Genomic DNA, 72,089 nt, shown 5'->3' with positions numbered 1-72,089 from the left:
CCTACTAGTTCAGAGTAAGCAGTATGGGTAAGTTCTTTCCTTTTGGTGGCAATCAATTCATCTAACACTTCAATAACACCGGGAAGATGTCGAGCAACTGGGCGAATTGCTTCTTTTTTAGCACTCCAACTGGTGTCACTTTAACTATGTAGAGAACATCCTGTTTTTTCAGTGATCAACCTCCACCTGTCAGGGCTGCAACTAAATAGAGGCGATTAACACATCCAAAAAAAGTAATTGATTCATGGCAGCACGATGCAGCATGTACACCAACAAGATTTAGAGAATGCGCAGCGCATGGGCCAGAGGTGGTGAGGTGACTTGGGGAAACAAGCTGACAGAGGCTGAAGTGATGGGGGGGGGGGGGGGGGGTGGGAGGGCTGGAGGTGATTAGGGGTGAGGTGAGGAGGCCCGTTGAGGTGATGGGGGCAATGTGACAGGGGCCGAGAGAGGGTGAGATGACTGGAGAGAGAGAGACGGCAAGATGGAAGGGTGGGAGCAAATCGGGGCAAGCAGAGAAGGGGTGAATAAAGTTGATGGGGGGCGAGGTAACAGGTGGAAGGAGAGGGTGGAGAGAGGAGGCAGATCTCATTGTTATCTTACCATGATCTGCAGGCCTCTCGCTCCCTGGCACCGGCCTCATGGTTTTCCTGCTCTCCTGGTTCACAGTTGCTGCTGCTTGACTAGGTCCCTGGCTGTCGCCACCGCTGCTGACCGCTGCTGTTCTCCTCACTCAGTTCCCGGCCACCGCTGCTGCTGTCAGTGTCAGTCAGTGGCGCTTTAAGTTTCTATGGCTGCCGACACTTCAGCTCCTGAAGTGCTGCGCTGCCTGCTGGGGACCAGAGAGGAGAAATGAGCCGTGAGCCGCCACTCACAAGCTCCGCAAAGGACCATGGGAAGAGCTGCGTCCAGCCCTCCCATGGCTATTTTGGAATTGGGCATAATGCATAATGGGCACAATGCTGCGGCCGCGGCAGCTGACCGCTGAGATTGCGGTTGCATGGTCCATGGCCCAGCCAGGGGGGGAAGGCAGCCGTCCCGATTCTATTATTGGCACGTATTCTTGCAAGGGCCAATCACATTAACCAATAAACCAAATACACCAAAAAAAAATGCAAATACTCTGAGACAAATTATATGTAGTATGTATAAATGTGTTAAGGCATACAGTGATTTCTCTAGGGTTTACATTTTAATCTACAATTAACATAAAAATTACAAAATAATTACACTATTTTTGTTTTATTATTGTTTACCCTGATGAGTATTTCAAATATTTCAATGGAGGAGGGGTATATAGGAAAACCTCTTTGAAGCATTTAATTGTCTAATAGGAAGTACCTGTGCTGGTTAGGGTTTGGTGGAATCACAAGGCTACAAATTTTTGCAGGCTTGCGAATCAACAAGAATAACCCCCTATGTATAGTAATAGCGGTCGAAACCTCTACTATATGACAATGGCAATTGTTAGATTCCTTTGCAAACAGGCATCTCTTAGACCAGGGGTAGGCAAGTAATTTTTAATGGAGTCCGGATATCTCAAATTATTTTGATCGAGGTCCACAAAATTAAATATCTATAATGTAATTAATAACAAGTTTTTATTTTGGTTCTAAAACTTATACTACATTCCTTAAAATTTAAATATAAGTTTCAGCACTAAAATAAAAACTTAAGGCTTAAAACTTTAAAACGAGCCTGCACTGCTGAGTAGCTTGATTTCAGTCTATCTCCTGTGCCTTTATATTTGTTTCCTTGGGGCTCCTCCACATTGCGGTGCACGGAGGACTGGGATGCACTCAGAGCCTCAGCCTCCACATCAGTCACTTCCTGGGACGCCGCGACAGCCTGCTCATGTGACTCATGCATCCAATCGCTATAGTATTGGCACCATGGTGGGGGAAGGTAAGATGGATGCTGTGGTCTCTGTGCATCATTACAGCACGACTGCTATGCTACTGTAGCACTGTGGCACTAATCTATAGTCTAGAGAGGGTCCGGTTTCCTGTAGTTTGCGTTCCGGAGTCCACTAGTTGCCTGCCGTTATCCTAGACTGTGTGATTTCCTACATAATAATGAATACAAAATAAATTCACCATGTGCCCAGAGTGGATCAATTCCTTCTGAGGTTCCCCATTACAGAGAAACTACAAAAAGGTAAAGCAGACTGTCAAGTGACTGGCCTGTACCTCATACCTGTAAATGGGATATGGTGGGGCCTCCAAAAAAATGGGTGTACCAGGCCCCATGATTTCTGTTGCCAGCCCTGCTGACATGATGAACTCAAACAAAGAGGAAAATACATACTGTAATATGTCACTATATAACAATAACTCTATAAAGGCTCAAAGAGAGAGAATTACTGGAGGCAAAAATATTTAAACATATTTAAAACTTTAAATATCTTTGTCATCACCACCCCAGGTCTTTACCTTTGTGCATTACAAGCAATAAACTGAAAAATAGACTTTTCTCCAATAGGTTAAATTCTTAAAGAGGTGTTTGGCTATACCTGTCTACACATGAACAAGTTGTAGATAAAAATATCTTCAATATAAAACAAAGTTTAAATCTGGGATGGGGATCATTTGGCCCTCCAGCTGTTGTTGAACTACAAATCCCAGCATTCCCTGCTACAGTTTCTCTATTTGCCAAAGCTAAAATGGTTGCATGTCATGCTGGGATCCGTAGTTCAACAACAGCTGGAGGGCCAAAGGTTCCCCATCCCTGGCATAAATGGTGCATCCTAAGGTGCCATGAGCCTTTTGCAGGGGTGGTTAGGGGTCCAGGACTAAATCAAATTATTTATGGTCAAAGTGATAGACAACACCAGTGTTGGTGGACAATCCGAAGCCCAACTGTACATCACCATATAACCAAAATGTAAGGATGACCTATAGACACAATTTACTTTAAATAAAATTATTTTCCAAATGTATCAGTAAAACTTTTATTCTAGGGATGCCATGAAAAAAATGCTGAACGTTTGGGAACCACTGTTATAACATATAAAAACTGGGTAAATGAATACAGCTACTCTGCTACCAGGGGGTTGTGCTAATGCCTACCAGGCTTTTTATGGGAATGTGCATATCCGGTATGTCTCTTCTATTGGAACACGTGAGTGACTTCCGTATAGCCATGTTTAAGAAAGCCTCAAACATATACCAGGATACCAAACCAACACATTTTGAGTTCCAACCACTGTTTTCACAAGGAATATATTACATGGCAGGTGCATTTTTTGTATATGACTTCTGCTGACACTGAACGTTCACCTTCAGTCAGCTCAAAAAAATCCGAACAATAGAATGGGTAATCTGGGCCATAGATGTATGGTCCACATAGGACTCATCATTTCCCAACTCCTGCTGGAGATCATTTGTCAAATGACACCTATGACCATAAAAAGGCGCATGCTCTACAAGCATCGCCAGGTTTTCTCCTAGGTAAGGTAGAACTGAGGTATTTTGCATGAGCTCTGATTGTTTTTTAATAAAGGAGGATTCCTTTAAAAAGAAGAATCCTGGTAATTATCAGGAAAGTGTAACCAGCGGCAACGGGAACATGATTACCTTGGCTTGCAGGTGCCGAAACCAATTCACACCCAATCTGACCCGTTTCCGGTAAGCAGTCTTCTCACTTTCACGTAATGGACACCAAGAAACGATGGACAACATATATTAATTTGACCTTTTATTAATGTAGACCCTTAAACAGTAACCTGGTCATTAAGGTATTTTCCGGGAACCTCAAAGGCAGGTATCTATATGGATGAGGCCTTGGCAATTCTTGGTGCAACCTCCAGGTCATGCTAGTGTGGGCGCTTTCGCATAGCTACTGCTGCACTCTGGGACTTGCCACCTGTGCTCTGTGGTGCTGGGGCTCCTCTCTCTCCCCTGCGCTCCACATGAGTCCTTCCCTGCAGGCTTCTCTCTACTTCCTCTTCCTGCTCTTCTGTCAATCAGGAGATCACTCCCGCCCCCTGCTGCAATTAACCCCAGCTGGGCTGGCAGCATACATTGTGCTGGGGCATTAACCCCTTACTAACTGTGGCACCTGGTGACTGATGTCACCTAATGTCAGGGTGTTACAAAAGGTCTGTTTGTTCTCTCTGGCTTGTTCTTGTAGTTGCTGATCTATCTGAATGACGAGTTTCATGAAGGCATCCAAGGTGCTTGGAGAAGAATACTGGAGGGAAGGCCCATACATGCTGTATAGAAAAACAGGACAGCTGAGTGACTAGCTGGGCATGCATGCTGCTGAGCAGGAGGCTAAACCCTGGCCTCAGCACCTGGAGGAGGATCCTAGGTGATTAGAGAGAGAGAGAAAGGAACAAGCCGTCTCTCTCCTGTCAGACCCATCAACAATACTACTCACTAAATGTATTGCTTTCTATTCTAATAGATGTAAGGGCTTTAATATGGGTGGATCAATAAGTACCTGTGTTTAAAGACAGATGGTGTTGCTGAGGAAAGTTGGTATTACTATCGTGTGCTACCATCTCAACGCCATACCAAATTTTAGATTGATTCATAGGTTAGGTTTTTTTTCCACCACGACAATGCACCAGCTCCCTCATCCAGAAATTTTGCGGCCAAATTGCATGAATTGCGCTATTAATTGTTGCCGCATCCACCGTACTCGTCCGACTTGGCACCCTGCAAGTTCTTTCTGTTCCCTAACCTGAGAACGTGGCTAGTGGGGAAAAACAAAACAAAAGCAATCTTTTAACAGGTGCCCACATGCATACTACTGGACAAGGGGACCAATGCTTCATGTCAACAAAGGTAAGTATTGGATGAATGGGCTCCGTGTGTAATAAAGTTTTACTGTAAGCATTTGTGTGCATGTATTTAACTATTTGTACTACTGTGGGACAACAAGTCCCAGTGGGCCCTTTATTGTCCCGCATGCTGGGACTTGTGGTTTTCCAAGTCCCTGCATGTGGTGCAGGCTTATTGGGACTCATAATTCCACAGCAATACACAATAGGTTTTTCTCTTTTTACTCCATTTATCGGCCCGATGCCCACCACCCAGGGGCATTGGGGACAGCCTCAGGCTTCAGCAGGGTCCCCACTTCCCCAGAAACCCTTCCCATGCTGAACGAACAGGGGGATGATGCTTTGTCCGGGGGAACTTGTATAAAAAGTCTCCCCCAGCTATGGCATTACCCTGCTGGCTGGTTGGGCCCAGTGCTGCTTCTTGAAATACGGGGGACCCCTTCTCATTTTGTCCCCGTATTTTGGGAACCATGACCGGCCCTTGAGCCTGGTGCTGGTTTTATAAAAACCTGGTCTATTATTTTTTTTTGGGGGGGGGGGGACGGGACATCTGGATTGGAATTGAAGTGTGACTAAAAATATTGCCGCTTCAGAAATGAATTTGTGGCAAAAGTGCAATTTTTTTGGCTGCAAATCGCATCCTAAAAAAATGTATAATTTTCGTAAGACGTGCAAAAACAGACGTTTTTGTGAAAAAAAACACCAAAAAACCCCCCTGCATCCTATTAAATGTAGTAGTAGTAGCACGTTTATTTATAAGGCGCCGCAAAGTGTCCGCAGCGCCGTACATAGCAAATAAAACACAAATTACAAGGTAACGTACAGGGTGTGTTGAAAAATACAGTATGAATAGGGGTATAGCTGGTAGAACTAAAATCAGCATCAGTTCAGAAGTAGGTGTCAAAATTGTCGAGGAGACTGAAGATGAAGTAGAGGAAGAGAAGAACAGGACAGGAGCACAGGTGAGGTAAAGAGGTAGGGTGAGTACGTGAGGAAGGAGGAAAAACGAACGAAAAACAATAGGATAAGTAGGAACGGAGGGGAACGGAGGCAGGATAGGAGGATCAAAAGAGGTTAGGAGGAGGGATAGGCTAGTCGAAAAAAGTGGGTTTTGAGGGAGCGCTTGAAGGAGGTGAGGGAATCAGAAAGCCTGATGGGTGGCGGGGGGCAGCGCGAGAGAAGTCTTGGATACGGGAGTGGGAAGAGGTGATTAGGTGAGAGGGCAGTCGGCGCTCAGCGATGGAGCGAAGAGGACAGGAGGGAGTGTGGATAGAGATCAGTGAAGAGGTGAGAGGTAGCCCAGAGAGAAGGATGTTGCAGTAGTCAAGGCGGGAGATGACAAGAGAGTGAATGAGAATTTTGGTCGCGTCAGTGGAGAGGAATGGTCTGATGCGTGAGATGTTGCATAGGTGAAAGCGGCAAGACTGTGAGAGAGCACGAATGTGGGGGGTGAAAGAGAGGGAGGAGTCAATGATGACACCGAGGCAGCGCGTTTGGTCGGTGGAGGTGATCTCGGTTTCACCAATGCTGATGGAGATAGTGGGAGAAGAGAGGATGTTCGGGGGATGGAAGATTAGAAGTTCAGTTTTAGCCATGTTTAGTTTCAGGAAGCGTTGGGTCATCCAGGCTGTCACCCATAATCTTTTTTACACAACATTTTTTAGTTGAATTTATATAACAAATGTGAGCGGCGGTGGCCTTTTTAGCAGATATTTTAAACATCCCTCACAGAGATGGGGATACATATGATATCCTAGTGGTAGTGATGCCAGCAATCAAAAGGCCTCTCCCCTACCACCCTCCCTCGCAGTAGCCTAACCATAATTCCCCCCCCGCCTGAAGGTGCCCACACACTAGAAAGATCTGCGATCGTAAGATGTGCGCATAAATTAGCCTTGAAATCTTTTTTCCGTCCTGGACAAAAGATTTCAGGAAAGCGCACATCTTTACTAAACATTTTTCTTATGATCCCGTGTGCGTTCCTATGGATCTTCTGTTAAATCTTCTGATCTTTTGTGCAGCACGTAAAGGCCCCCATACACTATGCGATTTGGGCACGATTTCACCCGATTCGGATGAATCGGGCCATGAAATCGGCCCAAATCGCATGGTTAAACATCCCCTCCAATCCGATGTGCGGTCCCGTGCGCATTGGATCGGAGTCGGGCAGTCGGACCGGCTGCACATAAGATTTCCCAAATCTTATGTGCAGCCTCCGGGCAGCAGGGTCAGCGGGTGGGGGACACTGCGAGGGCAGTGAGAGAGGCGGGCAGTCGCAGCGAGCGGGGGACGCCGGAGAGCCGGACAGAGTCAGCGGCAGCAGATGCTGGGGACCTGCAGGGGGGGGGGGGGGGGGGCAGGCATGGTACGCTGTCAAATAGGCAGCAGGCGGGGGGGGGGGGGGCGCTGGAGAGCCGGGCAGGGGACACAGAGGCAGCGCGCGGGAGGGACGCCGGTGAACCAACGAGGGAGCTGGGCATGCCCGCATCTCCCACTGCAGCTCCCCGAGAGTTGCATGTGATAAATCGTATGTTCCCCTCCCGGGGAGCTGCCGGGGAAAATCAGATCCGACTTGTCCCTAGGACAAGTCGGGCTAATGTATGGGGGCCTTAAGATCAGAAGATTCAGCTAAAGATCCATGGCAGCGCGCATCGGACCGATATCGGCCGATTTTTGACCGATTATCGGTAAACATCGGACCATATGTCGGCCGATTTATCGGAAATCGGCCAATCGGCCCAAAATTCGTTCTAGTGTGTGGGCACCTTGACACTATACCTGACAGCTAGCGCCTAAACCCCACAATGTATCTAATAAACCTAACTTCCTCTCCCCGCAGGATATCCCTAACCCTAACACCCCATGCAGTCTAAACCCTTATCACTAGTACAGTCTAAATCCTCCCACTAGTGCCTAAGCCTCCCACTAAGCCTACTCCCACTTCCCAAGCCGCAAGCTAGCCTGCCCCTAATATTTATCAATCAGGATGACGGCTGCCTATATTTCGGCATTGGCATCCTAAATATTGTCGAAGTCCCGGCACAGGTGTTTTGACAGCAGTTAGGAACTCAGCAACAATAAATTGAGCGCCGGTATCCTGACCGCCATCCGTTGTATCCATTTGTGGGTATAAGAGGGGGGAAAATATTACACATATTGGGCCTGATTCTGGTTCATTTGCAAAAGCAAATTCTCTCTCTAATGTACAAAACCATGTGCACTGCAGATGGGGCAGATGTTACAGGTGCAGAGAGTTAGATTTGGGTGGGGATTGTACTTCAAACTGATATCTACAGTATATTGCAGTGTAAAAATAAAGCAGACAGTATTTACCATGCAAAAGAAAATCCAAATAACACCCAACTCTAACGATCTGCATGATACATCTGACCCCCTGCAGTACGCATGGTTTTGTCCATTAGAGTGAAGGAGTGGAAACCTTCCCATCACTAGGTCGTTAAAGCTGTTTCAAAATATTCCAATAACACAGGCATGAGCTGGAGATTTAAGCTGACATGTTTCAATTCTGTTTGAGAAGATAGTACTCAGCGCTGTCACATCCTCTTCCCTTTCCTCTTCACTACAATAGAGCTTGGCAGACAACAGCTGGAACCTCTGTGTGGTAACTCTATTACAATATGCAAATCCTTGCAAAACTACTAATTGAGCAGGGCAGAGAGTGGGGGATGGGGGGAGGGGGAATTGCATGGGTTTATCTTACAAAATAATTCTGCTAAGAGCGTCCAGCAATTGAATCTTATGCACCAGCCCTGGTACAAGAGGCAGAACTCTGGGAGGCAATGGAGTCATCTGCCGCAGGGCTCCTGCTCCCAAGGGGGCACCTTTCCTGCCCCTGGAAGTTTTAATTAGTCATTTAAAAGCCAAAAATATTATCCCTAACTAAAGCCTCACTTGCTTAAGAACTTACCTTTACACCTGGATGCGGGTAACTCTTATCACACAATTGGGCGGTATCTTGTGCCTAATATAGGCTAATAAGTATAGTGCTGCTAATTTGCTTGTCCATTGTCTCCCACCCCCCCCTTTTATTTTCACATATATCCCAATCATATTTCTTTTTAATATTGATTTTATTTTTATCTGATTCATTTTTTATTTTATTTCATTTCAATAGTTTTTTGTATTTTTTCTTTTCATGTGTAGGTTGTGTTACTATATGCAAAATATCTAGGTCTAAATGTGCATTTGCACAGAACTAATTGTTTTTGTGTACCAATAAATTTTACTAAAGTACATTGAGTTTCTGTTTCACTTCAGCGCCCCTTGCTACTTGCTCTGCGTTCCATGTCGATTGTGTCGACATTCGGGTAAAAAAGTGAAAAAACCCATGTCGACCTAATCACGTGTCGACTTAACGACCTGTCGACATAATGCATGTGTCGACCTAAACCCATGTCGACGTTGTCCCATGTCAACCTAGACACCTGTCGACATTGCCACCTGTCGACCCAACGGTGTCGACCTAATGACCGTCGACCTAAGTGTGGTCGATAAAACGATCCACACTCCTTCCAATAGGAAGTCACTGCCAGTCACAATGAAGCCAGAGCAGTCTCACAGACTGCATCTGGCTTCACTTTAGGCAGAGACAGTGGCAGATTTTTCCCTGGGGGGGGGGGGGGAGGTAAAAACCGCCACTGGACAGGACGCAGGTAACTCCAGGCACCACTGCCCCACACGCACAGCGCATCATCCCTGGGTGCTGCACATAGAGAGCGGCTCCCAGGAGACTACAGCCTTGAGCGGCTGGCCTGTGCATCACAGTCTCCGGCCTGCGCTGAGTAAAGGGGAGCTGAGAAGAAGCCGTTGACTGGGTGCAAGGGGAGCAGTGGAGGAGTACAGTGAGCCCACCCATCAAGCAGTCAGTGGAACAAAGGCACTATGGGGGGAATTTACTAAGCTGAAACGGCTATGAAAACGCCTGTAAATTAGCATTTTGGGGAATTTACAAAGGTCAATATATGGGCATTCATATTCGTAATCAGTGAGATCTGTGCAGACTTCAGTGTGTAAAAATAGAAAAGACATGGGGTCGCCCCATGGCTATAACCAAACCTGGGCTAATAGAGCCAATCCTGGTTTTAGAAATTCAGGGGCCTAAAAACATAGGGGTTCCCCGTAAATTCTAAAACCAGCACCAGGCTCAAGGGCTGGTCCTGGTTCCCAAAATATGGGGGACAAAATGGTCTCTCACCATGGAATGACTTCTCTAGTCTTCGCTATGAAAGTGTTCGCTAACACATCACTGTGCATGCAGTCGCTAGCAGGAGAAATAACTTTGATGGCCGCTCAACATTGAATGATTTCTACTGTATTCGGTAATAAAAGTCAGTCTAAAGGGACTTTTATTACAGCCACGTCTGTGTTTCCGATTAGACTTCAATCAGGCGCTTTATTTTAGACCCGTTAAATGAAGGGTCACCAACTATTGTAGGGTTTTTTATTTGCCCCCTCCACCATTCCTTTGTACCCCTCCATCCCTCATACATCTCCACATATTGGGGGTTATTCTAGTCCATTCTTTCTGACAAAATCCTTCTTAGATGGACAAAACCATGTGCACTGCAGGTGGGGCAGATGTAACTTGTGCAGAGAGAATTAGATTTGGGTGGGGTTTTTCTTCAAAGTGAGATCTATATTGAAGTGTAAAATCATGCAGTCAGTATTTTCCCTGCACAGAAACAAAATAACTCACCCAAATCTAATTCTCTCTGCACATTTTAAATCTGCCCCCCTGCAGTGCACATGGTTTTGTCCATCTAATGGTGCCCACACACGCCCCGATTTCAGTGCTATGCGTTTTTGGCTGTACAATGTGCACTGTACAATTTTTCTGCCAGAATTAAGCATGACCCGATGTGATGGTTATTTTGCTGTCTGCGATGCGATGCTGTGCGATTTAAGCACATTTTTTCACTGGCTTTTTCTGACCTTTATTTTGTTCGAGTTCACATGTTTTAAACCTGCAATAAAGTTGTTGATAACAATTTGTATGTAATTATTTCCCTCAAAAAAAAAAAAAACCCGTCGTATAGCATCGGCTCGTATGCCTGTATAATGCTGAGCCCGATGCTATGCGATAATGTCCAAAAAAGTACCTGCTGCACATACTTTTTTGGACATCTAAAATCGCCCCCCGGGAACGCGCATAGCACAGTATCGCGTCGCACACGCCGCACGAATACACCCCGATAATTGTACGCACGATGCGTTTTGTACTTTAAAAGTACAAAACGCGTTCTAAAATCGATGCGTGTGTGGGCTGCATTAGAAGGATTTTGTCAGAAAGAATGAACTAGAATAAACCCCATTGTTCTTTCTCCCCCACCTCTCTCACTCTCCTCCTCATGTCTTGTCTCCTCCATATCTGCCTCTCTTCTCCCCTTCTCTTCCCATTGCCTTCCACTGCAGAACCACTTACTATGGCAATCTAGTGAAAGTGATAGCATACGGGTCCTCCAGAGTCTAGTCACAGGCAGGCTCGCTCTCTGATTAGACAATGTATCTCAGACCTACCCCACTCTGTGGGCAGTATTCAATGAAAATATTCATGGCGTGCAGCGAATCCTCTTTAGGATTCGCTGCACAGTCGCCGTGTTCCGGAGCCTCGCTGTCCCACTGCTATCCTCTCATGTAGATGAGCCCCAGAGCAGTTAGTAAGAGCTACTATACGTGCTAAAGTGCTGGGAAATTGTGCAGATGATTCAATGTAAATGTATCTGTATCTCATTATTTCCCCCCCCCCCCCCAAAAATGCATCAGTGCAATATGGGCTAGGTGAAATGAGGTAGATTGCTAGACTAATGAGGAAGAGAGGGATATTGCTGCTATTTAAGGGAGTCTCCTTCAGAATGCAAGAGGGTAGGCAACTATGGGGCAGTCACTCTCTCACTGCTCACCACGACTATTCCCATTTGCAACCACACTCTACAATGCCCCTCCCCCTTCCAATAGGTAGATGGAGGTGAGAGTAGGGAGGCACGGAGACCACCAGAGATCCTTAGAGCATACCTCAAAACATGACCCTCTCCAGGAGGGACACAATGCTCTGTTCCTGGACTTTCCTCTTAATGTATGATTACCATTACCTGTTTTAAACAGATTAATTGATAAGAAAGGTGCTTCAAAGGTGCTTCAACACGCATAGCACAGCATCGCGTCGCACACGCCGCACGAATACACCCCGATAATTGTACGCACGATGCGTTTTGTACTTTAAAAGTACAAAACGCGTTCTAAAATCGATGCGTGTGTGGGCTGCATTAGAAGGATTTTGTCAGAAAGAATGAACTAGAATAAACCCCATTGTTCTTTCTCCCCCACCTCTCTCACTCTCCTCCTCATGTCTTGTCTCCTCCATATCTGCCTCTCTTCTCCCCTTCTCTTCCCATTGCCTTCCACTGCAGAACCACTTACTATGGCAATCTAGTGAAAGTGATAGCATACGGGTCCTCCAGAGTCTAGTCACAGGCAGGCTCGCTCTCTGATTAGACAATGTATCTCAGACCTACCCCACTCTGTGGGCAGTATTCAATGAAAATATTCATGGCGTGCAGCGAATCCTCTTTAGGATTCGCTGCACAGTCGCCGTGTTCCGGAGCCTCGCTGTCCCACTGCTATCCCCGTATTCAACTAGGCAGGGGCTCGCTGCCCCTGACGGCGAGTGTGAACCGCCGCAGGGAGCCTGAGGACGGCAGCAGGCAGGGAGATGGAAGTCTCCCTGCCTGCCCCAGATTGTATGTGGGGGGGAGGTGGGCTCCCCGGGAGCCAGGCAGCACAAGCTGCCCCCGGGAGAGCCAGCAGGGGACCAAATATGCACTGCTCCCGATCGTGCATATGTAATGATCGGGAGCAGCGAATATATGAATATGTAATGAGCGGCTCTCGGCTCCCGGCCCCCTGCTGGCTGTTATGTGTAAAAAAAAAAAATGTTTTTTAAAATTAAATATATATTCATGTACTATAAGCACATGAATAAAAATAGCATACCCCTTCACAGAATAAAAGTCCTGATTTTTTTTTACACCAAATGTAAAACAACAACTTTATTTTAAAAGTTCACTTTCCACTTCACCATGAAAAGATGGCAATTTGCTACACGGCGACACACGGCGAAAATCACTTAGAAAGACGGCGGAAAGTGCACGTTGAATAGGGTGATTCGCTTTCTGACCCAAAAAATCACCTTCCAATGCGAAAATAGCACAAATTTGCCATGAAACAGGGCAAAATATCCTCATTGAATACTGCCCTGTGTCACAAAATCTGAGTCTGTACCTGGGGTTGGGTTCTGTGCAAACACATACCTCCCCATGCACCACGCTTTCAATCAATCTTGCATATAATGGTTGGTGAAATGCAGAAAGTGGATGCAGGCAGTCCATACTTGCCTACTTTTGAAAACTAGTTTCAGGGAGATTATAGTTGGTAGTAGAATTTTGCACAGTGCCCCACTGAGGGGGCGTGTCATGCTCCACTTAAAGGGTGTGTCTAATTCCATATATGGAGACATTGTGATAAGAGATTGTGAACATGGCACCTAGAAGCGTGGGTGTGTACTACTACATCAGTGAGTCAATCTTTTAAAATGACATATCCAAATGTAGATGAGCCCCAGAGCAGTTAGTAAGAGCTACTATACGTGCTAAAGTGCTGGGAAATTGTGCAGATGATTCAATGTATCTGTATCTGTATCTCATTATTTCCCCCCCCCCCCCCCCCCCCCCAAAATGCATCAGTGCAATATGGGCTAGGTGAAATGAGGTAGATTGCTAGACTAATGAGGAAGAGAGGGATATTGCTGCTATTTAAGGGAGTCTCCTTCAGAATGCAAGAGGGTAGGCAACTATGGGGCAGTCACTCTCTCACTGCTCACCACGACTATTCCCATTTGCAACCACACTCTACAATGCCCCTCCCCCTTCCAATAGGTAGATGGAGGTGAGAGTAGGGAGGCACGGAGACCACCAGAGATCCTTAGAGCATACCTCAAAACATGACCCTCTCCAGGAGGGACACAATGCTCTGTTCCTGGACTTTCCTCTCAATGTATGATTACCATTACCTGTTTTAAACAGATTAATTGATAAGAAAGGTGCTTCAACACAGGTGATGGCAATCATAAATTCAGAGGGAAGTCCAGAGGGAATGTTGAATACTTATGCCATTGATGGGGGAGAATCAGATGGTTTCCAGCCATCGATGGCACAGAAAAACAAAGTTTTGCTTTTTTTCTCCTCTCTGAGTGCTGGGACGCCCACCCATGAAGCCCCCCCCCCCCCCGTGTTTTGATTGGCCCACAGACCAATCAGTCAAACACAATGGATGACCATCGATATATAAACATATTGCATAGTTTAGCACTATTGATGGCCAGTTGCATTATTGGCTATGGCAATGGCAACAATGGTCATCCCTACTCTAAGGATCTCTGGTGGTCTCAGTGCCTCTCTGTACTCTCCCCTCCATCTTCCCATTGGAAGGGGTGAGGTGCATGGTAGATTCCTCCCCCATTTTTAAAAGAGTGTGATTGCAGATGGGATTGGAATAGTCATGGCTTGTGGTGAGCAGTGAGAGTGACTGCCCGCATCCACTTTCTGCATTTCATGCAAGATTGATTGAACGCTTGGTGCATAATATGTACAGGGCATTACGGTTTGTGGTATAATGTGTAAGGGGCATTACTATAAGGATGAAAGATTACAACTACAAATAATATAAGGTGCATGGAGGCAGATGTATCAATAACCTTTTAACGTTTGTTAAATAATGGGTCCCGCTTCTCCTGCATAACGAGAAGCGGGCACTAGTTATGGGGAGATGTATTAACATCCCCCAAGCCGATAAGGAGAGCCGTTATGCCCAGTGTTAACGGCTCTCCTTTTCGTCTCCCCCGGCGCCCCGCGCATGCTTAGTGCGCTTCTCCCCCCTGTCCGGCGCTAATGGTCATGCGCAAGATCTCGCAAAAAACGCGAGATCTCCAGCGCAGCCCGAGCCAGACGCAGGGCTAGCGTTGTCCCTACAGTGGGGGATAGGACAACGCTAGCCCTGAGCTGGCGAAGCGGCCGGGGCGAATTAACGCCTTGAAGGCTGTTAATACATCGCCCCGGCCGGTAATCCCGGGGGGGGATGGATTGCAGGGGACAGCCCCGCCGAGCGTAACTCGGCGGGCTGTCACTAGCGCACGTCAGGTGCGCTAGTAATACATTAGCAAAATCGTAATTCACCCCCAGTTAACCAGCGTTAAGTGCATTTTTGCACTTAACGCTGGTTCATACATCTGCCCCATGAATCCATACCCTCCAACTGTACCTAATTTGCTGGTACAGTACCGTTTTTTAACGGTCTGTACCGGCAAATAAAGATTGTACTAAATGTACCGATTATTTATCACATTGGATCATCCTTGTCGGAGCCTCAGAAGCACATGAAGCCAGCACTGACTCAATACACTGCAGCAAGGTGGCTGCACTTATGCAATAATATTTTAAATCTCATCCTCTTCATTCCATCGTGTATATCCTCATACCACCAACATAGCTTGGCTCCCCACTCTTCTCCTGCATTTTAAATAGATATATTTGAAAAAATGCCCAGTACACATTCGTAAAGTTTCTCCATGACCACGCCCCCTTTTCGTATGTGTACCGATTCCTGCGCTTAAAATGTTGGAGGGTATGATGAATCTGGAATGAAAATATATATACAGTAGTGCTATGGATTGTTTCAGGTATGGGTCCCCAAAGTGGAAGCTTGCCTAGGGCCCCATGAGGCTCTGGCTGTCCTGTGTAGTGCAATCAGTAATAACTAGGTCCCCGGAGCCGATAAAGCTGGGGCTACGTTTGCGTTCAGTTCCATATCTGCTTTTAGCATAACAGTCCCAGCAGAAACAGAACGCCCATTAGCACCCGCTGCCGCTATGCCCTGCTTCTGCCGCGGATAAGGAGCCGCAGGAGGTCATACAGACCCCCAGCACCCGGGCACCAGTTGCCATGGTGACCGCCGGGATGTGTAGTGTACACTGTACACAGGAAACTTCTTCAGGATCCTCCTGAAATATCGCGAGTCTAGCAGAGGGCCGTGACGCCCGAGTCAGCTGATTCCGATGATCGCAGCCAGGCAGGAAGATGGCGGGTGGGGTGACAATAGGAGGGGCGTGGGGCAGAAGGCGGTGAGGCGGAGAACATGGTAGACAGCATGGAGCACATCTCCATCCCTAAGGTGAGGACCACATGTAACTTGTGTCTGTATTCTTGCTTCCCCGTACACGTGTGACTCTCAGCGCCCGGCGCCATGTATAGCACATCTGCTTAGTGTGTGCACCACAGACGGCGTTTATGCGCTACTTCTGCTTCTTTACACTTGCTCTCCGGCGGCTGTCCCGTGCACTGACATAAGTAGCCGTATACTCAGCCTGCTGCCATTGTGAAGTGAGTGTGCGTGGAAGCATGGTGTTATGGCAGCCTGGCAGGTGGGGGGTGCAGTGGATGTTATTGCTGCCTGCTGCTTCTTGTGGTACAGATGTGAGCGCAGCTGGGCGGAGGTCAGCTGAGCCCGTGCCAAGAGCAAGTCCGGCCGGGGACATTGGGACTTGGCTGATCCAATGCAACCTTCTCTTAAGATATGTTGTGTGACTTTATAACAGTTCCTGTGCGTCTTAGGTATAACTGCTAAGTATTTACTAAGCTGTGGACAGAGATAAAGTGCAAGCCAGCTCCTAACTGCTGTTACAGGTGTGCTGAAGCTGTTTGGTTAATGCTTTATCTCTGTCTACTTTATCTCTATTCAAGGCTTAGGACATAGACCCCTATGGGGTATATTCAATCCCTGTCAATTGAAAGTCTGAACTGCCGCCTTGTCTAAAAGACGTCAGTTTCCGAATAGAATAGGTCGGAAGGGGTTCAGACTTATTCAATTCTAGATACTTTTTTTCTGACAGGTCGGAATGTTCCGACATGTCAAATCAGGTGGATTGGCGGAATAGCTGTCAATCCGCCTTTTGTCAGAAACTGGGCCAAATCCAACAGGTTTTGCTCCCGTTTCCAACCATCTCAATCCGACTTTAAAAAAAAGTCGTATTTAGGCAGGTCCCAGGTCTCCTTACCATCGACACGCTAACCTGGTTCTGGCCAGATGAGCATCAATCAGCGGCCAAATCCGACATTTAGATTTGGCCACTGCATTGGATAGGTAGTGTCTGATCCATGCCAGCAAAAGAATGTCGGAATGGATCCGACACTGATTGAATATACCAGTATACGTTACTTTGTATTCAATAAAGACAAAATGTGGTAAAATAGCGCAGAAATTGCTTCCAGTGGTTATTCTTCTGTTACGCCAGTTGTTTCACACCACATGGGATAAAAAGGATATGTGTGTGAGGACACATCTGTATAACAGGAAACAGCACTTTTCCTTGAGTTTCCTCAATTACATTTCTCTTGTCTTTCTGTGGTATATGCAGATGTGAGGAGAAGATGCAGTCACTGAGAATACCATTGTGTAATCACTCACTGTTGTGTGTGAATGTCTATAACCATTCATGCCAGGACATCTTTGTTTGCCTGCTGAACAGCTTTAAATTACTTGCAGGATGCTTTCAATGCAAGTTTTCATGGGTTGGGATCATTTGGTCTACAGCATGATGGTCAACAGTCATTAGGTCGACTCGGGAAAAGGTCGACATGGTTATAGGTCGAAAGGTTGTTAGTTCGACAATGTCTAGGTCGACAGTCAAAAGGTCGAAATGGATGTTTTCACAGGTTTTTTTTACCTGAATGTCAACACAGTCGACATGGACACAATTTAAAGTGCACCGCATCCCCTCGCTGCGCTCGCAATGCGTCGGGCACGGTGTCTCGCTATGCTCGGCACACTATTTTATTCTCCCACCATGCCCTAGTGGATGGTAGGGCATGAAATACCGCCTATCATCACATGTCGGCTCAAACAACAGTGAAAAACCCCATGTCGACCTTTTGACTGTCGAACTAATGACCTTTCGACTTAGAACCATGTTGACCTTTTCCCATGCCAACCTAGACACATGCTGACCTTTTCCCATGTCGACCTAATTACTGTCGACCATCATGCTGTAGACCAAATGACCGCATCCCGTTTTCATCTGATTAGGTTATCTGGTAGTTTACTGCATGATGCCAACCAGTGGTGGCTGCAGCACCAACTAAAGACTGCAGTGAGAGCTGGCCAGCACGTATCAACATGCATACAGTATAAAGTTGTATTGGGACATACACACAGGGAGATTTGAGCAAAAGATGTGTTCTGAACAATTTAGTGGGGGAGATTTCCAGGTACGGTATAGATCAGTGGTAGCCAACTCCAGTCCTTGAGAGCTAGCAGCAGTTCATGTTTTCTAGGTCACCTAGCTGGGGCACAGGTGCACTCATTACTGACTGACACATTATAAATGATCCACAGGTGGAGCTAATTACTTCAATTGTGATTCTGTGAGGAGACCTGGAAAACGTTAACTGTTGGTAGCTGTCGAGGACTGGAGTTGGCTACCCCTGGTATAGATGATAGACAATATGTAGGGTGACCACTAATGTTCGACATTGACAGAAGGTTGACACAGGTTTGACTTTAGGTTGATATGAGTTTTTGAATTTTTAGGTACTTGTTTCCTAGCACGGCGCCCCCGATCTTGATCGAAGTGCATCCTATCGCATCGCATGCAATGCGATTCGATTTTTAATTGTGCAAGCACCCTGATGGGTGCTTACAATGTTAAATGCACCCCCCCCCCCCACTATCAACGCCAACCAGAAGCGTGGCGAGCGCAGCGGTACGCGTCCTCCGACCTTTTCATACCCCCACTATCCACGTCGGCGTGGAGTTCATTGTAGATAGTGTGGCGAGCGGACATGGATGACTTTACATGTATTCCGCGTCCCCTCGCAGGGCTCGCCACGCTTCGGGCTCGGTGGCTCGCTGTGCTTGCCACGCTATCTAAAGTCAACTCCACGCCGACGTGGATAGTGGGGGTATGAAAAGGTCAGAGGAAGCGTACCGCCGCCCCTCGTGGGCACGCTTCGGGTTGGCGTTGATGGTGGGGGTGGCGTTGACAATGGGGGTGCATTTAACATTGTAAGCACCCATCAGGGTGCTTGTACAATTAAAAATCGCATCGCATGCCATTTGCTGGCATGTGATATTTCATTGTACAAGCACTCCTGTTAATTTAACGGGAATATCGCATCGCACGCCACTAAATACGGTATGCGATGGTATGCAATTGGCGCCGTGCTAGGAAACAAGTACCAATTTTTTTTCTTGTTCTTGTGTCTGTCAACATGGACACCGTATAAGTGTTCTGTGTTCCCTCGCCATGCTTTGGGCATGGTGCCTTGCATTGTATTCTCACTCTATGTCCACTTGGATAGTAAAGTAAGAAAAACTACCTCTTTAGTGGAAGAAAAACTAGAAAAACTCATGTTAACCTTATTCATGTTGACCTTAAGCATGTGTCGATCTAGGGTATGTCGACCATTCGCACCTATCTCACACTGAGTTAAGCTGGCCATACATCAGAAAGATCGATCTTAAGATCGATTGCACTCATGATTGTGTACAATTTCCCTTGAAATTCCCGGAAGTCCTTGGTGGTTTTTGAACACACAATCTACTCACAATCCATCATACAATCAGTCATACAATCCATCTGCTGCTTGATTTTGTACACAAGATGTGCACACAATCTGCATACAATCCATCTTACAATCAATTGAGATTGTATAATTGGGTACAATATCTTTCTGATGTATGGCTTTACTGTTGCTCATCATGACAACTCCCCTAAATTATAATGTTCAACCAACTTGTAATTAATAAGCCATTTTCACAAGTATAAGATACATCTTGTACACCATGAAAACCTCAATAGATATGTTATACACCGTGAAAGCTAAAATTTAAGTTTTAATAAAACAAAATAAAAAATGACTATGGTTCTAATGCTAGCTTTGCAGTAGAACCTTGCGCTTGTACTTCTGTTGGAGTTCTAAACTTTGGGCCTAATTCAGACTTGTTTGCAGGGCAAATTTGTTTGGACCAAACCATGTGCACTGTTGGAGGGGCGGAAGTAACCATACGCAGTCTTTATATCTACAGTGTCTAGGTTGACAACTATTAGTAAACATAGTCAAAAAGTTAATGGTCAGAATGTGGATGTGGTCAAAAGGTCGACATGGGATCAAATGTATTTAGCCGACATGTGTCAAGAGATGGTATTTCATACCTTACCATCCACATGGTGGGCGAATATAATAGTGTGCCGAGCGTAGCAAGCCATCGCACCTAAAATATGGCGAGTGTAGCGGTACACTTAGACATGTCCATACCGACCTATGTTGACCTAGACACCAAAAAAACATGAAAAACTCATGTCAACCTTTTGACTGTAGACCTAGACATTGTAGATGTAATATACTGTAATCGGAAGTAACATGTGCAGAGCGAGTTCGATTTGGTTGTGCTGTTTTCAAACCAAAATCTAAATTGCAGTCTAAAAATAAAGCAGCCAGTATTTATACTGCACAGAAGTAAAACAACTCGCCCAAATCAAACTCTCTCTGCATGTGTTATATTTGCCCCATCTGCAGTGCACACTTATTTTGTTTCTGTGCAGGGTAAATACTAAAGCCGTGTACACTGGGCAGCGATTTGGGCTGATATCGCTGGCGACCATATTGTGAGTGATGGGAGTGTGCCCCGGCAATAAATCGCTGGCGACCATATTGCGAGTGATGGGAGTGTGCCCCGGCGATAAATTGCTGGGTGCGCGCTCCGGTTTAAGAGCCCCGTTATAATTGCTGGTCGCAGCAGCTTGCTCCTGTGGCTCTTTCGGCAGAGGTTTCTTTTCATCAGCGACAATCTCTGGTCGCCGATGAAAAGTAGACATTGAGCGATATATCACTCGGAGATATATCGCCACGTGTGTACGCACATTTACTGCTACACTACAAATTAGACACACCCAATCCAAATCTAGATCTCTCTGCACATGTTAGGTTTGTCTCACCTGCAGTGCACATGATTTTGCCCATGTTGAGAACAAATCTGTCCTGCTATCAGGTCTGAATTAGGCTCTGGAAGCGAATAGCCTCCAATTGTTCATCCCAGGGAGAGAGAGGGTGTCATCTGGTCTGTGGTGCTGGACCTAGACCAGTGGTAGCAAACTCCGGTCCTCGAGAGCTACCAACAGTTCACATTTTTCCAGACAACCTAGCTGCTGCACAGGTGCACTCATTACTCACTAACACATTTTAAAAGATCTGCAGATGGAGCTAATTACTTCAGTTGTGATTCTGTGAGGAGATCTGGAAAACATTGATTTTTGGTAGCTCTTGAGGACTGGAGTTGGCTATCCCAGACCTAGACTAGGCTGCTGTGATGAAATAAAATGCTGGTAGGTTGTACATAAATCTTTTGTATGTATACAGTTGTTTCTTATAATTCGTAAAGCATGCCAGTAATACAGTCAAATTATTAGAATACAGATGTATGGGAGTTTTTTTTGTGTTCTGTTTTAACCCCTTGAGTGGTAAGTTTTGCTGGGGCAGGACGAACCTACCAGGGCAGGTTTGTCCTGCCCCAGCAAAACCCACCACAGAACATACTGGGTCGAAATTCCTGGTTGGTCGACCTGAGTTATTCGGTGTGGTGCGTTTACACAGCACCTCGAACCGGGTGTGGACATCACTAACCTGGATCCGACTCGGGTTCTTTGTGCGACGTGAAAGGGAAATTTTAATTAACAAAGCAATATAAACAAAGATCTGCAAAGCTACAAATTGGTGCTGATACCTGTGTTTTTAAATCCACATGCAACATACAGAGTTGCATTTTTAGGATTTCAGTTGTGATTATTGTTCTATTCTTTTAAGAAAGCTTATTTGTTTTTTTGACACTACTTTATTTATTTTTCTTTTTTATTTATTTTACACTTTTTCAATATTGTGTTTTTTCTCCCAACCATGGAAAGGGTGGACAAAACAAATGTGCACACACGGATGTGGAAAACTATGCTGGTTAAGGGCACTGACGAAACACCTGACTTTTTTTTTTTTTTTTTTTTTTCTTCCCCTTTCAGAACATTACAAACCATCTCTCAAACGTCCCCTGCAGTATAATGTGCTATGTACTTAATGAGCGTCCCCTTAGAACTCAATTTAATTTCACCAATCATTGACATTGATTTAATAAATACTACTCCAGGACTTTTTAGGAATGGGGCTGTTTCTTAAATATATGCAGAACTGTCCTGGCTGTCAGTGTAGTCAGCAACAAACCCAGAGATGGATGATGGAGATAATTGTTTTAGATATTAAGAATCAACGCTCATTGAATAGCAAACAATAAAACATGTAATTTTGTGGCATTTCCCTTAATGTACAGATGAATCAGTAGGGATATTGAGGGTTAATCTCCATGACGGTCTGCACCTCCACCTAGCTGGATAGCCCCAACATTTATTTATTAACCATTTCGGTACTTGTTTCCTAGCAGGGCGCCCAGATTTCCTACGTACGCTCAGTAGTTAATTTATTCACTGCACCCTGAGTTAAATCGCGTTGCATGTCCCTCTTTTGTGGCGTGATATGTGAGATGAGATCTCAGTAGTTTATATGGTAAAACACCTAAAACAGCACCACTCTCCATGTCACCCCGAAGTATGGCGAGCCCCGCGAGGGGCGGCGGAACGCATCCTCCGACCTTTTCATACCCCCACTATCCACGTCGGCGTGGAGTTGATTTTATATAGTGGGGCGAGCGCAGCGAGCGGACGCGGAATACATGTAAAGTAATCCGCGTACTCTCGCTGCGCTCGCCACACTATATAAAATCAACTCCACGCCGACGTGGATAGTGGGGGCATGAAAAGGTCGGAGGATGCGTTCCGCTGAGCTCGCCACACTTCGGAGTGACGTGAAGAGTGGTGCTGTTTTAGGTGTTTTACCATATAAACTACTGAGATCTCATCTCATCTGCGATGCGATTTCACTCAGGGTGCAGTGAATAAATTAACTACTGAGATCGCATCGCGCACACATCACAAGGCACAAAAAGCCATGCGATGGGATGTGCCATGCAATTTCACTATGCAGAATAGCCCAGGCGCCCTGCTAGGAAACAAGTACCACAGTTTCTTATATAGCGCACACATATTCCGCAGCGTACAGAGAATATTTGAACATTCGCATCAGTCCCTGCCCCAGTGGAGCTTACAATCTATATTCCCTACCACATGTACACGCACACATTCATTCTATAGTTAACTTTGTTAGAAGCCAATTAGCCTACCAGTATATTTTGGGATTGTGGGAGGAAACCGGAGTACCCGGAGGAAACCCACGCAAGCACGGGGAGAATATACAAACTCTGCACAGTTAGGGCCATGGTGGGAATCGAACCCATGACCTCAGTGCTGTGAGGCAGTAATGCTAACCATCACACTGGAGAGAGTGTAAACATAAACCACTGTGATCACCTGCATGTGTACCCGTCTGTATCTACAACCTGTTTCATAGAGTTGGTACATATTAATACTACCTCTTAACATGATCTGTTGTGAGCTTGCTGCATATTTGTGTAGGACTTTAGCTCGAATGAATGCCATTACTATGCAACTGGTCCTTTACATATTTTCTCTGATTACACAAAGTTACGCAGATATGTGGACTGTCAAACCTCAACACAGCCCAAATGTTGACAGTAGAAATCTGACATTAAGGGGTTCAAGCCCCCATACATTAGTTTGACTTGTCCTAAGGACAACCTTCTATACCATAATTAGCAGCACATTATCCCGTGACCTTTTATCTGTACTGCTTCATCTTTGTTAGTTGCTATTTTTGTTTCTGATAAATGTTATTTAAAAAAAAAAATTGTTTTGTTTAAACACTTCCATTCAAGGAGACTTGTACCTAAGTTACAAATGGTTACAGTGCACAAATGGTTATTTTAATGTTTTCATCAAAAAGGCCATGTTAAAAAAACAGCAGAACAAAGACAAGTAGCTGGTCACCATATAATAACCTTACAAATATGGCTATTCGTTTTCACATTTTTTACTAAACATAATAAAAAAAGGATATTCTATCTTTATCAGAGACATATGTAATATTCGTAAAAAGAAGAGTTTAGAAAATAATGCAAAAAGGGAGGGTGAAAGAAATATGAGAAAAAAAAGAAGGGGGGAGGGGGTAAGGGAAGGAGGAAGGGGCAGACACTGGGGGGGTATTCAATGCTGCAGCGAGCGGCCGGCGAGGGGGTTAAACAGCAAGGATTGCAGAAAAGCAGCGATCCTCGCTGTTTAACCCCCGCACCGGCCGCTCGCTCTATTCAACGCTCTGGGGAAATCCTCGCCGTCACAGGACGGCGAGAATTCCCCAAAACAGCGAGACCCGCGGCTACTGCAGAAAACTCACAGTTTTTAGCCGCGAATCTGGCTGATTCTGGAGCCGCATCCGCCAATTCTCCCTCGCTCAAAAAACGGAGCGAGGGGGAATTGGCGTATGCGGAGGGTGTGTTGAATGCTGTCAGGGTGAGTGGTGATAGCGAGCAGGAAGCCCTGCTCGCTGTCACCACTCGCAAACAGCATTGAATACCTGCCACTGTGCGTGGTTAAATGGGCCTGGGGTGAGACCAGCTAACTCCAGGCCAGGTATTTGCCTTTGGTGCAGATTGTACCAAGAGTCCCAAATTAAATGAAACTTGTTGACACTGTCATTAAGGAGGGCCGTAAGGTTTCAACTATTTTTTTTTTGTTTAAAAAAAAAATGTAATCCTGTTTGTTATAATACTATAAAACCTTGCTATGTATTAGAAACATTAATCCACCATGTTTTAATGCTTTTTAACATAAAAAACATGCAAAAGTAGTATTCAGAGAAACACAAAAAATGAGTTCAGCATTAGCACTGGATATGTCACAAGGTTTTGACTTGAAGTAAACATGAACCATTAGGTATTGCCTGTTTAATGTGTTTTATGTTGTTCAATTTTGTGAGTGTTAACTGTTTTTTCCCCCCTCTCCTTTGGGAATGTTGGGGGAGAAACTTGATGCTGGGCAGCTTTAACACCTCTTATCTGATTCACCTCCCTATGGGGTATTCAATATCATCCAAATTTTTTGCCAAGCTAAAAATCTGCACTTTTTTGCCCGTTTTAACGTAAATTTCATTAACCCTATTCAATTGTTGTGGCGACTTTTTGCATGGGTGAAAAATCCAACATCGGTGAAAACTACGAAAATCTGCAAACTTGCTGAAATTAACGTTGTTTTAGTGAATTTGCAGCCATTTTCGTCCATGCTGATTCTCCCAAAACAAAAAGTGAAATGGCTAGAACCTGCACCTTATTAAATTCTGATCGATGCTCTGTCAAAGCACCAGTTGTGTACAATTCTTCCTATGGGGATTTTGAGTATATGAAAAAATGTATTTTAATTGTAATATATTGAATCTAGTATTGTATATAAAAAAAATTCCCCAAATATTGGAAAATTCTCTTTCTCTACCGTCCAATGGGATACTGGGTTGTATACTATGGGGTAGAGATCCTCCGCAGGAGAGACAGGCACATTAAAGCTTTTAGTGTGGGTGCACTGGCTCCTCCTCTCTACCCTCCCTCCACTAGTCAGTTTAGAAAAATGTGCCTCAGGAGAGGCAGTGCTTCTGGATGCTCCAGAGTTTTCTTCAAAGTTTTATTTAGTTTATTATTTTGGGGCGCTGCTTTGACCAGGCAGCTGTCCTACTTCGAGGGTGTCAGGGGAAGGGTCAGGCCACGACCTCTTAAGGTCAGAGACGACCCTGCTGCAGGACAATCTGTCCTGAGTTGGGGCCTGTCACCGCACAGCATTGCGCTGTAGCGAGCAGGCCCCCCAGCTGCCGCACACCCCCTGACTGGTCCGAAGACGTCTGTGGTGAGTACAGGTTGGGGGTCCCACAAGGGGACACCCCAACTGCTCCGTGCGGCAAGATGGCGGCGGGAGTAGCGGCGGCCCTCTCGCAGGGACCGCGCGAAACCCCCTCATCAGACTGGCATAGGGTAATGCCGCTGGACCACCAGGGATGCCCAGCAGGTTTTTATAACATTTTATGTGGAAAACGATGCATTTTATGTGAAAAACGATGCATATGCCAGTATAAATATACTGGAAGCGCCAGCTCCGTGCAAAGGGGGCGGGGCTTCACTCAGAGCGGGACCAGGCTCTGCTGGGCGCGCTCTGTCTCTGCTGCCTGCTTCTTCACGCTTCCAGAGGTCGCCATTACAGCACCTCAGCGGCGTGGTTGGATGTGATCCTTGCAGCAGCAGCAGAGACAGCAAGTTTAACAGCGCAGCAGCGTTGCTTAGCTCTGTTATTACACTGTGTTGATATATATCACTGTGTGTTTTGTGCTACCAGCTCACTACAATCCGTGAGTTAAGGTTTTGGGTGTACTGGTCCCCTCAATATTGCTCTGAGTCTCCCCACTGGCTAGTTAACCACTTGTCCACATACATAGTCTTTAAACAAGGCTGCATTACACTTATACTGTGATAGATTACAGTACATCAGTTTGAGTGTTGATGTGTGTGCGTGGGCACGCTGCTGGGGGTGTCCTGTTGCTTCATCATGGTGAAAAAGCTAACATGCATGGTGTGCAGCACAAGGTTTATACCAGCTTCACAGTCACAGGTCACCTGTGAGCCGTGTATGCTTCCACAACCCAGTGGAGTGACCTCTCAGGTCAGTGGGGTGCCCCCACAACTTGTGGATGGGTCTCAGGCTGATAGTCAAGAGCAGGGGTCCTCAAACTACGGCCCGCGGGCCAGATGCGGCCCACTGAGGACTTTTATCCGGCCCGCCTGGTTTGCTGCTGCCCAAGCGGCAATCACTCTCACTTGCCTCACTTGCTGGGAGGATGGACGCCGGGCAGGCTGGCTGGCAAATGGACGGGCGGGGGAGTGGCCTGGGACGTCAGGGGAAGCAGCAGTGTCTGCTGGTCCGTCCTGTCTCCCTGCATAAGCTTCTCCTATGCGTGTGATGTCATCACGTCACACGCTGCGGCTGCAGAGAGGAGAGTAGCTTACAGAATCCGGAGAGAGGAGCCGGATGAGAAGCCAGCAGGGATGGAGCAGTGGTACTGACTGAGCAGACACTAACAGTGTCCCAGTCCCCACACAGTCTACTCTTGACTGTGTTCTTATTGTTAGAGGTGCGTTTTTTTTTTATACTAACATATTTAAAAATATATATATATATATATATATATATATATATATATATATATATATATATGATATACCACTTAGCATGCACTGTACATCCCCCGCCCCTGTCTGTTGTGGTGGCTGCCGTTACTGTGTACAATTGTACACAGTAACGGCAGCCACCACAACAGACAGGGGCGGGGGATGTACAGTGCATGCTGCGCAGTGTACATATATATATATATATATTATTGATTCGATACAACCCTCCTGCGTTCGCCTTTCTGTTTGAAAAAAATGGCCATACACACCCAAGTCCGGCCCTCCAACAGTCTCAGGGACAGTGAACTGGCCCCCGATTTAAAAAGTTTGAGGACCCCTGGTCAAGAGCCTGCCTGGGCCAGCAGCATAAAAACGCTGATGGACTCTGCTGCTTCCCAGCTCTCTGCCAATACACAGACAGACGCAGAGGGTACAAAGGGAGTTAGCCATGTTGTCTGCCAGGGTTGATACCCTCACCCCTCCCCCTGCTCAGCCTCCTAAGCGGCCTGCTACTGCAATGGCCCCTGATTCTGACGATGATGATGATGACATCCTTGATGAGGGAGAGGAGCAGAATGAACAAGAGATTGTTCAGGAGCAGTCTTTGGCTCATGGCTCTGAGCCTCTGATTAAGGCCATTAGGGAGGTGTTAGAGCTTCCTATGGAGGAATCCTCTGAGGGAGACTCCTTCTTCATGACTCAGAGAAAACAGCCGGTGTACTTCCCAGAACAGGCTGAGTTAGAAAGTGCTTTTAAGAGTGCTTGGCAGAACCCCGAAAAGAGATTCCAGCTTTCAAAGCGCTTCACTAATGCATATCCTTTTGATCCTGCTGGTAGGAAGAAAGGGAGGAACCGCCAGCGGTGGATTCCTCTGTCTCACGCCTTTCCAAGAAGGTGCTGTTACCAGTCCCTGGGGTGTCCACACTCAAGGATGGTGCAGATAGGAGACTTGAGGCAATGCTAAACTCTATGTTTGCGGCCAGCGGGGCTTCACAACGCCCGGTACTGGCAAGTTACTGGATGGCTAAGGCCATTTATACTTGGTCCACGCAGATCCAAGAGGGTTTGTTGGGGGACATGTCCGTGGCTCAGATTGGGGAAAACCTGCGCCACATTCAGGATACCGCACGGATATTGTGCGAAGCGCAAAAGGAATTGGGCGCTATAAATGCGCGGAATTCTGCTATGGCTGTGTCGGCTATGCGGGCTCGGTGGTTGCGCCAGTGGGTGGCTGATGTGGGTTCCAAGAAGAGTGTGGAAAGCATACCCTTCACCGGGGAAAGGCTCTTTGGCATGATTGGATTTCTAAGGCTACAGCAGGGAAATCCACCTTCCTCCCATCAGCCCCCACGGCAGCAAAACGCCTTTTTCACTGGACCCTCCCAGCAGTCCTTTTGCGGGTCCAAGTTCCGCCCTAAGGCCAGAGGCGCCTCTAACGCTAGCAGAGGCACAAGAGGGAAGTTCAGAAAGCACAACACCTCAGGCCATCAGGACCGTTCCACCGCCCCTGCTGCCTCCAGGCCAGCAGCATGACCGGGTACACCCACCACGAGACTATCTCGAGGTGGGGTCTGTCGCACTTCAGCAAGCAGTGGGACGCCTCCTGCCTAGACTCCTGGGCCAGGAATCTAATTTCAGCAGGCTACAGGCTGGAGTTTGCCGGTCCTCCTTCCTCGAAGATACTTCAAGTCGGCCCTTCCAGCCTCATTGGAGGATCAGGCGCTCCTTCAGGGGGCCATTCAAAAGCTCCTCTTGTCCGAGGTAATAATACCCGTTCCAAGACAGGAACAAGGTCAGGGTTATTACTCAAATCTGTTCCTTGTCCCCAAACCAGATGGTTCAGTAAGGCCCATTTTGAATTTAAAGTCTCTGAACCCCTCTCTGCAGGTGTTCAAATTCAAAATGGAGTCCCTCAGGTCGGTGATTGCCTCCCTGGAAAGAGGGCTGCTGTGGACGTCAATGACGCCTACCTACACGTCCCAATTTGGCCTCCCCATCAAGTCTTCCTAAGATTTTCTGTGGGAAACAGCCATTACCAGTTCCAGGCGCTACCTTTCGGGCTGTCAACTGCCCCGCGCGTCTTTACCAAGCTCATGGCAGAGATGATGTTCCTTCTCAGGCTCTGGAGGGTAAATGTCATACCCTACCTGGACGACCTGTTGATCAAGGCAGGTTCGGAGGAGGCCCTGAGAAGTGCGTTAGCTCTGACGATGCAGGTGCTGTGGGAACACGGCTGGATTTTAAATATACCAAAATCCTCGTTGATCCCGAGCCGGAAGATGGTATTCCTGGGAATGACTCTGGACACGGAGGAGCAGAAGGTGTTCCTGCCGCCCGAGAAGGCTTCAGCCTTGCAGGACTTGGTAAGAGAGGTTCTATCAAGTCCTTGGGTCTCAGTGCACCTGTGTCTGAGGCTCTTGGGCAAGATGGTTGCTTCCTTCGAAGCCATCCAGTATGCCAGGTTCCACTCCAGGATTTTTCAGCTGGACATTCTCACGAAGTGGTCGGGATCCCCTCAGCAGATGCACAGAAGGATCTGCCTGTCTGCACAGACCCGAATCTCCCTTCAGTGGTGGCTAGATTCGCAGAACCTATTGGCGGGTCGCTGCTTCCAGATACAGGACTGGGTCCTGATCACCACGGACGCCAGCCTCGGGGTTGGGGAGCCGTGATACAGGGAGTTCGCCTGCAAGGCCGTTGGTCTCCGATGGAAGCCAGGTTGCACATAAACAACCTGGAACTGAGGGCTGTTCAATATGCCCTCCTACAGGCGGAGCCTATGCTGCAGGGCGGTACAGGTCCAGTCGGACAATGCAACTACGGTTGCTTACATCAACCGCCAAGGAGGGACAAGGAGCATGCCCTGTATGAGAGAAACCAACAGGATATTCTCCTGGGCAGAACGCCATGTAAAGGCCCTGTCGGCAATATTTATTCCAGGAGTCGACAACTGGGAGGCGGACTTCCTCAGTCGTCACATTCTCCACCCCGGAGAGTGGGGACTCCACCCTCAGGTGTTCCAGGACCTCGTAGATCTTTGGGGGCTCCCTCAGATCGACCTGATGGCCTCTCGGTCGAACCACAAGCTGGACAGGTACGGTGCCCGGACCAGGGACCGAGGAGCAGCAGCAGTGGTTGCCCTGACTTGGACATGGGACTTCCAGTTGGTGTACCTATTCCCACCGCTACCCTTGCTGGCAGGGGTGCTAAAAAGGGTTCAGCACCAGAAAGTAGAAGCCATTCTAGTGGCTCCAGACTGGCCTCGAAGGGCCTGGTACGGGGACATTCAGGCCATGCTGGTAGAGGACCCGTGGCGTCTTCCTCAAAGAGAAGATTTTCTCCTTCAGGGACCGTTTGTCTTCCAGGACTTACCGCGGCTGCGTTTGACGGCCTGGAGGTTGAGCGGCAGATATTAGGCCTTAAGGGCCTGCATCCCTCTGTTATCACAACCATGACGTGTGCCAGGAAACCAGTCACGGCTTTTCACTACCATGGAATCTGGAAGAAGTATATAGCCTGGTGTGAAAGAAATGCCTTGCCGCCAGCGGTATTTCGTCTTAACAATTGTTAAGATTCTTTCAAGCAGGTTTGGATTGGGGCCTTCGGTTGGGATCCTTGAAAGTACAGATCTCGGCTCTGTCAGTATTCTTTCAGAAGAAACTGGCGCTGTTGCCGGAGGTCCACACCTTCCTGCAGGGGGTGCTGAGGATTCAGCCTCCTTTTGTGCCACCTACCGCGCCTTGGGACTTGGATATGGTCCTCACCTTTCTCAAGTCTGCCGGGTTTGTTCCCTTGGAACAGGTGAAATTAAAACACCTTACTTGGAAGACTGTTGTCCTTTTGGCCCTTGTCTCAGCCAGGCGTGTGTCTGAGCTTAGGGCATTGTCCTGTCAGAGTCCTTACCTAGGGTTCCACGAGGATAAGGCTGAACTCAGGACCAGGCCGCAGTTCCTGCCAAAGGTTGTGTCCGCCTTCCACTTGAACCAACCCATTGTGGTTCCTTCCAGCGCGGTACATCCTGATATTCCACTTTCCTTGGATGTGGTGCATACTCTTAAGGCGTATGTAAAACGCACGGCTAGACTTCGCAAGTCGGATAGCCTGTTTGTTTTGTAGGATGCGCAAAAGAAGGGTTCTCCTGCGTCTACCAGGACCATAGCCCGTTGGATTCGTTGCACCATACAACAGTCCTATGCATCGGCTGGTTTGGCCCTTTCCCAAGCATTAAAGGCCCATTCCACCAGATCTCTTGGGACCTCTTGGGCGGCTGCCCGAGGTGTCTCGGCCATGCAACTGTGCAGGGCCGCAACTTGGTCGGGGAGTAACACTTTTGTCAAGTTTTACAGATTTAACACCCTGGCCAGGGAGGATTCCCAGTTCGGACAAGCGGTTTTACAGCAGACTCCGCACGTTCCCGCCCGTTCTGGTAGCTTTGGGACCTCCCCATAGTATACAACCCAGTATCCCATTGGACGGTAGAGAAAATAGGATTTTGGGTACCTACCGGTAAATCCTTTTCTCGTAGTCCATATGGGATACTGGGAGCCCGCCTCTGTGCGGCTTTCTGCTGTAATGGTTCTGTTCGTTACACTGTTCAGGCTTGTTGCCTTGTTAAAATATATATATATATATATATATATATATATATATATATATATATATATATATATATATATAGAAGTATTGATAGAAGAAAACAAACGCGGCACTCTGGGAATTTAAGCATAAAACGTGTATTGTAGCAAAAAGTAGCTTCCAACGTTTCGGGGTCTATATTACCCCTTTGTCAAGGAATATTCCTTGACAAAGGGGTAATATAGACCCCGAAACGTTGGAAGCTACTTTTTGCTACAATACACGTTTTATGCTTAAATTCCCAGAGTGCCGCGTTTGTTTTCTTCTATCAATACTTCTACACCATTGATCCGGAGGGCACCTGGGTCCTGTACTTTGCTGGAGGAGTGCCAGGCCTATTCCTAACGCCTATATATATATATATATATATATATACCTTCTCTAAGGTTTATTGGTGATCCCAGAAGTGTTGTTATGGTTCACCTACTTTTGTAATTTTGGTTTGGGTGTGCTGTGAGAATCTCACCACAATTATTGTTCACATACCTCCTCACATAGCTCTCCTTCGGCACAGTTTTTCATTAACTGACTAGTGGAGGGAGGGTAGAGAGGAGGAGCCAGTGCACCCACACTAAAAGCTTTAATGTGCCTGTCTCTCCTGCGGAGGATCTCTACCCCATAGTATACAACCCAGTATCCCATATGGACTACGAGAAAAGGATTTACCGGTAGGTACCCAAAATCCTATTTTTAAGGCTCTCCAGTTTTGGGGAAGCTACTTATCTTTGTTTTATTTTTGCATTGTCTATTTTAGGTAGAAAATGTTAAACTGCTTGACAGATACACAAACAAGAGACCTGCCAATGGTACCCTTTATCTGACTGCCACTCACCTTATTTATGTTGAAGCTGCAACTGGAGCACGCAAGGAAACATGGGTATGTATAACCTCAGACAGATGGATATCAGATTATTGTAGCCTGCCTCACTTGGTCATGCGATTTCGATGGCTCGTAAGATGCATTGTGTGTGTTCGGTACGATTATGATCCGATGGTCGTGAGGTGGTTCTTATGATCTTACACTTAAGATCTGTCCTGTGTCTGGGAAGCTGCCAGGGAGTTCAAGGGAAATTGTGACTTGGATTGTGGGCATTCTGATACATGGCCAGCTTTATAGAGGGTATGCAGAGTGAGAGATGCACTATTTTTCTATTTCTCATAAAAGCAAAATGTAATGCTGTTAGAAGCACACAGATTAGATCCTGAATAGTGTTCACGTTTAGTGGAGGTCGAAAAGAAAAATAGTCTTGCCAGGCTAGACTATATGGTAGAAATCTAATTCCACATCTAACTGTGTGTACGCACCCTTAGCCTTTGAAATGTTCTCCCTTTAGTGCTTTTCCTCACACTTGACCAATGTTCCCTCTAATTTTACTAAGGCTGTGTGCGGCAAAATATTTTGGCTGTGCAACTTTTAAAGGAAATTTAAATTTTTGTGCGTCACTTATATATAACTGGAAAATGGCGTTCAGCATTTGTGTTAACTTTACTTCAAAATGATATTAAACATTTGAACATTCAAACAACAGCACACAATGCATTTGATGGGTGAAACACACATTAACTGAGTCCACAACTGCAAAAACGGACCACTGCTACTTTGTGCGCTCTGTTGTAATGTCTGTGCGCACACTCGTCAAGTTGTGTGCGCGCGCGCACAGCTTAGAGGGAACACTGCACTTGACCACTTCCCTTTGCCCTTTAGTGTCAGCACACTGTATCCAATGTGTTCTCTTACTGGTTGTTCAGTGGCTGATGCACAGTTTACCATAGTTATACCCCAGGTTTCTGGCTAAAATATATTCATTTAAAAGCTGTAATTATCGTCCTATTCCACTATCGCATGATTCATGCAGCTTGGCACCAGCTTTATGCCACATACAGTACACCCTTTGTAATCATTTACTTGTTTACAAAATCACATTAACTATCGTGCTTTAATCAAAATGGGTACTTGTTTCCTAGCACGGCCACACCGATCATGATCTTGGGCATGAAATGGCCCCCCAAAATTACTTAACGCCACCCCACGATCAACGTGAACCCGAAGCGTGGCGAGGGTCGGCGGTACGCGTCCTCCGACCTTTTCATACCCCCACTATCCACGTCGGCGTGGAGTTGAGAATAGAATAGTGTGGCGAGCGCAGCGAGCCCGAAGCGTGGCGAGCGGACACGGATACCTTCACAGGTAAACGCGTCTCTTTGCGGGCTTCACAGGTATCCGCGTCCCCTCGCGGGGCTCGCTGCGCTCGCCACGCTTCGTGCTCGGTGGCTCGCTGCGCTCGCCACACTATTCTATTCTCAACTCCACGCCGACGTGGATAGTGGGGGTATGAAAAGGTCGGAGGACGCGTACCGCCGCCGCTCGCCACGCTTCGGGTTCACGTTGATCGTGGGGTGGCGTTAACTAATTTTGGGGGGCCATTTCACTGTTCAGGGGTGTTTTGGGGGGTTTCTGGCCCATTTACCATTGTTCCCTATGTTTATTAGGGTAAATTGAGGCATTTAACATTGTTCCCTATGGGAAATCGCAGGCATCGCGTCTGGACCATTTAATGCTTTTTTAGCCGCCTGCAATGCGACCGACGCGATTTAGACTTTTTTCAATGGGAAATCGCGGGCATCGCGTCGGTCGCATCGCAGACCACTAAAAATTGGTCACGATTGTGGCCGTGCTAGGAAACAAGTACCTCAAAATGTTCTTTAGTACAGCTGATACGACTCTACCATGCATGGGGGGAAAACAAAGGATTCTTCTCACACAAAATCTGCATGAACATCAAGGAAAATATCAGTGGAGCACTAGTGCTAATGACCATAATCATCGTGTAGTTGCACCTGCCCTGGACTGGCATATATGCATCTCGATGCACCTGTTCAGTTATTACTGGGCCAAGCACTGGAATGGGGGTGCTATTGTGGTAACACACTGGGAAACTGCTGGCAAGATCTCCGATATCTGTGATGCAACCCCTGTAATGCATTACGGGCATTCTTACATTTTGCTGGTCTCCCCACAAAAACATCTGTTTTCTGGGAAATTCCTCAAAATGGTTTTAATAAATGTATGTATGTATGTATGTTTGTTTGGGTGGCGGCCCGGCACTCTCCCAGCAGGGTACAACTACAATATATATGTATTTTATGCTACGCAAAGGGGGAAATTCAATTGTTCACTTAACCCCCACATCGCTCATCCTAAAGTGATTCAAGATCGCAGGGCGCTATTCAGTTGCTGTCGTTTATAATGCTGATTGGATTCATTAGCGTGGTGTTTAGTTAGATAAAGCAGCTAAATCAGTGTAACCTATTGGGCAACACCCAAAAAGTCCTGTTTGGGCACTGAAACGGATTATGTTTTTCACTCATTTCAAATGGAGGCAGTGGCAGACTAACTGAGCAACAATGGGATAGCTCTGTTAGGGGCAATTTGGAAACCATTAATTGTCCTCAAAATCACCCCCTTAGTGTCCAGAACAGTCTGCTGCTATTTTGTTACATGCAGGTTTCTGCTGAGCCTGTAATTTATAAGAACATTATTAAAAATATTTAGTATGGCTTAAACGGGGGGGGGGGTTGCTGCTAATACTGACTCATTACGCTCATTGAAGACACTTCTATTTATCAAACTTTACATGCAGTGTATCGTGGTGATAAGTGCTCTTGTGTAACCTGCATCTGCAGTTTCCATTAGGTATATTGGCCTAATTTATGAGGCAAATAACCAATTGCTTTGGTTTTACACCGGTGTATCAAAGTGGTCCTCCTGGAACATTTCCAAAGTGTGCATTGTGACTGAGCAATCTGAAGAGGCACACTGTGCAAAAGTGGAGGCATCATGTTAAAGTCCAGTCTCCTTCCAATCTAGTACCCCCCCCCCCCCCCTTGCATTCAATGAGTTGCTAATTAAGAATTTATGGGAGTGAGAGACATGAACTGTATTGCATATAACGTTACGTTTCCTAGCACGGCCACACCGATTTTGATCGGGTCGGAAAAATCGCGTCCATCGCATGCGATGCGACCGACGCGATGGACCCGATTTTTACATTGATTCAAATGTGAATAGGGTCCCTGGGACCCTATTTCACATAGGATTCAATGTAAAATTGTCCCCAGACCCCAATTTTAAACCCCCTGATGGCTCAAATGCCCCCATTGTGAACGGCACCCCACGATTGATGCTAACCCGAAGCGTGGCGAGCGGCGGCGGTACGCGTCCTCCGACCTTTTCATACCCCTACTATCCACGTCGGCGTGGAGTTGAGAACATAAAGTGTGGCAAACGCAGCGAGCCACCGAGCCCGAAGTGTGGCGAGCGCAGCGAGCCCCGCGCATAACTTCACAGGTATACGCGTCCCCTCGCGGGGCTTGCTGCGCTCGCCACGCTTTGGGCTCAGTGGCTCGCTGCGCTCGCCACACTTTATATTCTCAACTCCACGCCGACGTGGATAGTAGGGGTATGAAAAGGTCGGAGAACGAGTACCGCCGCCCCTCGCGGGCTCGTCACGCTTCGGGTTGGCGTCAATCGTGGGGTGCCGTTCAAAATGGGGGGGCATTAATTAATACCCATAACGGGGGCATATCAAATGAGAAATGGCCCATATTGGGCCATTTCCCATTGTTTCCTATGTAAAATGTAGTTAATCGCGTCCATCGCATCTTGTTCCATTATAATGGCACAAGACCGACGTGATCAACGCGATTGAAATGTTAAAAATATTTTAACATTGAACCCTATGGCAAAATCGCGTTAATAGCGTCGGTCGCGTCGCGTGCCATGTTAATGCACGCGACCGACGCGATTAACACGATTTTGCCTTTGCCAGCAAAATGTACCAGATTTCAAAGGAAATCGGGTCCATCGCGTTACTCGTGTACCTTAACTTAAGGTACACGAGTAGTAACGACTGTGGCCGTTCTAGGAAACAAGTACCCATATAACACTTATTATGTTAAAGGCTTGCTCTATTGGGATTACTAAGTGTAAAAATGCTCTACTCTGCTTAAGTATAAAATGTATATCTCCAGACCTGGTCTTCACTGATTCCACAGCAGTGTAGGATTCTTACTTTGCCGAGTGCAAATGGCTGTGCACCGTTCCACAAAGCAAGGAATGCCTTCCTGAGTCTGATGTTTTGCACTGTTCCATATATACTATGTTCACCAGAATGGCTGCTCTGGCTGTCCTCTATCCAGCCTTTACTATTGGGCAGTACAAATGTCTCCGCAAATAGTACGCATCTTTAAAACCTTTGCGGTTCCTCTTCCCTGCCTGGGGTGTCGCGCTCTGCTGTGGTTCTTCTAGCACAACTCACAGCACAGCAGAAAGAGACACCACAGGCAGTCACACATTGAATATCCCTTTTGGGACCCCCCAGGGGTGTGCTAGGGGTGTCTTACACCCACATTTTTTGTTTTCAGATAAGTCATATGTGTACCAATATATTATATAATATATACTTTTTTTTTTTTTCATTTACTCATCTATTCTCTCTGTTTGTGAACTAAAACTGTCACTGTAGGCTATGCATTCTATGAGGTATTCAATTGCTGGTGATTTGTGGTGGCAATGCGCAGCTATGCACATCGACAATTACGGCACCCCAGCATCTCAGATTTTCCTACATGCTACCATTGCAGGAGGAGTGCTGAGAGCACCAGTATCTCCTGCCCATTATTGAATACTCCCCTTGTGTGTCCACTATCTGTCAGATTCACGGAGTACTGCTTCTCAAGGCTCCTTGCACATATTGGTCTTCATGTGTTCTATTCTTGTTACACATCATATGATATAAGCTATATTTTATTCTGATATCTGGCGCGGTACATTGTAAAATATTGTAATAGAGGACCTTTGGAGTAGCACAAAGCAGGTATATATAATAAATATAACCTAATAACAGAAATTGCTCTATAAATGTAAGGGGCAGGTGGGAAATGATTTCATAGTATACTCCTGCTTTTTTTATTTTAGTCTAGCTGTCGTATAGTGACAACACGTCCTTAATGTTGGTATAAGAATTATAATTCTGTATTTGTTTGGGATGTTTCCTAAAACTGGTTTAACTACATATGCTTTCATCTATACTCTCCCGCAGATTGCTCACCACCACATTGCCTCTGTGGAGAAACAACCTCTCAGCACAACCGGTTGTCCACTCCTTATTCACTGCAAGAATTTCCGAGTGGCTCATTTTGTCATTCTGCGGGAACGGGACTGTCACGAGGTTTACACCTCATTGATCAAGCTCTCACAGCCAGGTACAGCCCTGGTTTATATTCAGGGATAAACATTGCTATGTATAGATCCGCACAGTAAGCCTGAATGGTCTGATATTCCAAGAGATGAATATATGTGCATAAATTGAAACTAAGCTAAATGACCCAGTTCTGTATGTTGGCTGCTGCCCTCAGCTGTATTTCATGTGTTGTTTAACTAAGTCCTTTATATATTAACCCCCCAAAATTATTATTTTTTTTTTAAATGGTAATAAAAAAAATTCCAGTGTTGTATAAGGAATGACTGACAGCATTATGTACATCCTATTTAATGCTTTGATTTTTCTCCTTTTAAATGAAATTGTTTTCATGGCCAATTCATCACCTCTCCCTGACAGGCAGTGTAATGTGATGGCCTTCCTGCCGTATTTATTGAAACCATGATAGATTTGCTTTCTGGTTTGGGTTCCAAGATCCTGTTTATAGGAACACAACCTCATGTTCTTCATGCTTCAGCAAGCTCACACATCTGATAGGACAGGCTTTCATTCCATATTTTGTACTATGATAGCATGTGAGTAAATGAGCTCAGGTATTATGGGAAAAGAATGTGAATGCAATTAGATGAGTCATAACATGTATTGGTTTCCTTAGCAAAATATGAAGAGCTGTATGCCTTCTCCTACAATCCCAAATCTGATCAGGATGAACGACTGATGGGATGGAAGCTCATTGACCTGAAAATGGAATACATGCGCATGGGAATCCCAAATGACTACTGGATAATGAGTGACATCAACAGCGATTTCAAGGTTTGCATCTTGGCCATGATGGTAACAGGGCTTATTAGACTCTCTCATACAGTATGTGCATATGGTCTTCATAAAGACATTATTCTGCTCTATTAGTGGTATTCAATGCCGCTGCCAAGGGAGTTTGTACAGCGATGAAGGCTTTTCCTTGCAGAAAATAAGCCACCCTCGCCATGAAACCCTCCCTTACACTGTGAAGTTAGCAACAAATGCACCAAGTCCACCGCATTTTTTTGGCTAGCCTCACTATTTTAACCCCTTGAGTGGTGAGTTTTTCTGGGGCAGGACAAACCTACCAGGGCAGGTTTGTCCTGCCCCAGAAACACCCACTACAGAATATAGGGACAGCCCCCCTCCCCCTTTTGCTCACCACCCTGGATCTCTGGGGTTCCCCTTTCACCATTCACAGCAGTGACCAGGCAGGCTCGGAAATGTTCGGGCACCCGAATTCCCTGCATGCTCACTTCTGTGAATGGCAGCGGCAGGGGAGCCCCAGTGTGCAATCGCTGGGGTGGGATATGATGAAGTCGGAACTTGCTGGAGGTGAGCGCGTGGGGGGAGCGACAGGTGGGTGCCCATAGAGGTAGTACGCCAGTGGTGCAAAGCTGGAGGCACCACTGGTGTGCACCTACTGTATCGTGGTATGCCCGGAAATTTTGCAGGACAGCCCGCTGTGGCAGCGCAGCTGAGCCTAGAAGATTTCCGTGCATACCACCGAAGTGGTTAATGGCCACATTCGCCACTTCCACCTCGCCTCAGGGAAGAGGTGAGGAGGCAAACGGTGAGTGAACTTCGCCTCAAGGAAAAGGCAAGGATTCATAGATTACACTGACGGTGAGCTCTCAGCACTTCTATGGGCGATAACTCGCCCTCAGGGCATTGAATACCCCTCTTTGTATTAGTAACATTTCCAAAGGATCAACTCACATTCAGTGCATCTTATTAGATAGAATGCTGTTTATGCAACCAAATAGATCTTTCATGCCACTGTGTTACAGATGGCTTCCTCCCTGTGGAAACCTACATAGACCTTGCTGTAGAATGCCACCGCAGCAGTGGAAATACTCGTATAAAGACACAGATTGGGTCCCGTTTTCCATGTGTCTAAATGATTTATTTTAATTGTGTGAACTAAAGACTAACTATTGAGCGTGCATGAAGTTGTATATCTGAAATTTATTTAGCCCAGAGTGAGGGATCACTACAAAAGTAAAACCAAGATTCCATCTTCCTGTGAGCAAAAATGTTACAATGCGTTGACGTGGTGTGTAACCGAATAGACCTGCATGGTGCAAAACTATACAGTGGGTATGTGACATACTTGTGAGGCTGACAGAGTCCATTGGTCCTACCCTTTCTTAATTAATTTAAGATAATTCAAGACTGCCCTAACTGTGAAGAACCATTTCCTTCGCTGTGTGTGACATTTCCTTTCCTCAAGCCTTAGTGCATGCCCACGTGTCCTGTACATAGCCTCATGGTAAATCTAGCACCTGAGCATTTTTTTTTTTATTGTATATTACTGTTAACAAAGATTAATGCGTTATAGGAAACAGTTTCAGTTCCTTTCTAGACCGCTGTCCCATCCAGAATTTCTTACCATTAAGAAATTCTCCAGCTGTCATTAAAATACAAGTTCCAATATGCTTTACTAGATAATTGGTGAGAAGTTTTCCTGGAGCGTGTAGCTTATAAACAGCTGGAGAGTCTCACAAATTGGTCAGGCCTAAATTATACCCACAGGAAAAAAAGGGGTGGGTATTGGTATAATCCCATGGTGCGGTGGATAAAAAGGGCAAATTGGCAAAATACAAACCTAAATAAAAATATTTATATGAAGGATTACAGTTTTGATTGGCTTTCCGTTGTAAGTATAGTGGTCATGTCATGTCTTGTTGTGTTTGCTGTTGCAGGTATGCAGTACCTACCCAACTTGCCTGGTGGTGCCCAAAGAAGCCTCTGAATCGACAATCATTGGAAGCTCAAAGTTCAGAAGCAGGGAGAGGTTTCCCGTGCTATCTTACTACTACAAAGACAATAATGTGAGTCACATGAGCTAAAAACATTGTGACCTGTAGATATGTCGAGTGTTTGCTTTAAAGGGGGAAAAAATGAAGCACATTATTTCCTGATGTTAATGAAACAGGAAGCTGATCGGATTTGCCTGTTACTTTCACTTGCCTGCCTGCTAAGTTGAGCGATGAATGATGTGCGTTGCATTTACCCAAACAGACCCTTGCTGTACTTCACCTACTCTTTTCCTTCCCTTGTGTTTCCTTCTGTAATAAGATAGCCATACAAATCCATACACAGAAATCTGTATGTATGTACGTGCCTAAAACACAGTTTTACTTCTAAAAAGATGTACAGCCCACACTGATTGAGCTCAGAGTTTGTCATTTGTCCGTTACCGTCTTGATGGCAGCTCACACCACATTTTCTGCAAATGTGCGGAGCATGGGTCCTGGTACTTTGTCCAACTGAGACTATGGCACCATGGAAAGATGCCAGTCACACCAGCTCCAAGCTGGCAGACAACAGAAGTGCATATGAAGCAAAAAAAAATTGTAAAGGCCAGGTCCTGAACTAGGAGATGAAGGTGTTTCAGCTGATGAACAATGAAGGAAAGTCATGGCTGCCAGCAGCTGGCTGTCTCTTAAGAGTTATTTATTGATTAATTCATCTTTCTTACCTCTACCTTCCGCTGTAGCAGTACTGCGCCCCTCTCCACTGTAGCCACACAGTACTAATACCATTTGCTGCTTTAATATTGGTGGCTGGTAATGCTCCTACCTTACAGTAGCCACACAGACTTTCCCTGACACCAGCTACAATTGTTACTATTCCATCTTTATCAATTGTTCCACCTACCTCAAAGTATCTGCTCATTTGTGCAGGACCATGTTTTCAAACTAGTTTTATGTCGTTGCATGTTATGTATTCATATATAGTGCAGCATAACGAGGATATAACATCTAGACAACACCCTCTTACGAGTTATGTAAAAGGTTGAACTTGATGGACGTAAGTCGTCTTTCAACCTAAACTACTATGTTATAATATGAAACAAGATAGTAATAGTGTAGGTCACAGGTTCTCAAAGTCAGTCCTCAGGACCCCACACAGTGCATGTTTTGCAGCTCTCCTCACAGAATCAAGTGGAATAATTAGTTCCACCTGTGGATCTTTTTTAAAATGTGTCAGTCAGTAATGAGTGTACCGGTCGGGTGACCTGGAAAACGTTATCTGTGTGGGGTTCTGTGGACCGAGCTGGAGAACCACTGATCTATGTTATGTGGCACAGAATTGATAAGAATTGTCAAACTTGGCTACATTCAGTGCACGTTCAGTGCACGATAATCGAGTGCAAGGTCAGTAAGAAACATCCCACTGTAACAAAGGAATGTAAGGTAAGCACCTTGCATTCCTATCAATAAACAACCCATGGGTTCACCATTATACCAATTCAAAGTTCATTTGAACATCTCTGTCCGAGTAATAAGTGATTTTACAAAGTTTAACTTCTTTCACCAAGCAATGTAACATGTGCAGCGTCATGGCTTAACTTTCTACTATTTATGTGTGCGCTTTTGCTGTAAAGTGAGAGTGTTTATATTTATTTCTCGGGTGTTTATATAGATTGGTGTATATACTGAAGTTTTCTCTAGACTGTTAATGACTCTCTTGCCTTCACTTTCCAGGCAGTGATTTGCAGATGTAGTCAGCCTCTCTCTGGCTTTAGTACTCGCTGCGTGGAAGATGAGAAGATGCTGAAGACCATTAGCCAAGCCAACCCAGGCAGTCCCTTTATGTATGTTGTAGACACACGGCCCAAGGTATCCCTTACATGCTTGTGAGCACAATGCTTCTCCATATGTCATTGCTTTCAGGAGACAGTACTGATGCCTAATTCATGTGTGTACACAAATGCAATTGCGTTTCTCTACCACAGAGCTGCTAATGTTAGCAAGTGACTCTGCTGCTCAGGACTGGAGAGACGCCCACCAGTGCTAACATGAACTCGTTCACAGTTATGTACACATTAGCAGACAATACACAGTTACAGAGAACATTGAGCTAAGGGTTGGTCTATGGCTTTGTAGACTAGCCACAGCAGTAGCAGCACCATGTGTTTGCACGTACAATCACACCGCCATCAGAAGATACACTGCCCTAGAACGGCCATGGTGCTCCTCAGATCTCCACTCCCTCTAGTCCCCTCCAAATTCCTGTCATCTCGCTGCAACAAAGTTTAGTGCGAGAGGATCGCAGCAGCACATTCGCATTTGCCGATAATCCGCCATTGCATACAAACATGAATTAGGCTCAAACAGCATTGGGCCATTTCTATTTACATTTGTGTTTCTGTTTAGTCTTTTGCCCATTGAACAGTCTTTTTGTGTTGTGCTTCTTGGTTCGTTTGATAGTTTTCATGCCACCTGTTGGGGACAGATGCCTGGTAACTAATCTCTACACAGCATAGCGGTCACATGTACAATAGTGATAGAGAATGCCCCCAAGTAGCAAGAGCACAGCTTTGTAGTAACCCTTTTAATCCCTGGTAAAGATCACTATTGTTAGTGATCTTTAACATGAATGTTTTTATTGACTTGATGTACTGTAATTGTTCTTGACTAAGAAAACCTTGACCACTTTTCAAGAAGTATGTGTGTAGACCATGATGTGGTAATGGCAGCTTTTCTCCGATAAATTAAAAAATGCATTACATTCGCACCAGATAATGAATAGGATGCGATTTTTGGACATGTTTAAAAAATCAAAATTTTTGCCGCAAATTCTCATATGTAATGCGATGTGAATTTGCAGCAAAAAAAGTGCGATATGGTGCGATTTTTAGACTTGAAAATGCGCGCATTTTTAAGACATGCGATTTTGGGGGGTTTTCCCGGACCATCATTGGCTAGTGGGAGGGCCTAAGTCCAGGTCAGGGGGCGGAGCCCCAGATGTAAACCGTAGACCGGAGCTTGGTTACAGCGGTGCAGGGCTCCCGGAGAAGCGCTGACGACGGCTGGTGAGTGTTTTCTCTCCACAGGCACCCGAGTGGATACTACTGGACAAGGGGACCGATGAGTATTGGATGAGTCAGTGTGGGTGTGTATTTAGTTAACAATTTATACTACTGTGGGACTACAATTCCCAGCGGGCCCTTTATTGCCCCACATGCTGGGACTTGTGGTTATCCAAGTCCCTGCATGTGGTGCAGGCTTGCTGGGACTCCACAGCAGTATACAATAGGATTTTATCTATTTTTTTTACACCAATTATCAGCTCGATGCCCACCACCCAGGGGCATCGAGGACAGCCCTGGGCTTTAACATGGGCAGTTAAGTTCTGGAGGGGGGGAACCCTTCTTTGGGGGGTCCCCACTTCCCCAGGACCCCTGCCCATGTTGACCGGTCAGAGGGATAAATGCTTTGGCCGGGGGGACTTGTATAAAAAGTTTCCCCCTGGCTGTGGCATTACCCTGCTGGCTGGTTGGGCCCGGTGCTGGTTCTTGAAATACGGGGGACCCCTAGTCATTTTGTCCCCCGTATTTTGGGAACCAGGACCGTCCCCTTGAGCCTGGTGCTGATTTTGTAAAATCCAGGGAACCCCAACTTGTTTGTCCCTGTGATTTTATGAAACCAGGACCGGCTCTTTGAGCCCGGGGCTGGTTATGCTCAGGAGGGGGGACCCCCTTTCCCCCCCCCCCTTTTTTTTTAACCCTTTTTTGGACAGAACCATGCACAGATCACAATGGACAGAACCTGGTCTAATTTTTTGGCAATTTTTGGTAACGTTTACCAAAAATCGCACCTTATTACATGTGCGAGTTAGATGCTTTCCAATGGGAAATCATCTGGATGCAAATTGAAGTGTGACACTTTTTTTTTTTTTTTTTTAACCGCAAATTGCACATGTCTAAAAAATAGAACCCTATTACATTTTGCCCTGTAGGTCTGTTTTTGCGTAGAAATTAATACTTTTGACTATTAAAATATGATGTAATATTTTAAACTCCATCGACTGAACCAGCTATCTTTACATTTGTACCCAACAGTTAAATGCCATGGCCAACAGAGCTGCAGGGAAGGGCTATGAGAATGAAGACCATTACCCTAATATACACTTCCAGTTTATTGGGATTGAGAACATCCATGTAATGCGAGGAAGTCTGCAAAAGCTATTAGAGGGTATAAACATACTGGATTTTATTTATTTTCATTTTACTAAAGCAATTGTTTATTTCTATAAAGGAATGCACACCATGAACATTTATCATACCTTAAGTTATAATCCCAGGGCATACTTATGTTAAGGATTCCGGGTTTGGCATCCAACAGGTGTCGGTATTGTGCCTGTCTGGATGACACTACATCCGTTAGATGCATTGTTTTGTGCAGTGAGACGTGAAGCGGTATTATTAGGCCATAGGATGCTGGTATATATTCAAATACAGTTATGTTTTATAGCACATCATGCAGAACCATGTCCCTCAGCTGCAGTATATGGTGTGTATTCAATGCCGGGGGGGCGAGCTGTGACAGCAAGAAGGCCTGCCTGCTCACTGTCACAGCTCGCCCTTTCAGTATTCAACTGACCCCCGTGCATACGCCGGTTCCTCCTCGCCCTGTTTTTAGAGCTAGTGGGATTCTGTGTATCTGGCTGCAGAAACAGCGAGACTCGTGGCTAAATGCAGCGGGCTCCCTGCATTAGCCACGAGCCTCGCTGTTTGGGGGAATCCTTGCCGTCCTGTGACAGCAAGGATACCCCTGGAATGTAGAATAGGGTAAGCGGCCGATGAGGGGGTTAAACAGCGAGGATCACTTGTTTTCTGCGATCCCCGCCATTTAAACCCCTCGCCAGGCGCATTGAATATGGGCCTATGTGTCTGTATGTATATATAAATATATAGGCCCGAAGCGGGGATCACAGAAAACAAACGATCCTCACGGTTTTAACCCCTGCACCAGCTGCTCACCCTATTCAATGCTGTCCTCTGACAGCAAGGATTCCCCCAAACAGCAAGGCTTGCGGCTAATGCAGGGAGCCTGCTGCATTTAGCTGCGAGTCTTGACGTTTCTGCGGCCGCATATGCAGATTTCCCCTCGCCCCAAAAACGGAGCGAGTGGGAAACGGCGTATGCGGGGGGTCAGTTGAATACTGACAGGGCGCACAGGCGGCACTGCTCGATGTCACTGCTCGCCCCGGCATTGAGTACACCCCAATGTACACAGCTATTATGAGAAAAACTTTAAGTGATAGGGTTTATGAGATTTTTACCTACTGAATACTTATTTTTTTAAACAGGCCCTTTTTCCTCTCTTATGTAGCATGTGAATTGAAGAACCCATCCATGAGTAGTTTCCTTACGGTCCTTGAGAACTCTGGCTGGCTGCGGCACATTAAAGCTATATTGGATGCTTCCGATTTTTTAGCCAAGGTATGAAATGATACAAGCTATGACTTTTATTATGTGATTGTAAACATATTGTAATCTTCATTAATTATATAAGTATGTGTGCCAGACACCCATGGATGTTATAATAGGACCTTATTGTAGCTTTTACTCTTGGCCCTTTCCGTAGCATCTCCTGTGTAGAGCACTTGTGTGTACTGTCCTGGGATTTCTTTGTTCTAGAGTGCCAATATACTGTCCTGGGATTTCTTTGTTCTAGAATGCCAATATACTGTCCTGGGATTTCTTTGTTCTAGAATGCCAATGTACTGTCCTGGGATTTCTTTGTTCTAGAATGCCAATGTACTGTCCTGGGATTTCTTTGTTCTAGAATGCCAATGTACTGTCCTGGGATTTTTTTTGAGTGCGCACACTTCAGGTGGAAATGATACACAAGAATTAAACTTTTTTTTATAGAGACATTGATTTAGTCTTTAAAGCAATGCTTCTCTCAATACTACATTGCACAGCATTTCCTTCCTGTATGTAATAAAATGAACAGCATCTTCCATAAGTTAAACGTGATCTCAAAAAATGAATGAACTGGGATGCAGCAATCATTCATCCAGTCCCTAAGGTGAGGTGCTGGCAGCACTGCTCTCGCCATTGCCACCTTCCCTGATTGGCCCTGCATCCTTAACAGCGATGTAGATTGGTGCAAACCATTGATGTTTTCAGGTTAATGATTTTATGACATCATTGCGTATTTTTATTTAAAAATAAAAAGCTTTCAAAATATTTAGTGTAAGAAATGTGTATGTGTATATCTTTATCATTTCTGTTTGTTTGATCGTTCAAAAGCATTTTGCTTTATATCAAATGAAAGTGTCAGGCAAGTCTAGTATGTAATTGTTCACGTGTCTGCCTTGTTTCTGGCAGGCAGTGAGAGACGACAACGCAAGTGTGCTTGTTCACTGCTCCGATGGATGGGACCGCACAGCGCAAGTGTGCTCTCTGGCTGGCATTCTCCTGGATCCCTTTTACCGAACTATTAAAGGCTTCATGGTAAATCCGGGCTGCATAATCCCAAACTAAGTCATGACTAATTACAAACATTCTTATGTCTTTTAAATGAATGGATCGTTGAGGGAAGATGTGAGTGGGATGACTTTGCTCTGCCAGTCAGTCATAGATTCGTGGTTGTAGATTCAGTATAATAGAAGAGTAGAATATAACTCATCCTTGAGCAACCTGAGTGGGCTTATTACACCACTCCTGGGGATTACCATTTCGCAATCAGTAACATCCTGTTTCTGACACCTAACAATGTGCTATGGACTGGTAACTCGTACAATCGTTCCCCACCTCTGGTCTATTGGTCTATACCACCAGTAAGTAAATTTACTTTTAAATACATACAGTATAACATTTTAAATATTTATACACGTTGCTGTACTCTGTGTTTCCACCTTGGCAGTGCAGCCCAGATGTCTCTTCTCGCTACAGATTTCCTCACACACTTTAGTACATTTTATATATATACATACATTTCTCTGCACACGCTTTATGTTGAAACACTGATGGCACTGGATGGCTTCTCCCCCAGTTCCCAACATACCACAATGCACACCGTGTATGGCGCTGATCACTGGGCTCCCTTCCTGGAGCCCAGGACTTTGTAGGTACCTAACGAATCTCTGCTTTTGATTACGTCCAAGCTGCAGAGATTCATACTGGGAGGTACCAGGAGCTGAAGATCTATGTTCCGGCTCCAGCGGCTCTTTGTCTACATTGACTGGTTAATTGTATACTACCAGTCACACCAAGCAATGGAAAAGCAAAAGGAAAGCAATGTACAGTCTTTGTACAAAATATACCTCTCAACTGTCTCGATTTTTGCAGGACAGTCCAGTTTTTTGGGGCTGTCCCACCCGTGGGCAGCAGTGCCCCGCAGTTGGGGGTCCCCCATGTCACTGACTGATGTGTCTTGAAGGGCAGCACTGAATACATTTGCAAAGAGTCTATTCAATTGAGACAAGAAGGGCATACCAGCAGCTCACAAAGAGCTGGGCATGTTCCCACAATAATGACAAACAGGGAGGCATGGCATCTTGCAAAGCCATAATTATTATTATTATTATTATTATTATTTTAGTGGTAGATGCTCAGTTAGTTTAGTAATACCACTCTGATGCATGAGAGGGAAGGGTTAATACTGGGTAAGTAAAAAATATTGTATCCCCCAGCTCACTGAATGGTATTAGTAACCAGAACCTTGAACACCAAATGAAAATAGACTTCAGAGATACTGGTGACACATATTTGGGCAACTCTATGGTAAGCCTAAAAGCCGTCAAGGCTTCTCTGTATTTTGTGGATCCCTAGTGCTGTATCTGGTCTGGCTGGTGCACATTGCAATCTAGAGGGAGAGGTGTGGGACTGGAGCTGGTAGGATACTCTGTGTGGGTGGTACCAGCTTGGGGCAGGATGGGTTATAGTGAAAAAGAGGGATATTTTTATGATGCAAATTAACAGTGACTCTGTGTGGAAAGATGACTAAGAAAATACATTCTGGACTTCATGCTGAAAGTCCAGCCCCTAATACATTACAATCATCCCTTTTATCAAAATGTATTCAAAATATCTCCCTTCTTGCTCTAAATTAGTCCTGAGCCAGAGGGAGAGGGGGCTTGATTACACTTGACACTGCTATGGAAAGCATAGTCATATGGTCGACACACAATAGGACGGCAGGGTCAAAAGGTTGACATGAAAAAGGTCAAAATGCATTTTTTTTTTTACAACATTTTTAGCTGACAGGCGGTATTTCATGCCCTACCATCCACTAGGGAGGGAGAATAAAATAGTGTGCCGAGGGCAGCGAGGCACTGTGCCCGAAGCATGGCGAGCGCAGCTGTACACTTAGACAGTGTCCATGTCGACCAATGTCAACATAGACACCCTAAAAACATTAAAAACCCCTTTCTGGCTTTTTCACCTGGTGACCCTTTACCTGTCAACCTTTAGACCCTGTTGACCTTGTGACTGTTGACCCATGAGTGGTCGACCATATGACTGTCTATGATGATACCAGGGGTGGGCAATAATTTCAGCTGGGGGGCCGCTTAACACTTCCAGTAAATGTTCGAGGGCCGAGCTCAGGAAAAGTGGGTGTGGCCATGCAACAGAGGGTGTGGTCACATAAATGGGGGGGTCTCCTTGAGTGTAGTGTGCCACACGATATAAAACTTATAAACATTATGCAACACAATAGTAGACCCCTTTATACTTGCCCCTTACACATTACGGCATGGCTCGACAAATTTCTTTAAAATCTAGGAGCCAGGATGAAAATGTAGGACAAACTAAAAATAGGGACAGTGCATGCCGAATGCACGCAATATAAATTTACACATGCCATAATGCCCATTACATATACCACATGCTGTAATGTCCATTGCCCATTATACCAAACCTTGTAATGCTCATTACACATTATGCCACACACTATAATGCCTATTACATACCACATGCCATAATTACATATTATGTCACATGCTGCAGGGGGAGTCACACGGCCGCCAAAACCGAACTGAGCCCGCCCCGAACAGCATTACTGAGAGTGTGGTCGGGGATGAGGTCATGCGGTGGACGCACTAACCAATGGCGGGTAGGAGGCTGCTGCGTCACCGCGTCCCGTCTCACGCTCCCAGTAATGCTGTGCGCAGCTTGCACAGTTGGACATTGACAGCCTCGGCAGCAGTAGTAGTGCAAAAACATAAGTGCCAGTTAAATGACAAGCGGCTTTAGTTGGGCCGCTTGTCATAGTAATAGATGTCAGTGCAGTGGGCCAGACCTAAGCGTCTCGCGGGCTGCATCCGGCCTGCAGGCAGCCTGTTGCCCACCTCTGGTCTATACCATATCCCTAGCTAACAGGTGCATATTTGTCCCTGGATGAACCTATGTGCATTAAAGGCCCTATGTAACACCAAAAAAATTATGGTTTGGTCCTTTTCATTGGGAGTGCATAAAGCATTTTAGCTCTTACACCAAAGCATTGTGATTGATTCTCATTGATATTTTTCTAGCAGCCTATGGTGGATATTGAGACTGTGGGTACTATGGGAACTCGATGGACCCGGGCAGCAAGGAGACAACTTTTTTAGAGCAGTGCAGCCCATGGCTCCTCCTCCCTTATGCTCTGCCCTGGGCCCAGGAAACCAGTTTTTTCTTGGTGCCTGAGGTAACCAAGCACCCTTCTAGCAGTGGGCTGTTTCCAGACAGTTTATTCCTTATTTTACTTTTTATTTTACTGTAACCAAAGGTTGAACTTGATGGACGTATGTATGCAGTGGTGTGGTCCTTGGCTAGGAGGATATATATATGCTATTAGCTTAGTATTTCACTGTGACAGACATTTTGTGCCTAATTAAGAAAAGGCCGAATTTGGCCCCGTTCCAACTGCGCAAGTGTAGAATCTGGCAACTAATGCCCTTGTCGGGCCATTCATTTGGGGGAGGGAGGGGCGGGTGGCGATGGGAATGGGGCTTGCCCATTGGAACGTCCAGTATTTTACGGGCATTCCCATGGGTTTGCGGGAGAGCTGAAAAGGATGTCAGCCACCCGCCCCGTCTTCGGCCAGGTGCACGAAAATAAGTCAGTTTTTACTGACTTCTATTTGTGAAGGCAGGAGAAATTATTCGATGGTCTTCGGAGGCATGCAAGGGGATGTGTTTTCATTACACATCCACCTCACATGTTACCGAGGAGAATCGGCGGCGATGTTCGCATTTTACCGAGCCAACCTGAATTGGGCCCATTATTTTAATTCATTTACTGTTACATTTATTAAGACAACCTTTTTATAATATTTTGAAAATTGTTTTCAAAGGTACTTATTGAAAAGGAATGGATATGCTTGGGACACAAATTCACTCAAAGGTAAATGAAGAATGTTAATATTATTATTATTTTTTTGTGTGTGTGTGTGTGTGTAACTGTTGTTTTCATTGTACTTAACTGCATTTTATTCATTCTGAAAATTAATGAGCGGACTTGGTATACATTTGGCCAAGGGATCTAATGTTTGGTAAGATGCAGAATTAATCTTGTGCATACGCACTTACCAATCCGCCATCTGACTTCAGTAACCGGTAGTGATTTTGTTGTCAGAGAATCCTTTACACAAGTCTCCTGTACAAACTGCACACTGTCAGATATAATGAGACCTGGGATTTGTTTGTGAAGGACATTGTTCAGATTGGCTGTACGCACGAGCCGATGAAAAGAGCGATATATTGTGGAGAGGGAAGAAGTTGCCCAGGTCAGCCAGCTTTGCAGTAACCTCTATTAAGTGCATTCTATAAAATTATACATAACGGCTGATTGGTTGCCATGGACAACTCCTTCACTCTGTTCACTGCAGGATATCTAAAAAGCTTATTCTTATTTGGGCTAATCTGTGAATCTGATGTCATCCACTCTGTGTTTTTTTTTTTTTAATTATTATTATTATTATTTTTTTACCTGTTTTATTTACTTTAAAGTTATAGGGTGATTTTGGCAGGCAATTTTTACTAGTCAAAATCACCATGAAGGTTAACCACAATCGCAAAGTGTTGAACATGCAGCTGATACCAAGGTCATTATTGCATAGCAAAAAAGACTGTGCCGGCAAGTGTATATTGACTAGATTCTAGACTATAATAGTGAACATAGACAAAATCACCAGTCCATATAGTCAAAATTGTCCACTAGCAATCACGTTGGGTGTAAACGCCTTAAAGCCGGGTACACACTTTGCAGGTCAGATAAAATCCTCAATCCATGGAGCGTTTATCAGATCGGTGTACATACAGGGATATTTTTAGCTCAGTATGCGACTTCTTCATGAGGATATTTTGAAGCAGTTCCTCCGCTAATGTTCCTGTGTGTGTGTGTGTGTGTGTGTGTACACACACACAGACACAGACAGACAGTGCCAGTTTACATTTAGCTGTAGCTGTTTTTCTAGGTCACTAGGTGAGAAGTATGATTTTATTATTTTCCCATCATCTCTTCCTTATAGCGTAATAAAACTGCAGCACATGAACTGTATTTCTTCAAAAGTGATAATGGATAAAATCTATAAAAAAAAAAATATCCTAGTATTTTGAGATCGAGCAATATTCTTCTCACAGCTTTTTATATCCTTAGTAGAGTAGTCAAGGCAACAGTCTGCCTTCTGCCTTCTCAAACTGTGTGTGTCTTGGTGTCTATGCATTCAGTCAGCATTTCTTGTATTAAGAACCGCAAAGGAAAATTCTTTATTTTCTGTATTCATTTCAAAGGAAAGGTTAAAATTTCCGTTTTTCTTCAATACCTCTTAATGCATATATAATATAATATAATGCATATATCACCAGTATATGTTTATGCTATGTATTGGAGTAGTGGTTATCATTACTGCCTCACAGCACTGAGATCTTGGCTTCAGTTCCCACTAATGGTCTGTCTATGTGGCGTTCGTATGTTCTGTGTCTGCCTGGGTTTCCTCTGGGCACTTTATTTTCTTCCCGCAAGTTAAAAATCTACTGAGCTGTTAAATGGATTGTCACAGAAAAAAATAAACCCTAGTGTATGTGTGCATGTAACGGGGAATATTGGCAGCCGCCGATAGCTCCATAAATTCCTAAATTAATTAATTGAGAGATCACTGGCTGCGCATAGTCACAGCCCAGCACACCATAGCAAAGATGAGCATGGCTGCATCTATAGTATGATTCTACTAATAGACCTAGGCCTGTATTCAGTGCTATGTGGCGAGCTACAGTATGACGACGAGCAGTGCCAATAGCACGCCGTCATAGCTCGTGGGTCAGTATTCACCCCACACTCGCTGTTTCTACCTCACTGGGTCTTTTCAGTGAGGTGGATTGGTGACTGCGGCCATCAAAACGGCGAGGTTCACCGCTATATGCAGTGGGCTCGCTGCATTTGCTGCAAACCTCACCTTTCCAGGGAATTGTCGCTGTCCTCTGACGGCAACGATTTCCCCTGGAACGTTGAATACAGTGAGTGACCGGCAAGGGGGCTGGGCGGCGAGGATGGCTTTTCCTCACTAAAAAAAAAGCCGTCCTCTCTGTACAAATCCCTCTCCGCCGCTCGCCAAGGGAATTGAATACTGCCCATAGACTACACTGCTTTACTTCTGGCCTTCCTCTTTCACCCTACATTCGGTATAGCCCAGTGTGTGGTTGCTGTTATTAGTACAAGGATTTGTGCTGTATGAGAGTCGGTGGCAGTACTGTAGGACATTAAGTAAGCCATTTATATGGGTTGATGCATCAAGCAGTAATTGATATGAGAAGTTACCCATAGCAACCAATCAGCTGTAAGGAAGTCTACTTTTCCACTCTCAAGCAAGCAGTGAGTTTTGGAGCCAGACCTCTGATCTGCCAACAAATAAATGTACCCACTTGGCTGGAGAAGAGTTACCGGACATCTGACCGGGTTGAGATTCAGGTGTCAGGATGATTCAGACCCCCACCATCGGAAACCAGGCCAAATTCGCCCAGTTTCCAATGGTGGTGGTCTGAGCAAATATGCACATGTGCAAACCCCTTGTGCTAGCGCCTTCATCGAGTATCACACTCACCGAGGTGTTCTCACTGGCAGGGGAACGCCCAGCTTTTTATGGGAGTCCCCATAAAAATGCTGGACGGCTCCCTGGGAATGCAGGCGTTTTTTTGCCCGCATGGAGCGGGCACTTATCGTAGCACAACGTCCGCACCCCACCCCCTTTTTGGCCATCTCCGTCCAGAATAAAAGTAATGTTAGACTTTTATCCATGGATGGAGGAAAAAAATCATTCAGTGGTCAGTGACCATTGAATGATTTTTCGTGCAGGTGGCTGCATGTGAGGGGAAGTGTTCTCATACACATTGCCTCGCATGCTAGCGAGGGGATGCGGGTGGCATTTACTGGTTCGCTATTCTGCAAACCGATTTTGAATCAGGCCCAAAATCCCAACAAATCCTGGTAAGTATTTTAGTCCTACACCTCCCCTTAATGTCTAACCATAGGACCAGGACTTCCCTTTGGGATTCCGACTGCCAGGATCCTAACCACATCCATCTGATGTTTACATTGTTAAACTAAGCCCAGTGTTTGGAGGGCGAAAGTACATCGAGACATAATAGGGATGATTCAAATACATCTTATAATCCTTCTTTTATAATGCTGTTGCACCACTTTTGTTTTAATGTTTAGTATTTTATTTCTGCTGCAGATGTGGTCATTTAGATGTTGATCCTAAAGAAGTATCGGCTGTCTTCACGCAGTTTGTGGAGTGTGTGTGGCATCTGATGGAGCAGTTCCCATGTGCCTTTGAATTTAGTGAGAAATATATACTAGAAATTCATGATCATGTCTTCTCCTGTCAGTTTGGAAACTTTCTCGGTAATTCCCAGAAGGAACGCCAGGAGCTCAAGTAAGTGACTTTTAAACAATCTGCTTTATTGGAAAAAAAAATCATAGAAATTAACAAAGGTAGGCCCATAACACTGCGTAATAACAATCAGCAAGAAGATGGAAAAATATAGCAAATAGACATTCCAGTTTAGCGCAGACCAGTAACAGAGAGCAAGTAAGTAACTTTTGATCTGCTAAAGCCAAAGCACCATCGTCTAGTATAGTAAATTACACTTGTTACTCTACTTAAATTGCTAGTGCAAAGGGGGTAATGCAATAGTGTGCAAGTAAATATGCAGATATGTACTGGATTTATAACAGACCCCTTCCCATGCCCTTTAGTTTACATGTGATCAGAATAGGCCATGGTAGAGCCCTCCAAGTGCTTCTAATAAGCCATTTACAATACACATTTACACTTCTTGAAATAGGTTTATATACGCTTGAGTTCAAGTGATGACAATGTTTCTTACAATCCAGTTTCCAGCCGACTGTTGTCAGTCCTTAAGTTCTCACCACTGCTTGACTAGAAGTTGTAAAGTGAAAGGCCTTTTTTGTTAGATGCTAAAATGTGTGAAAATAGTTTCATGAATGCAGCAATATTCAAATATATACAGAGGGTCCACATCTATTCTCTGTGTGCTACAAGTCGTGTTACGTATTTATTATTTATTAACCGTTTCTTGTATTATTCTGCAAGGAACATGACGTAACATATCCTGTTGTGTGATACAGAACATCTGGATTTGATTAGTTAACTAGAGAAAAACAAGTTAACGTTACAAAATGGTAGCTGTTATGAGATGGCATTGAAATAAGCATATAGAAGTACAATGGCTAGAACCTTATACCTTTAGCACACACAACTTTTTCTGTTACGTTAAGTCTTTTTCACAAAAAGTGCAAGAAGCTTCTGCAGGTTAAGATGATATGTGGCAAACCCTTTATTCTGAGTGTATCTGCATACAAAATGCTGCATTACTTTATTTTATTATTATTGGAATCCGCTGTAGCGTAGCATTTCATATACTGATATAGCTGCAGTGACACAAAATATAGGCATGCTGCATATCATTTACATCGGTAAAAGCTGCTTTTGCATCTTTTTCAATTTACCAGTAAGATGCATTGTAATGGAAAAAAAATCACACGTATATATGCTTTGTTCTACGGAGTCTGGGATTATAGTTGTTTGTGGACACGTCTGTAGGTGTGTACTGGACTAAGACTTGTTTGAACAAGAGGCAAAAAATGCAAAATGTGATTGGTATTTCCCGCTGAAAATATGATCCTTCAATTGTGCCTAACAGAATGTTTATCTTCATCATTAATGACTGATTTGTTATCTCCAACAGAATATATGAAAGTACTCATTCACTGTGGCCATTCCTTTTGCAACGGAAACATGAGTTTGTGAACCCCTTGTATATCCCGAATGCTTATAAAACCCTCCAGCCAAGTACACTCCCAGTCTGTTTCAAGTAAGTTGTCCTAATGAGTGCCCATTTAATGACTGCAGGATATACATTGGGAAAAGGCAACAATGCTTTGTAATAGCAAGGTACATTGGGGGTAATTCCCATGGGATTGCATGGCTGTGAATGTGCAGTAGCCAGCGATCAGGTACACTCCGCCCTGCTGTAATGAAATCCCGTTGTTCTAATGGATGTGTACGGCTAGTGAAGACTTGGAAAGCCATGCAAAAAGTCTAAATCCATTGGTAAGACACTCGCCATAGAAAAAAAGATGATGGTCAGCACTCATTGCAGGCTCGCAGTAGCCTGTGACCTATTCTTCAGCTGCGATGGAATCAGCCTGGTCGAGGCTGGAGCTGACATCACACACCCTCCCCTAACTCGTTTTGGAGCACCTGCATTTTCCCTGACACTACAAGCAGTCTTCAGTCACTCCTAGCAGTTTCCTTAACACTCCCACTAAACTGCCGTTACCATCCACAGACGCCTACTGCCTGTCAATCACATCTAGCGAACTAAGAAAAGTAGCAAGCTTTCATAGCAGCATGGCCACGTGCCCTGCGGCCCATACGCATGCGCAGTGTATGGATAATTAGCCGCTGTGTGAATTTTCAGCAGTGCGATCAGGTCTGAATTACCCCCATTGCAATCCGGTTGTTTGGCCAAGTTGCATTAATTCTGTACTCCGGTTATGTGCTAGCAAGTCAGATCATACATGGAAGTGGTATGGCCATCACTTTTTTTGTGTGTCTTACCCATTTTTAATCTGAATGAACAGTGCATGGCCATTTAAAACACCACTGTTTGTGTTGGTAGCATTGCTTGCTATGTATTTTTGAGAGTGTTGAATTCTAAAGAAAAGTAGAAGGAATGTTGAGTATCTTTTAGGACTTTTGTCAGGCAGGAAAAACAATGTTTCTTTGCAGAAGCCATTTAATGCTTTTGTACATCTTTTTTCTTTTATATAGTACATTTGTATAGAAATGACAGTTCATTGCATCCTCTGTGTCTCTATGCTAATGTGTAGGTTCTGGTGTGGAATGTACAATCGTTTCGACCAGGGAATGCACCCAAGGCAGTCTGTCCTGGATTACCTGCTTGAATGCATGAACACAAAGGCTACTTTGGAAACGAGTGAAGTTGCTATGGAGGATGTAAGTATTTTTATTTTCATTTTTTTTTTTTTATTATTGCTTGCTGAAGGAAATTGCATTGTCGCTAATTACATACTTTTGTCCTGTTTTAAACCAGAAACTTCATGAGGAAGGCAAAACCAGTCAAGATACTTGCACATTGCCAAAGCATTTGGAAGCTATACCTGCAGTGGAAGAACAAGCGGGAAATTTGATTCCGGACGGAAACCTCACCGCTCATCTCTCCAATGGCTCCATGGCAAATGGTGACCATGTTGTGTGTCTAAAGAATGAAATCAATGTGGCACAAATAGGGACTAACAGCCATTACCTGGCTGGCTCTGCCCATAGTGTACGGCCTTCTACTGAGACAAGTAGAGCTGGCATTACCATTGTGCAACAACAATTTCCATAAGAAATGTAAAGAACAATCTTCATAGCAGAATCACATGTTGGGAAAGAGAAAAGCCGTCCAACGTTCAAACTCAATGGGCTTTGGGGAACGTGCATTTGCCATGTATGGCCCGAACTGAAGGTGTGCATTAGCATCATGGAATAGCCTTGTGACAAATCTACTTCTAACTAAACCATAACAGGATCTACATTTATCCATTTTAACTTGGCGACGGGTGCAAACACATTTGTACCATTTATTTATTTGCACTATTTCTTTAGGAATCATGGGTAAGTCATGTGGTAGATAGGATCTAAGCAGCTGTAATGCAGTAAGAAGCAACAACCCAATTTACAGTTGGTTACTTCTGAATCACAGATGTTACTAATACATTGAGTCAGCATTCTTTGCCAAATGGTTAAATGTTACTTAATAAATGATCGACCTGCAGCGTCAAAGAGACTAATAAGTAGCCTCATCCTTCATGAACTTTTGGTGCTGGAGGCAATTTTTTTAATGTGTTTATTTGTATATCACAGTATTTATATAAAAGCATGAGGACTCTGATCAAATGGATTAAGATTCAGACATCCAACCATGTTCAACCGTGAACTCAAACAAAGAATGTAGATACATGTTAGAAATACCTCTAACATCATAGTTCACTGTTCCCGTAATACTTTATCAATTCAACAGATTGCACTGTTACCTGGCATCGCTAGAATGTGCTTGTCAATCTTCCTGTTTTTAACTCTTAACTATTTTTTGTTTTTGTAAAGTTTTAAAGTCACTGAATTATTTTTGCTACGTCTAAAAATAACAAAAATGTTAAACGCTTAAGAGAATTACTTCGGCAATAAATAACAGATGCTGTTTGATACTTTAATACTTGAGCTGTTGAAACAGCTTTCTGTAATATAAGATGCTCAGATAAATATTTTAAAGCTACTCCCAAATTCTTGTACATAATTGGAATAGTTCTGATTCCTTTGTATGAGGGATCTTGCAAGACCACTGAGATTTCTGGTTTACGTTTCATTATGGAAGTGGCGACTGTCACCAATAAATGGTGGTCTTGCTGCATTGACAAATAGTAGTTCCTTTCATTTTTATTTATAAATAATTTCAAGTTCTAGAAAATGTCATGTGACTTATACCTGTTTGTGTAAATGGAAATTCTATTACATATGTACAGTATAGATTTGTAAATATATGTTCTGTGCAGTCTTGGCTCCAAGAAAAACGGTCTGAATGGAAAATGCACAGAATTGTCTTGCATATGTATTGATGTTCAATTCTAATAGTTCTGCTCACCTCTAAGTAGGAACGCTACAGAACGGTTATCATACATGTGCGTAATTGCAGTTATACAAAGAAGGCATGTTCTCTGTATGCAGTGAGAGATACTGGCATGTTGTACTAATGATTAAAGGGAATAATTAGCGCTAATATTGAATGTTTTTATCCATTAAAAAAAAAATACATAATGGAAGTTTTGTTACATTAGTGTTACAATACAATACATATAAAATGTGGCTCTTAGACTGTAATTTTAGTGGACAATACAGTTGTACTTGCAGATTAGTGTAACCTGTATCTAGTCTATTGCGCTGTGTTTTGTTACCTGTGGATTATAGCTTTTCCTACTCCTTTGATTAGAACTGGCAATAATTATGCAAGGTGTTAGAAAACCTTGATCTTTTTATAAAAACCTCAATGTATAACTAATGGGCTAGTTATAACAGGTGTGCCCTTCTGTTAAACGGGATACCTGTGTATGTCTGTTTTTGTGTTATTTCATATTGTTTTCAACTCCATTACAGCCTGTATGATTGATTGTGCAATAGATGGAACAGAACCACAGATCAAATGTGGCTCATTTACACTTGGACAATTTTGATCAAATGTGTTCTTTACATCTCTTGAATGTATTTCCAGCTATTCGAAAATGATGTGCTGCCATTGAAACAAGGATTCCTAGGATTTCAGAGTTTTCTGTATACTTGGGAGACAGTAGGTGACATGGTCTGCCAGCATTAGCATACATAGTCCCTGTGATAGTGCACAGGAAAGCATTGTACCCAATGTTGGGGGTACCATAATTGGCGTTGATGTGTACAACCCAGTATTGCCAGGATTTCAGTTGTCAACATAATAGAAGTTACTTTTAACTGCAAATTTGATGAAACTGGCTAAAAGTGAACTCAAATATAATTTGTTAGAAAGGAATACAGCACCAGCTTCCTATATTCATTACTGAATAATCAAGCGGGACTGTTAGAATACAAAGGGGTGTATTCCATGCTTTCTGCGCCCTGTCAGTATTAAACTGTTGCTGGGTTTTTGCAGCAACGGGGAAACGCCATGTGCAGCCGCCAAAACGGCGAGGCCCGCGGCTAAATGCAGCAGGCTGCCTGCATTAGCCGTGAGCCTCGCTGTGTGGGGAATCCTTGCCATCCTCTGACAGCGAGGATTCCCCTGTATGTAGACTCGGGTGAGAGGCCGGCGCGGGGTTAAACTGCGAGGGATGCTTGTTTTTTGCTGTTCCCGCCGTTTAAACCCCTCGCCGACCGCATTGAATATGGCCCAGAATCCTGACAATGCATCTGTACATTTGGGTAATGAATGTATTTTTTACAACTTCCTAGACTCCTTATAAGTATGTTATCAGAGATCTCATGTAACACTTTTTTTTTTTGCTCTGCTTTGCACAATAGACAATGTATTTTGCAGTGCCAATGATTTGCTCCTTTTGGTCTCTTATACATTTTGATGTATATAAAAGGCTCTGTATACTGTATTACATGAGGTATAGTAATCTGTGTTTCCAGGATGAGGCATTAGTTACCGTTTGACTAATATACAGAATGCAATGTTGTAGTAGCGTGATATCTCTAGCTCAGCCTATTAAAGGGTTTGGTGGTTAGACATTGTTCAGTTTAATTAAAACATCTTCATAGCTCCCTATACGATGTGTATACGTACTAGTGTTCATTCTAGCACCCGCCATCTTTGAAAACCCATGCAGTTCCTCTTCCCTGCCTGGGGTGTCGCTGTCTGCTATGGTGTTTCTAGCACAGGTCTGGTTTGCATATCAGTGCTAATATACAGACCACACTGTGCTCGAAGCACTACTGCAGGCAGTGACACCCCAGGCAGGAGAGAGAAACTGCATGGGTTTTCAAAGATGGTGGGTGCTAGAATGAACATTACGTACAGTGTCCCATAAAATGCATTTCAGATTGACAGACATTTTGTCTCACAGCCTGCAACCCATCAGACTTCATGGCCACAATACACTGATATCTCATTCGCTCCCCCCCACTTCTGCAGATAAGATGTTAATACATCTGGTCTGTGTCCCATCCTGCTTTGCCTCAGTAATGAAGGATATGTTATAATATATCTGCCCCACAGCGTGTTATGAGCTGATCTACAGGTTATTTATCTCTGTCCACTTTATAACTATCCAAGGATTATTACATCTTGCCCATCGATATCTACATTTCTCCCCCGAGGAAGAGTCATTTTCCTGTTCCTTTGAAGGAACAGGGGAAATGCTGGCTGCATGGGCAGGGCATCATATACTACCCATGGCAGCCGACTGCCAGCTCACATATAATTGTGTGGTAGCTTGTGCCTACACACTATGTAATTATTGAACACAAACAAAACTTGTTGATCTGACAACAGTCTTTGCATCAAGGGGGTAATTCAGACCTCGGCTGCGAATGTGCAGTGACCTGCGATTAGGCAGACTCCTTCCAGCTATAGTGAAATTCCACGTTGCAAAAGGTATACATGGCTAGTGAAGACTTTGCAGCCATGCGAGGTGTTGTGAAACTACAAGTCCCATCATGCTTTGCTATTAGGGAATGCTAAAACTATGGCAAGGCATGCTGGGATGTGTAGTTTCACAACAGCTGGAGGGCCACCGTTTGGACATGCCTGTCTTAATCCATTCTTAAGATGCGCAGTGTGTCAATCGGCCGCTATGCAAGTTCGCAGCAATGCAATCCGGTCTGACTCAACACCCAAATTCAGGATTGTCATTTTATTCCATAAATTACCAGATTCTCCTTCCAACCAGCCAGCTAGTGGAGAACGTTTGTCTAATATATATGGTGATCTTTCTAAACAAAACTAGTCCATTTATCATTGTACTAAAATGTAATTTCGTTTATCTACAATGTATAACGTAAAGCTGACCATACAACTAAAGATTTATTGTCCAATCTGGCTGGGTGGAACAAACGTCTGGTAACGTATAGGCACACAAATGGCAATCATCCATTTGCTGTGAAATACTAATAAACATACAAAATCATTCAGACAAATTGGTTAAATCAAATGAGTTTAACCAATTTGCCTGATAAATTTTGTCTTCTCATTTTTATTTTGGCGGGCGATGGCAACACTATGGGGATACGAATTGCTATCGCCTGCAGGGGAAATGCAGTGTACACGGCTAATCCCTACACTGCAGCAGGAAGTAGTCTCCTGGAGTTACATTCCCCCCCCAGCAATTGTCATGTATTATCAGACAGCTGGGGTCCCTACACAGAACTTCTGCATGACCAGGTCACAGGTAGTAGTGCAGCGGTTTAATATATTTTTAAGGGGTATGGATCATATGGTCGACAAGTCGTTAGGTTGACACAAGCATTAGGTCGACATGGGTAAGGTTGACAGTCAAAAGGTCGACATGGGGATTTTTGACCCGAATGTCGACATGGACACTGAAACGTAGCACCGCGTGCGCTCGCCATGCTTCGGGCACATTTTTCTTTTCTCCCACCAGGCCCTAGTGGATGGTAGGGCATGAAATACCGCCTGTTAGATTAGCATATGTCAGCTCAAAAGACAGAGGAAAACCCCATGTCGACCTTTTGACTATCGACCTTACCCATGTCGACCCACTGCTTGTGTTGACCTGTACCATGTCAACCTAGACCCATGTCGACATTTCAGTATGTCGACCTAGTGATGTCTACCAACTTATGGTCGACCAACTGACCGTATCCCTTTGTAAGTGCCAGGTGCATTGCAGGACTTCTACATAACTAGAGCTTCAGAGAAACATTGCCTTTGTTAGACCAGACAATTACTAGGCATTAAAAAGTGAATGGTTTTAAAAAAAAATTATTTTTTGTGCCAGATAAAATCTTTCATACCCCTACTTCAACACATACTCCTGCCTGTGGTTATATCCATATGTTTGCTTCTTTTATATATGAACTGGAGATTGAACCATGTTTTCTGCATCCCCCAGTTGTCGTGTTGTAAATCCTATGTAAAATAAGCCTGTACACATTGTTGCACTGTTCTTTTGCTTTTCTGAATTGCATTTACGTTGAAATGTTACTATTGCCTTTGTTTTTCTTAAATAAAAATTTTGGGCACTTTTGAAAAATAGTCACATGGTTTTTTGTTTTTTTTATGGGTGTAGACTAAAACAAGATCCGTTGGTTTTACAAGAAACATTGTTAGTGTCAAAATGCTTAGCAGAACATTAATATTCCTAAATAACATTGAGACCCATGGTATGAAACCTTACCAATGAGTGTCCCACAATTGACCTACAATGCACCTAGCCTATCCGGACACACACCTATGTCGGAGTACCTGGTGACTGCCCTCATTACAATGGGAAGAACTACAAATTATACAGGTTGTATTTATCTATTTTGCCCTATTATATTCTAAAAGAAAACCTATTCAAGTTTCTGCAAGTGGTTTACTACTGAATTAGTTTTGGCTTTATTATTAGAATTTTCCTTTACTTATATGGCAGCACAAGGGATCCGCAGCGCCCAATTAAAGAGTACGGAAACAAATAATCAAACCAGTAACTTACAGCAAAGGACACTGAAATAAGTATCAGCATGGTAGAAAATCCCAGGATTAGGTGTCATGAAATATGGTTTCATTAATATAAGAAAAAGCACATTGGGGAAGAGGGCCCTGCTTGCTATACTGTAGCTTACATTCTATTGTGTCAGCAGTTATGCTTCTAAAACATTTTAGTCGTTTTTAATAGTTTGCCTTTGCTCTAGTTGCCAAATGCAATCTCCCCAATATGAACAATCCCAGCTATTCCTCTAATGTGATGAATTCACAGCTGTAGTAAATATAGAAATGGCTTTATGCTCTGTGTGTGTGGAATGTGCTGCAAAGTCCTATAGACAAATGAACTGCGGAAGCACTATACAAAGGCCATGGAAAATAAATGATTGTGATGTAGATTGTATTCAGATCTCTTTTTCTGGTTATCACTTGAACTTACTTTTAGATAAATGAATAGAATAAAATAAATGTAGTATATGTGTAAGCTCTCTTCTGAAAATCGCTGCTTACATTTTTAAAAGGAGAACGTTTGAGACGTCAACTTGTATTATGTTTAACAACCAAAGTGAGAATTGTCACAAAGTGTTACAGCACAAGCCATATAATATAACAGCTGTTGCCCTTCCTCCACCATCTGATCAGATTCTATACTGACATCTAGCAGACACTAAAGCTGGCCATACATTAGCCCGACCTGCAGACAATGCATGTTGTGTGATCAATCCATTGTATGTGCTATAAAACACATACAAACTGCTTGCAAGCCGTCCTGACCGATCATACCTGCAGCACCTACAGATGGCGCCGGCCTTATTATTGCCGCCTATGGCGATGTTTCCGACACACGCCATGGCGCATACATGTAGCGAATCGCCGTGGCGCTTCACGACGAGTGCAATATCACAGACCAACCACCAGATGTCACTTTTAAAAACCTCATTTGCGCATGCGTAAGATTTGTGCTTCAGCGCGTGCATGATGCGCAGGAATTACATGAACTTTATTATACGATGAGCACCTCTCTAATGCCGCTGGCACGAGCGTGATCCAGTCTCTTCAGCCGAGAGTGCATCATGCTGATGCGGACAGAGAGTGTCGTACATGTACGTCATGGCCGGGAGGTACTTCCCGACACATGACGTACATGTACGTCATGGCTTCTAACTGTCACTGCGTCTATAGACGCAGTGACAGTTAGGAGATGTAGCCGCACAGACGCTAATGCGTAACATCAAACACCGTACTGTAGTTCTAAAGGTTGTACGACACGGACGCTATGCGTCTCAGTATACAGTACAGTATTGTTCTAAAGGCGGTCACAATATTGGAAACTTGGTCACAATATGGTTTTGCAGCATTACGCATGACGCTCGAGCTAACGGGACGCTCGAGCTAACGGGACGCTCGAGCTAACGGGACGCTCGAGCTAATGAGACGCTCGAGCAGCAACGACGGTATCCGCTCCCCGTCGCTAGGCCCTGCTTTCCCCGTCAGCTCCTGACTGTTAAGCTACAGGCTGGGTGTAGAATCAGTCATGGTAGTATAGTAGTCATTACACTGTACAGTTCTTGGCTGTAGTGTAGTGGTTATCTGCATGGTGTTTCACGCCGGAGACCCGTGTTCGATTACGGCGTTAAACCTTTAATATTATAGTATCAAATTTTACAGTTTTAACTAAGATATAATTATTGACAATATACTGTGTGATTAAAATATAATTATTTATATTTACAGTATAGTATTACATTTTACAGTATATTGTATAAGTAATTTATTACAGTATATAAAAACTACTGATAAACTACTGATAAACTACTGTACCCACTACTCAGCGGCGGGCGCACAGAATGGGACGTTGTTCCGCACAGGACGCACGGCGCATAGGACGCACGGCGCATAGCACGCACGGCGCATAGGACGCACGGCGCACACGCTAATGCAGTATACTGTAGGCGCCATTATCAGTATCGCTAGTACTGTACCTGGACCTGTTCAGTATGTCGGACACTGGCAGAGTCAGGAGGGCAAGGCCCTTTGGCAGAGGGGAGCTCCTCACCCTGGTGGCTTGGCGGGACAGGCTCCTGGTCTCTAATCGGGAGATTGTGGAGGCCTACCAGGGGGCCCGTCAAGCCATCAGGGTGAGGTTCCATAGAGACAGGCCAGTTAGGAGCCTCCAGAGGAGATGGTCCGACCTGGTCCGTCGGGACCCTCAACTGCTGGACTCCCTCAGGCAAAGTAAGTACTGTACATACTGTACCTGTACAATGTTGAGTGCTATTGTATACAGTATTTTTTTACTTGTTGCCATGGGGGATTTTACAGTATACTGTACCTGTATTTTTTTTTAATGTGCTGATTGCTGTACAACTGTTCAGGTAGATTTTACAGAACTTGCTATTAGAATTAGAATTTAGAATTAGGGGGTGTGTCATTCTCCACCTGAAGGGTGTGTCTACAGTACTTCCATACAGTACACTACTGTACTGTACATGGAGATACTGTATTGTGTGTGGGGGGGGGGGCGCTGACCTGGACAGAGAGGTTTTTTGGACCGGGTCTGAGAGCGCCAGAGTCAGCTGTTCAGCAGTGGTATTGATACAGATTTGGGGGGAGCAGTATTAGACAGGTCCTTCTGAGCATTGTTCCGCTCTCCAACTCCAGGGCCTGGACCCCACTTCTTACATTCCCATTCCTGCAGCCACCAGACCTGGTTTCCAGCCCATGGTTGGGGTGATGTCAACATGTTAACCCCCGGAATCCATGGCAGATCATGTACTGTACAGTAAATTCTTTGCAATGAGCATGTTAATCCCTTCCAGAGTGTGCAACACCTGGAAGACCAGGTTCATCCCATGGCAACGAGCATGTTAACCCCCTAATATGCAATGAGCATTATAGTGTGTGTAGTAATGGGTAATGGACATTATGGAATGTGGTAAAATACTGTACATACTGTACTGTAATACAGTAGGTACTGTACAGTATTTTGGTGTACAGTATGGCATAATGTGTAGGACTAATGAGAGAGAGATGGAGATTGCTGCTACAGTACTGTGCAGTATTTCAGGGAGTCTCCTGCTGAAGAGGGAAGGCAACTACTGTATGCTGTACAGTACATGCTTGTTGCCATGGGTGATTTCCTACAGCATTGGTTTTCATGACATACTGTACAGTACTGTACAGTAAATTGTGGGCCCTTACAAACTTTTGATATGGGGCCTACAAATACTGTATCTGCAGTAATTACAGTATGCCTTACGCACTGTATTTCTTATTTTTCCAGGTATCAGCAGGATGACGCTGCGGGAGAGACAGCACCGCCACTGTAAGTACAGTACAGTATACTGTATACAGTACAGAGCGGAACATTGCATATTGACTTTCAAACATGTGGGATACTGTACAGGACCACAGCATTTCATCCCTCCTGGAATGGGTCATTTTGGCAGGTACTGTACTGTACTGTACTGTTATGTACTGCACAGTACAGTATGTACTGTAGTGTTGATACAGTACCTTAACACATTGTACTTTATAGTACAGTATGTTCGTGTTAGAGAATATACAGTACTGTACAGCACAGTCGTTTTTTTGTGTGCTTTTCCGCAGTCCCAGTGGATGTCGCAGCTCCAGAAAGCCTCCCTGCCGCCACCCAGGAGGAGAGGGCCACCTCTGCCCCCACCCAGCTGGAGGAGGAGTCTCTGAGCGCGGTTGGTAAGTATTGTACAGTATAACACCAGGGCTCTCACCATCTGTACCGGAAAAGTATTTTTGAACAGGCTCCAGCATGTACTGAGGCCCTTGTTCTTCTTCACTCTCTGACAAAATCCTTCTTGGATGGACAAACCCATGTGCACTGCAGGTGAGGCAGGTGTTACTGGACTTGCGCAGAGAGAATTACAGTATCTACTGTACAGTAGATTTGGGTGTGTCATTTTGCACTGCCTCGCCTGCTGTGCACATGGGTTTGTCCATCTACTGTGGGGAGGATTTTGTCAGAGAGTGAAGCAGAGTAAGGGCATCAGTTCCTGCTGGAGCCTGTTCAAAAATACCCCTGCTTGCACGATACACCCTCTTTATTTTGTCCTTTTTTTTTTTGACATTTGCAGCTCCAGAAAGCCTCCCTGCCGCCACCCAGGAGGAGAGGGCCACCTCTGCCCCCACCCAGCTGGAGGAGGAGTCTCTGAGCGCGGTTGGTAAGTATTGTACAGTATAACACCAGGGCTCTCACCATCTGTACCGGAAAAGTATTTTTGAACAGGCTCCAGCATGTACTGAGGCCCTTGTTCTTCTTCACTCTCTGACAAAATCCTTCTTGGATGGACAAACCCATGTGCACTGCAGGTGAGGCAGGTGTTACTGGACTTGCGCAGAGAGAATTACAGTATCTACTGTACAGTAGATTTGGGTGTGTCATTTTGCACTGCCTCGCCTGCTGTGCACATGGGTTTGTCCATCTACTGTGGGGAGGATTTTGTCAGAGAGTGAAGCAGAGTAAGGGCATCAGTTCCTGCTGGAGCCTGTTCAAAAATACCCCTGCTTGCACGATACACCCTCTTTATTTTGTCCTTTTTTTTTTTGACATTTGCAGCTCCAGAAAGCCTCCCTGCCGCCACCCAGGAGGAGAGGGCCACCTCTGCCCCCACCCAGCTCGAGGAGGATTCTCTGAGCGCGGTTGGTAAGTATTGTACAGTATAACACCAGGGCTCTCACCATCTGTACCGGAAAAGTATTTTTGAACAGGCTCCAGCATGTACTGAGGCCCTTGTTCTTCTTCACTCTCTGACAAAATCCTTCTTGGATGGACAAACCCATGTGCACTGCAGGTGAGGCAGGTGTTACTGGACTTGCGCAGAGAGAATTACAGTATGTACTGTACAGTAGATTTGGGTGTGTCATTTTGCACTGCCTCGCCTGCTGTGCACATGGGTTTGTCCATCTACTGTGGGGAGGATTTTGTCAGAGAGTGAAGCAGAGTAAGGGCATCAGTTCCTGCTGGAGCCTGTTCAAAAATACCCCTGCTTGCACGATACACCCTCTTTATTTTGTCCTTTTTTTTTTGACATTTGCAGCTCCAGAAAGCCTCCCTGCCGCCACCCAGGAGGAGAGGGCCACCTCTGCCCCCACCCAGCTGGAGGAGGAGTCTCTGAGCGCGGTTGGTAAGTATTGTACAGTATAACACCAGGGCTCTCACCATCTGTACCGGAAAAGTATTTTTGAACAGGCTCCAGCATGTACTGAGGCCCTTGTTCTTCTTCACTCTCTGACAAAATCCTTCTTGGATGGACAAACCCATGTGCACTGCAGGTGAGGCAGGTGTTACTGGACTTGCGCAGAGAGAATTACAGTATCTACTGTACAGTAGATTTGGGTGTGTCATTTTGCACTGCCTCGCCTGCTGTGCACATGGGTTTGTCCATCTACTGTGGGGAGGATTTTGTCAGAGAGTGAAGCAGAGTAAGGGCATCAGTTCCTGCTGGAGCCTGTTCAAAAATACCCCTGCTTGCACGATACACCCTCTTTATTTTGTCCTTTTTTTTTTGACATTTGCAGCTCCAGAAAGCCTCCCTGCCGCCACCCAGGAGGAGAGGGCCACCTCTGCCCCCACCCAGCTGGAGGAGGTGTCGAGGAGAACCGCCTCTTCTACCCGGGTGTGGCCTAGTGATGCTGCATTAAAAATAAAAAAAAATAAAAACATTGTAAACGTACTGTACTGTAAAGTAAATTCCCTTCTACTTTTAGAACTCCATAGAACGGTTGTGTCAAAGTCATGGCCCTCCAATTGTTGTGGAAGTACTGTACACATCCCACCCAGCATGCCATGCCACAGTTTTAACAATCCATCATACTGTACTGTATACAAAAAGTGGCATGCTGGGATGTGTACATATGTACTGTACAACCAGCAAAGGCCCAAAGGCTGCGTGACACTCAATGCAGTGCACCCCAAAGTGAATGCCTTCGCTGAACGGCATCTTCAGTTCCTCCAGAACCACCTGCACTTCCAACCACTTCAACAGCCAACCCCCACCTCCGCATCCCACAAAGCACCCCCTCCACCGGACCACTGTACTCACTGCCTGGCTCCTGGTCCTCCTGCTGCTCCACCTCATCCTCCTCTTCCTTCCTACAGTACACCGCATTGTTGATCCCTATTCACACACAGCCCCAATTGTTTATGGTGTACTGTACAGTACATGTACTGTAGGGTGTGGATTGAAATGTCGAATGACATAATGTCGAATGTCAAAATGTCGACACCACAATGTCAAATGTGTAAAAATGTCGACATGGGTTAATGTCGACATTTCAAAAATGTCGACTGCCATAATGTTGACTGGGGTTATGTCGAATTGCTCTTTTGGGTTTTTTTTGGCCCGAAATGTCAACAGTGTCGACATGGACACTATTGACATAGTGAATCGGACCCTCGCATCGCTCGCTTCGCTCGCGATGCTTAGGGCATTTTTACACATTTGACATTGTGGTGTCGACATTTTTACATTCGACATTATGTCATTCGACATTATGACCGCATCCCGTACTGTGAAAGTGCGCCGTTGATATGGTCTGCTGCCCAGGGCCCACACAGACCATATCGACGGTGCTCTCTAGAGCCGCCAACCCCCCCTCCCTGTACCCCCCTCGGTACAGTACTGTGCTTACAGCGCCTGATGGCCTGAAGTCTCTCAGGATCCCTCCTGACCAGGTCACTCCAGCGCCGCTCTAAGGAGCGGATAGACCGCTGACGGCCAGTGTCCCTAAGGATAGCCCTGCGGGTCTTTCTGTAGGCCTTCATTTTCTCCTTGTTGCTGGAGAGAGTCCTGTCTCTCCAGCGCACAAGGTGCCTCAGCTCCCGGGTGCTGTACGGGCCCTCTCTGCGCTCCGCCATTGTACTGTACAATGCAGTGGTGCACAGCATACAGTACAATAAAGCACAGGTGACGCAAAATTTCGGCGCGGGGGTCCTAGACACATGACTTTCATCATGCGCCCAAAACTTTATTTAAAAGAGTTTGGAGATACTAAATCGCTAGGACATACTGTACTGTATAGTTTTATTAAATATCATTCTACAAAATACTGTACACACTGTATTCCAATAGAAAAAACCCTGAGGATGGCCCGCCAGCTCTGGAAGCACGTCTGGCACGGCCCGCCCCTTCGTGGATTCTTTGCTCTGCAGGAGATGTTGAAGTGTAATGACCTGTATTAGCCGACCCCCTCCACCCCTGGGGGGAGGGGAGGAGGCGCTTGACTTCATTACTCCTTGCAAGAGACAATACAGTATTGCAGCGTGTGAAATAGGGCTTTCTTAAACCAGTCACCCCCGGCAAACCTCGCACTGGACGCTTCAACTCATACTGTAACTCTTGGTCCTCGCGGAGGTTCAGTCGCATTAGCGGCTAAATCTCCCGAGTGTACTATCTAGATTCGGCCGCAGATGCGCCTGAACCTCCGTGAAGTCTGGTCTGTCAGGACTCGGCTTGTGAATCCTTCAGTACACATTTAGTGGTCTACGCTAGCTTTATTGATTACTGTGCATTTATAAATAAATAAATGAATGAATGAATAAATAAATAAACATCAAAATTATCTTACAACCCCCTCCCCTCCGTAATCGAACTCGGGCCTCCTGCTTGGATTGCCGCGCAGCTAACCACTAGACTACTGCACGGTCATGTAAACCGTGGCAGGAGGAGGAGGAGCAGCAGTTGTGATGGCAAAACCAGTACCCCTGCAGCCTCTGAGACGCCCCCCTGGCGAGAACCCCGAGGACGGCACGGCCCGCCCCTTCGTGGATTCTTTGCTCTGCAGGAGATGTTGAAGTGTAATGACCTGTATTAGCCGACCCCCTCCACCCCTGGGGGGAGGGGAGGAGGCGCTTGACTTCATTACTCCTTGCAAGAGACAATACAGTATTGCAGCGTGTGAAATAGGGCTTTCTTAAACCAGTCACCCCCGGCAAACCTCGCACTGGACGCTTCAACTCATACTGTAACTCTTGGTCCTCGCGGAGGTTCAGTCGCATTAGCGGCTAAATCTCCCGAGTGTACTATCTAGATTCGGCCGCAGATGCGCCTGAACCTCCGTGAAGTCTGGTCTGTCAGGACTCGGCTTGTGAATCCTTCAGTACACATTTAGTGGTCTACGCTAGCTTTATTGATTACTGTGCATTTATAAATAAATAAATGAATGAATGAATAAATAAATAAACATCAAAATTATCTTACAACCCCCTCCCCTCCGTAATCGAACTCGGGCCTCCTGCTTGGATTGCCGCGCAGCTAACCACTAGACTACTGCACGGTCATGTAAACCGTGGCAGGAGGAGGAGGAGCAGCAGTTGTGATGGCAAAACCAGTACCCCTGCAGCCTCTGAGACGCCCCCCTGGCGAGAACCCCGAGGACGGCACGGCCCGCCCCTTCGTGGATTCTTTGCTCTGCAGGAGATGTTGAAGTGTAATGACCTGTATTAGCCGACCCCCTCCACCCCTGGGGGGAGGGGAGGAGGCGCTTGACTTCATTACTCCTTGCAAGAGACAATACAGTATTGCAGCGTGTGAAATAGGGCTTTCTTAAACCAGTCACCCCCGGCAAACCTCGCACTGGACGCTTCAACTCATACTGTAACTCTTGGTCCTCGCGGAGGT

General features: G+C 45.2%; 1 protein-coding gene across 1 annotated transcript; it reads left to right on the top strand.

The window, feature by feature from the left end:
• The first annotated feature begins 15,895 nt into the window (after positions 1–15,895).
• MTMR8 (myotubularin related protein 8) lies at positions 15,896–63,003 on the top strand. The gene is made up of 14 exons (XM_083159293.1): positions 15,896–16,027; positions 32,457–32,579; positions 37,804–37,966; positions 38,579–38,736; positions 40,650–40,778; positions 42,438–42,572; positions 44,798–44,930; positions 46,071–46,180; positions 47,075–47,200; positions 51,027–51,076; positions 54,405–54,605; positions 55,942–56,067; positions 57,089–57,215; positions 57,313–63,003. Exons 1-14 carry the CDS (start codon positions 15,992–15,994, stop codon positions 57,607–57,609), a joined length of 1,914 nt encoding a protein of 637 aa, XP_083015419.1. The 5' UTR covers positions 15,896–15,991; the 3' UTR covers positions 57,610–63,003.
• The last annotated feature ends 9,086 nt before the right edge of the window (positions 63,004–72,089 follow it).

Source organism: Crinia signifera, chromosome 9, assembly GCF_055691185.1.
Source record: "Crinia signifera chromosome 9, ASM5569118v1, whole genome shotgun sequence".
NCBI lineage: Eukaryota > Metazoa > Chordata > Amphibia > Anura > Myobatrachidae > Crinia > Crinia signifera.
This window is presented reverse-complemented; position numbering and strand designations above follow the sequence as displayed.

What these genes read in the sequence shown, in the direction of transcription:
- MTMR8 (XM_083159293.1), top strand. Translation starts at nt 15,992, where the DNA reads ATGGTAGACAGCATGGAGCACATCTCCATCCCTAAG. An exon ending in ACATCAACAGCGATTTCAAG is followed by an intron (nt 38,737 to 40,649) that starts GTTTGCATCTTG and finishes TTGCTGTTGCAG; the next exon opens with GTATGCAGTACCTACCCAAC. An exon ending in ACTACTACAAAGACAATAAT is followed by an intron (nt 40,779 to 42,437) that starts GTGAGTCACATG and finishes TTCACTTTCCAG; the next exon opens with GCAGTGATTTGCAGATGTAG.